Genomic DNA, 70461 nt, shown 5'->3' with positions numbered 1-70461 from the left:
AACATTCTATAAAAGACAAACACATAAACTGGTAAGATAATTCAAGACTGTAATATGTCACGACACAATGTCATTTAAAGTGTTTCAGTTAAAATGTTAAACTGAACTCCTGAAACATACATTTGCATCTAGAACTCACATGGCATGATGAGATATACCTGTCTTCTCTTTAAAGTCCCCCTGGGGTGAAAATAATTTTAATTTATGTCTATGTGGTGTTTTGAATATGCTTTAAGACAAACCATATGCAAATTCAGCATTCATTCATTCAGCACCATTGTTAAGTATTTACTCAATAAAACTGCAGTTAACCAGATACTCTCACAAGCACAGTGTCAAACATATCTCAAACTAGTCAAGTCACACAGATGACTTAGTGCATCAGGTGGTGACAATGAGCAGAGGCGGGGACTAATTATCAGACAGAATCCACCAGGGACGAGACGTGCTCTCCCGCAGCTGGCCGGGGGGCTGCCGCAGTGAGGATGGAGAGCCGCTACCGGAGCCTGGGTCCTGAAAGGAGGAGAAATCCACAGCCGGACCGAGAGACTCGATCAGAGAGAATGAGGAATCCACACTCGAGGAGGGAGCAAGAGCCGTGGTCGTCGGAGCAGCGAACAAAGGACACAGAAGAGACAGAACACCGTGCAGATGGCTAACAGCCCTGGCGCCTAAACAAGACAAGAGTAATTACTATGTGAGTCTATCAAGATGACAAGGCAAGATTAACTAGACATGGCAGTCAGGGTAGTTACGACAACTAACGGTCTGACACAGGACAGAAAAACACAGGGAGTTAAATAGAGAGGCAGATAACAGTGAGAGTGGAAACCGTTGTGAGATAATGAGCGGATAACAAGAGGAGCAGACACACACGTGGACTCCGAGCACATAGTGAGCTGTCAAAACAACGCCATGTGCTCGACAAAACCTAAAGACAGAGACGCAACAGACAAAACTGTCACGATCGTGGTGAAAGAACCCAAATGCAGGCAGGCGGTGAAGGGATTAACACAAAACTTTATTAAATCAAAACAAAACACCCACAAGGGGGTAACAAAGACAGGACTAAAAATGAAACGGAAACTATGAACTAAGGCACAAAAAGGAGGAATACAAAACAAAACACTTCCCACGAGGGGGCAAAAGACTAACAAAATAAACTCGACACAACGTCTTAAAAACACGGAGGGGAAAAATAAGGCAGGACACCAAACTCACAGATGACAAACAGGCAAGGAACAGGATCTCGGACAAGAGCACGACCACAGTACAGGAACACACAGTACAGGCACCAAACACATACAATGACCGACACAAGACAATGAAACATGAGGGTATTATATAGGGTAAGACAAACGAGGGATAACGACACAGGGCAGGTGTGGGTAATGAAACACTCAGGGAAAGATAACAAGGAAACGAGATGGCGGGAACAGAGACGAGACACTGGAGAGAACGTATATTATTGTCAAAAGGACAATAATATGTTTCTCTCCACACATAACCAAAGGCTTTGTCATGACTGCTACAGGACCAAGAAAAACATGACTAAATGAAGCAGAGCCATGACAGAAGCCCCCCCTTTAATGAGCACCTCCAGGTGCTCACCAAGGGGTAGACGGACGAGACAAGACAGACTGGGAGACAGACAGGACAAGGCAAAACAAAGAAAACAAAATCAAGGGCAAACATGACAAGACAACAACAGGACTTGGGTGGGACATCAAAAATAGCAAACAAGAGAGGGGGGGGTGGGGCCAAACAAAGGGCCCATAGGGGGCAGTCCATGGGGGTGGGTGAAAGTCCCAGTCCCCGGCTGCGCTCGAGGGCGCGGAGTCCTAGGGGACTTAGGGGGAGTCCTGGGGGGACAGTCTTTGGCCCTGGGGGTTCCCAGGGGCGCCGCTTGGCTGCCGGACTAAGGGACCGGCTGGAAGGCCGGCTGGCAGGGCTTGACGCCGGCTGGATCGCCGGCTGGGACGCCGGCTGGATCGCCGGCTGGGACGCCGGCTGCACCGGACTGGACGCCGGCTGATCACCGGACTGGACGCCGGCTGGATCACCGGACTGGACGCCGGCTGGTCACCGGACTGGACGACTGGACGGCTGGACACGGACTGGACACGGACAGGACTCGGACCTGGACTGGACGCCGGCTGCACCGACTCAGCGCGACTGGACTGGACGCCGGCTGGACCACCGGACTGGACGCCGGCTGGACCACCGGACTGGACGCCGGCTGGACCACCGGACTGGACCCGGCTGACCGCACTGGATGCCGGCTGCACCGGACTGGACACCGGACTGGACACCGGACTGGACACCGGCTGGATGCCGGCTGGACCGGACTGGACCAGACTGGACCCGCTGCCCGGTGCACCGGCTGGACACTGGACGGAGCCGGCTGCACCGGACTGGACGCCGGACTGGACGCCGGACTGGACGCCAGGCTGGACACTGGACTGGACAGCCAGACTGGACACCGGACTGGACACGGACTGGACACCGGACTGGACGCCGGCTGGACCACCGGACTGGACGCCGGCTGGACCACCGAGACTGGATGCCGGCTGCACCGGACTGGACGCCGGCTGGACCACCGGACTGGGATGCCGCTGGATCACCGGACGGCGCCGGCTGCACCGGACTGGAGCCGGCTGACACCGGACTGGACGCCGGCTGCACCGGACTGGACCCGGCTGGACACCGGACTGGACCCGGCTGCACCGGACTGGAGCCGGCTGCACCGGACTGGATGCCGGCTGCACCGGACTGGATGCCGGCACCGCTGGACCTCCTCCGCTGCGCCTCTCCCTCCTTCTCGCACCACCGGATCCATAGCCGACCTTGGCGAATCCGTGGGGACCGGAGGAGTTCCGCAGGGAGGAATCAGCCGAAGTCATCCCCGGATCCCTTCCCTCCGCTCGCTACCGGCGCCACCAGAGTGAACGTGGACCGTGGAGCTCAAGCCGGAGGGTACCGAGTCCCCCCGGGCAGCGGCAGTCAGGTCGAGGCCCTCCGGCGTGATCGACCGCGAGGTGGAAGTCCCACGTGGAACCCCACCCCCGGGATCGTCCCGGTTGGCCACGAACCTGACCATTGCCGCAAACCCTAGGGGACCCAGCAGCCTCTTCTCAGACGGGGTGAGGCGCTGAGTGAGGCAGCAGTTGAAGATTGTCTTCAACTCTGCCTCGTTGAACTCAGCCGTCTCAGCCACCGCCGAGAATGCCCCGGCGAACTCCCGATTCCCGTAGTTCCCCTGGCGGAAACCTAGTAGCAAGCGGGCTTGAGCGGACCGTGAGGACGACGCCGTGCCGTCCATCTTGCTGCCCGCTGGGTTCTGATTGAGGTCGGTCATTCTGTCACGATCGTGGTGAAAGAACCCAAATGCAGGCAGGCGGTGAAGGGGTTAACACAAAACTTTATTAAATCAAAACAAAAACACCCACGAGGGGGTAACAAAGACAGGACTAAAAATGAAACGGAAACTATGAACTAAGGCACAAAAAGGAGGAATACAAAACAAAACACTTCCCACGAGGGGGCAAAAGACTAACAAAATAAACTCGACACAACGTCTTAAAAACACGGAGGAGAAAAATAAGGCAGGACACCAAACTCACAGATGACAAACAGGCAAGGAACAGGATCTCGGACAAGAGCACGACCACGGTACAGGAACACACGGTACAGGAACACACACAGTACAGGCACCAAACACATACAATGACCGACACAGGATAATGAAACATGAGGGTATTATATAGGGAATACAAACGAGGGATAATTAACACAGGGCAGGTGTGGGTAATTAAACACTCAGGGAAAGATAACAAGGAAACGAGATGGCGGGAACAGAGACGAGACACTGGAGAGAACGTATATTATTGTCAAAAGAACAATAACATGTTTCTCTCCACACATAACCAAAGACTTTGTCATGACTCTGCTACAGGACCAAGAAAAACATGACTAAATGAAGCAGAGCCATGACACAAAACAAGCAGGAGATCAGACCCGGGACCTGACAGCGATACATATACGTATCAGTCAAGATGACTCACAGTACTCAGATGGAATTGTGAGATCAGTTGTTATCAGATAAAAACTGACCTCAGAATGTCACAACTGACCAATCAGAATCAGCCATTTTATAAAACATTTATTTGAGAAAAGTGGTCATGACTATAAGTGGTATTTTACCCTATACAGAAATCATGACAAACACTTTGAGCTTTAAACTGCCTTTAATTATTCTTTTCTTTTCGCAACTCCAAGTTTGAGAAAGCATATTATACCTGTTTATTTTGATATTTTCTGTGTTTGTCAGAGAGCTGCAGTGGAGGATGATGTGGTGTATGCAGGAGTCATGAGAAGATGATCAAACTTTGTGATTTCTCTGATTCCTCGTGACTGATGGTTTGAGGACAGGAACTATGAATATAAATATGCCTTTACTTGTTTGTGACAATCATTTTATTGGACTGTTCATAACTTCAAATAGGTATATAGTTTGCAAGCATAACTTTATCATTATCATATCATTTTTAATTGTTATTTTTTATATAAAGATTTTTTTATACAAAGAAGATTGAAATGACTAATTCATTACAATAATTACATTAATCATTACTAAATATAATGAAAATAAATAAAACTTATTTTCAACACACACACACTTATCTCAAAACTACAACTACAACTGTTGAGTGTGTAAAACTTCCACACCTCATATTTTTGATTGAATTAGTACATCATCTAGGTATTTGAAGTGCCCTTTTTTTTGGAAATGGTAAATTTGAACACATTACTCACACTGTGTACTACAAAGAATAGTCCATAAGTGCATGATTTGGTTACTCCTATAGTGTTTGGGCACAAATACAATAATGGGGTAAGTGGAATGTAGGAAAGTAATTTTGATTCATTATGCAGAATGTTGTTGGTTACTCATGATATGTAAATAAACTAAAATATTTAAATAGTCTAAATATTAGTCTTTAAATGTTCTAAAATAAGCCGTCTTGTTTGTATAATTGTGTAAGGGTTGTTCCACTACAGTGTTTCAGGCTGTAGAGATGCTAGAGAAGGCACACCTGTGCAATAATCATGCTGTCTAATCAGCATCTTGATATGCCACACCTGTGAGGTGGATGGATTCTCTCGGCAAAGGAGAAGTGTTTATTAACACAGATTTAGACAGATTTGTGAACAATATTTGAGAGAAATAGGCCTTTGTGTACAGAAAAAGTCTTAGATCTTTGAGTTCAGCTCATGAAAAATGGGGCAAAAACAAAAGTGTTGCGTTTATAATTTTGGTCAGTGTATATAATAAACAAGATTCGGTTGAATAAGACTGTCCAAAACCAGACAGAAAATCATAAATTAACCTACATACATAATTACAAATTTGTTTGTATACCACCTTTTCTATTATTTTAGATGCCAGACTAAGAATAGAAATTGGTCGATAACTACCAGGATCACATCTGCAAATGGTTTTTATAAAGGAATATTTTTTGCTATTTTCATATCTGCAGATACTATAGCTTTCTCTAGTGAGAAATTACCAATATGTGTCAGAGTAGTTGCTATGATGCTCGCTCCATACCTTAAAAAGCTTGCAGGAATTTAATCTAAACTTGTTTCTTTATTTACTTTAAACTGCTGTAATATCATATCAATATCTACTGTTGTAACTTTACTAAAGGAAAATGAGTTTGGCAACACCCATCTTCCTTGATAAAACCCTCTAACAAATTGAGACTCATAAATCCTATTCGCACAGGATTAGTATTATCTGGGGACCTCTGGTCATTTGTAATAATCGCAGAGATTGTCTGTGATCTTAATCCCGTGCGAAACGGCCATGTCTGTAATTTGTCAAGTAAAAATTCCCCCACAAATTACCTATCATATTTTGAGGAACACCGAGGTCCTGTGATAATATTAGTCCAGTGCGAATCGGCATCTCTGTGATTTGAAATTTTGAACAAGATTTGGCGGGATCGTATCTCATTTTTTCAAGGTTTCTGTGCGCCTTTTCAGTCATTTTACGCAAAGAATGGAAGCTGCGTTGGAGTGTTTTTGGGTGCTGGGTTATGTCGCTACATACCAGACAACAATATTATTGGCAGAGAGAAAATATTCACTGTAAAAAAACATGACAGGATCAGAAGAGCGAAACAAAAAAGAAGGAATATATGGAGATGGATGACATGCATGGCAGCATGCGGTAAGGAACGTTCTTCGGTTTACATACAACTACACCTACAACGACAAGACTTTCACTAGGGCTGTCAACGGTAACGCGTTAACGCATGCGATTAATTATTTCAAATTAACGCGTGAAAAATATTTAACGCAATTAACGCAGCATCCGTTTGTTTTGACATCCTTTGTCTAGCGTTACATTATGTAATCACGCTCTTATTCCTGTACAGGCTTTTAAACCACTTAAGCGCGATTTGAAACAGTTGCTTTGAGGCGTTCAATGGAGATAGACCGCTTCTAAACTGTGGGACGCGGCAAAACGCAACGCGAGGTCCAGTCTGGTGTGTACAGTAACGGGCTGAAGGCTGCGTCAATGAATGAATCTCTGTCAGACAGCGCATCCGCGTTAAGCTCTCTTTCGTGCCATGTTTAGAAAGAGGGAAGCGCCTTCACGTCATTTCCGGGAGATAAATCAGTAAATTCGAGTAAAATCACAGAGTTCACTTATCCAGTGCGAATGCGCAACATGATGACAGACAATCTCTGCAATTATTACAAATGACCAGAGGTTCCCAGATAATACTAATCCTGTGCGAATAGGGCTACAGTTTCCTGTACACGGGGAGAACTTTTCTACTAAATTTGTAGCTACAGATGTGAAGAAGTCATTCAATATATTCGCCAGTTTACACCTTTCAAAATGTAACACTCCCATCAACCACTAATTCTATTTTAGTAGCAATAGGCTCGGATTTGCTCATGGGTAAAACTTTCTTTAAAGCCTTCCACAAAGATAAAAAAATTCCCAGACCTACCCTTTAATTGATCATAAATATGATTTCTCTTATCTACTTTTATCTCTTTTTGTACTGAATTCCTAAAGATTTGCTTCATAATCATCAACATCCTTTGTCCTCCTACATTAGAAAATGCCTTATTTCTATTCTTAATCGTGTCAATTATTGTCTGATTCATCCATGGATTTGTTCTTTGTTTAATTCTCATCTCTCTGATGGGAGCAACTCTATCAACTACTTTTAAAAATTCAGCCTCCTCTACTCCACTAAACTTTTGTATATTCCCCCATTTAATCGTTCTGAGTTGCTCCTTAAAATCATCTATATTGTTATATTTTAACAACCTGGTCCTAGTCCATTCAGTTTTATGTTCTATAAACTTAGGTTTGCATGTTTTGCGTGTACAAAAAATGATATTGTGGTCACTAATACCGTATTCCAACACTCTTTCCTGTACAATGTTCTTTTTGTCATTAAATCCATAATTTTCTCTCCCTTTTCCCACACTCTGGTGGATTGATTAACAATCTGAGATAAATTAAATTGATTACATATTGGCATCAAAACATTATAATCCTCTCCAGATTTCTGACTAACATCTGTATTAAAATCCCCCATGATTATACATTACTTTGTCATTGATCCATTTAAAATACTCATCACATGTTCAAAAAACCCATAAAGATAGTTTTGATTCGGTGGTCGATAACAAACTGCAAACATTAAGGCTTTTGATCTAGGAGTCAACACGTCTAAACATAACATGTCTCCCTCCACATTAAAATCATTCACATTGAAATTTAAATCTCAATGTCACTTGCAAGGCACTTTAGTAGATTTAAGATACCTTTGCTTTCTCTTTCCTTGTATACTAACAACATGTGTTTCCAGTTTATTCCTGTACTCCACAGTGTTCTCACCCAAGACGCAAGGCACGACGCGCTCACTCTCCCGCGCGTCCCATTCTCACCTCTGTCTCTCTGTGTGGTTCTCTGGAACTGTCAGTCAGCAGTGAACAAGACTGAATTCATCCATGCTTTTGCTAGCCAGTCTGACATTCACACTCTAGACCTTACTGAGACGTGGATTGGTCCTGAAGTTTCAGCCACACCCGCTGCTCTCTCCAGAAACTACTCCTTCTCTCACTCTCCGCGCCAAACCGGAAGAGGAGGAGGCACGGGTTTGCTTATCAACAATAATTGGAAATATTCCACACTGTTTTCACTATGCAACAACTATTCATTTGAATACCACACTGTCAATGTCACTTCTCCCACTCAGCTCAGTGTTGTTGTAGTTTACCGCCCCCCAGGTCCTCTTCACAACTTCATTGAAGAGTTACATGTGCTGCTCTCATCATTCCCGGAGGATGGCGGCCCTCTAGTAGTCTTTGGGGACTTCAACATCCACCTAGAGAAACCCTATGCTTCTGACTTCCACACCCTCACCGCCTCGTTCGACCTCATGCGCCTCGCCACAGCCTGTACTCACAGATCAGGAAACCAGCTTGATCTCATCTACACCCGTAACTCCACCACAGATAACATTCAAGTCACACCTCTTCACATTTCTGACCACTTCTTCATCACTTTCAACATGCTCCTTCCTACATGCACTACACCTACACCACCACCCGTTTATTTTAGACGGAACCTTCGCTCTCTCTCCCCCAGCACCCTCTCTGCTAAAGTGACATCCTCTCTTCCCTCCAACTTTGCATCTCTAGATGCTGACACTGCCACCGACACCCTATGCTCAACACTTACATCCTGTCTAGATAACCTTTGTCGTCTGTCCTCCATACCAGCTCGCGCTGACATCCTCCGGGAACGACGGAGTACACTCGGGGCTGCTGAAAGGAAATGGCGCAAGACCAAGAATCCTGCTGACCTAAGGGACTACCAGTCACTACTCTCCTCCTTCTCTGCTAGTGTTACCACAGCTAAAACGTCTTTCTATACCGTCAAGGTAAGCAATGCACCTAACGCTCGGCAGCTTTTCAAGATGTTTAACTCTCTTCTTTGCCCCCCTCCTCCCCCACCCACTTCATCTTTGACTGCGGAGGACTTCGCTGTATTTTTCACTGAGAAAAAATCATCCATCAGCAAACAATTCTCAGCACCTCAGACCTCGGTACACACCACCCTCACTTCAAACATTTAACTCTCCTCTTTCACCCCACTGACTGACACTGAAGTCACCAGACTTCTCTCCAGCCACCCCACCACCTGTCCCCTTGACCCAACCATCTCCTTCAGGCCACATCCAGCACACTCGCACCTGCACTCACACACATCATCAACACCTCCCTGCTCACGGGCCCAGGTCACGCCCCTACTGAAGAAACCCACATTAGACCCCTCTACTACCGACAGTTACAGACCTGTCTCTCTCCTCCCATTTATTGCAAAAACACTTGAAAGGGCAGTTTTCAACCAGGTGTCTTCCTACCTATCCCAGAATAAACTACTGGATGACAAGCAGTCTGACTCAAAACAAACCACTCCACTGAGACTGCACTGCTCTCGGTCACAGAAGCACTGCTGCTAGCCAAGGCGGAATCTAAATCCTCGGTCCTGCTTCTGCTAGACCTATCTGCAGCGTTTGACACTGTCAATCAACAGATACTGCTAGCAACCCTGTCATCACTAGGAATCTCAGGCTCTCCTCTCCGCTGGTTCAAATCCTACCTCTCCGGCAGATCCTTCAGGGTGTCATGGAGGGGCTCACTGTCCACTGCTCACCACATGATCACTGGGGTCCCTCAGGGATCGGTGCTTGGACCCCTCCTTTTCTCCTTGGGACAACGTGGTCATGCCGATATGCCTTAGATAGGTTAGACCCTATCTCACTGAGCATGCGGCACAACTCCTTGTCCAGGCCCTTGTAATATCGAGGTTGGACTACTGCGATGCTCTCCTTGCTGGTCTTCCTGCAAAGGCTATCAAACCGCTCCAGCTGATACAGAATGCAACGGCACGCCTCGTCTTCCATGTGACGCCCTTTTTCATCTCTCTCCACTGGCTACCGGTTGAAGCCCGTATCAGATTCAAGTCACTAATGCTTGCCTACAGGACTATCACTGGATAGACAACTCCTTCCTGGTGGAACATCCTTCCTGACTCGGTCCGGTCAACCACATCTCTCACAACATTCAAAAAACTACTTAAAACAAATCTCTTCTGTGATTACTTGACAGACAAATAAAAAAACACTAACCCTCTCTCTTTCTGTCAACAGGTATTGTTCTGGCTTTTGTTGAAACTAGAAACTTGGTATGAGCACCTATTGTATTATTGCTCCTGTATGACATATCGCTTATTGCTCCTTATACTCTCTGTGAGTCGCTTTGGATAAAAGTGTCTGCTAAATGATTAAATGTCAGTGTAAATCTTCGTGAATAAAAACACAAACACCACCACCTTTTCTGTTCCGGTCTTTCCAAATTATATTATACTTACTGACCCTTATCTCATTATCAGTTATTCATGTATCTAACCACGTTTCTGTTAGACACAGTATCTCTACTTTACATTGCAGATCTTATAGATCCAAAATTGGAGTCCAGTTTCACTACATCTCTCCCTGTCAGGAACTTATTCAATCTGAAAATATTAACTCCGTTGTGAGTGAATACTTCAAATCACCCACCAGGTAGATACAGAGATGAAGGAAAGAACAGCAGGCAGGAGACGAAGTGATGTTGAATAAAATGAAAGATGGTTTATTGTTGTGCTTTAATGCTCAGTCTAGCTCTGTCCAATTTCATCTGACTAGAAACAGATTCAATAGGTGTTATTAACCATGTAAGATTACGGTATCAAAACATTGTCTCGTAACGTTATTATGAACTTTGAGATACCCAGATGAAACAAAGAGTCATAATTTCAATGGTCATTGTGGAATTTAGTTTGTTTGGTTTCTCGTGACTGAAGAGAGCATCAAATGGGATCTCAATCTATATGTAAAAAAGACTCACTGAGAAAGCCACACCTCTTAGAGGAGTGCAGTTTATGTCCTAAAGTTAAAAATCTCTGATACACTCTTTGTTAGGTTTGAAGGAATTAGACCCTTTTACCCATGGCACCATGACCTTTAAAACAATACCACATGATGATCAAGTCTTCACAACATGACAATAAATGATATACACAGCATTACATGTGTACGCACATTTCCAGTGTTCAGGGCCTGATGAGATGAAAGGGAGGGGAGAGGTGTGATAAGAAGAGGGGGTTCAGTTCCTAGGCATCAGCAACCCCTGGGGAAAGGGCAGGATATCATTCCAGCAAGGAATGTGGGTTTTATTGCTTTATGATACATCCCCCAAAGTTTCTCCTGTTGTATGTTGCAACTCCACAACTACACCCAGTGTTAATTACTTCACCAGCTGCCTTACCGTATCAAAACGTTGTCTTGTGACGTTATTATGCACCTTGAGATGGAGACCATTGGAGATTCATATCAGCATAAAAGACAATACAGCACCCAACAGAAGATAAAACAGTATTAAAAATAAGGACAAAGTGTGACAAATAATAAGAATAAAAGTGAATAATAAATGGATAAAATAAATGAATTAATATTTACGGTAAATTAATATATGATAAATGATATGTAATAAATGCATGTTACGACCCATAGCTCAAGGGACGCAACAAATACGAGGGACACACGCAAACCAAGTATCAGGCTTAAAACAAAACTTTATTATTAACAGAAAAGATTAAAGTTAAACATTAAATTGCAAAGCAAAACAATATTCAAATAAAATCTACAGTATATCTGAAGCAGTCAGTAATGTCAGTGTGTAGTGTTAGATGCATGGCTGAGAATGTAATAAGATGTTGTCTATAAAATGTATTTGCAAAACATCCAACACAAAACAAAAAGCCCAAACTGCCAATGAAAGTCCTCCCCGAAAGGAATGACCACACCAGATGCACATCATTGACCGCTAATTGGAGCTGCTTCTCGCAAACAACTCCCAAAACGAACAGCAGAGGTCGTCACAATGCATAAAACTTAGTAAGGGTTAGTAAATAAAATAAATGTATGTTTCTAACCAGATCTATCAAGACAAGGGTTGCAAAATTCCGGGAATAATTAACAGGGAAATATGGGAATTAATGGGAATAAACAGGGAATTTACTAAATTGCAGGTAACCTTATAACAGGGAACTTAAATGTAGTGGAATAAAAATCTTGCAAATTAATCTTGGTTAAAAAACCCGATTTAATGCAATTTCAGTTACCCTGCACAATTATCAATCACATGCTCCTCAGACACCTTGAAGCTTCTGTATCAAGCGTGGTGCTGGAGTTTATGCTGCTTTCGTCATCTGTCAGAGCGTTTGAATTACCTACTGAAAAATAAAGTGTCATTATATGAAGCCCTCATTAGCAGCGATGTCAAAATTGTGAAAGATGTTTTGTTGGCATGTTATCTGAAGGTAAAACTGTAAGTGCTTTATCACCTCTTGGTTTGCGTACACAGACCCAGTGTAAATAGACACAGACACAGATAGAGATCAGAAGAAGTACAACTGGAATTACCCAGACCCACAGGACACGAGAATCTACATGAGAATGAACTAGGATAAAAAGAAACAGAATAGACAGATATTAATTTCATTAACACATATAGTAGAAAACACATAGTAGAATATCTAAAAGACTAATGCACTTTTAACAATCAATCAATCAATCAATCAATCAATCAATCAATCAATCAATCAATCAATGTTTGCAGCTAGCCTGTCTTTAGGCTCAGACATGGTTCTGTGCATTTTGTGAGAATGAAAAGAAGTCTCAGCTGGAATCATTATGATCAGATATTTCACCCAAAAGATTTCCAGTTGCAGAGAAATTTTGCTGTGAGAATTTCACATCAGGATTAACTTTAGGGTGTGTTCACATTTGTAGTTCGGTTCTCTTGGTTATTTTGGTCCGGATGAAAAAAAAAAAAAAATGTTGTCCTGCTTTGCTTAGCATTCACACTGGCATTTTTACAACAAACCTAAACGTATTGAACCTAACAGCATAAGTATACACTCACCTAAAGGATTATTAGGAACACCTGTTCAATTTCTCATTAATGCAATTATCTAATCAACCAATCACATGGCAGTTGCTTCAATGCATTTAGGGGTGTGGTCCTGGTCAAGACAATCTCCTGAACTCCAAACTGAATGTCAGAATGGGAAAGAAAGGTGATTTAAGCAATTTTGAGCGTGGCATGGTTGTTGGTGCCAGACGGGCCGGTCTGAGTATTTCACAATCTGCTCAGTTACTGGGATTTTCACGCACAACCATTTCTAGGGTTTACAAAGAATGGTGTGAAAAGGGAAAAACATCCAGTATGCGGCAGTCCTGTGGGCGAAAATGCCTTGTTGATGCTAGAGGTCAGAGGAGAATGGGCCGACTGATTCAAGCTGATAGAAGAGCAACTTTGACTGAAATAACCACTCGTTACAACCGAGGTATGCAGCAAAGCATTTGTGAAGCCACAACACGCACAACCTTGAGGCAGATGGGCTACAACAGCAGAAGACCCCACCGGGTACCACTCATCTCCACTACAAATAGGAAAAAGAGGCTACAATTTGCACGAGCTCACCAAAATTGGACAGTTGAAGACTGGAAAAATGTTGCCTGGTCTGATGAGTCTCGATTTCTGTTGAGACATTCAAATGGTAGAGTCAGAATTTGGCGTAAACAGAATGAGAACATGGATCCATCATGCCTTGTTACCACTGTGCAGGCTGGTGGTGGTGGTGTAATGGTGTGGGGGATGTTTTCTTGGCACACTTTAGGCCCCTTAGTGCCAATTGGGCATCGTTTAAATGCCACGGCCTACCTGAGCATTGTTTCTGACCATGTCCATCCCTTTATGACCACCATGTACCCATCCTCTAATGGCTACTTCCAGCAGGATAATGCACCATGTCACAAAGCTCGAATCATTTCAAATTGGTTTCTTGAACATGACAATGAGTTCACTGTACTAGAATGGCCCCCACAGTCACCAGATCTCAACCCGATAGAACATCTTTGGGATGTGGTGGAACGGGAGCTTCGTGCCCTGGATGTGCATCCCACAAATCTCCATCAACTGCAAGATGCTATCCTATCAATATGGGCCAACATTTCTAAAGAATGCTTTCAGCACCTTGTTGAATCAATGCCACGTAGAATTAAGGCAGTTCTGAAGGCGAAAGGGGGTCAAACACCGTATTAGTATGGTGTTCCTAATAATCCTTTAGGTGAGTGTAAAGTCGCAACGTGATTAGACAGCTTTTATGATATATATTTTGATACAGAACTTACCAGATATCCAAAACAATGCTGTGTGCTGGGTTATACATGCTCAGTGTTAGTGTAGGTGTGCGCATACTGTATGATGGTATTTTAACCGAGCCGGTAAAGGTTTTAAAGTTTAGGTTTCAAAAACACTCTTCACAAACCTACAGGTGATGTCATGCACACTACATCCATGTTTTATCCAGTCTATGGTGTGAATAGACCAGCTGTAAACATGCACATAAATACTGTCTTTTCGTATCTTAAAGTTTATGCGGTTGTTCGAGTATAGAGGCGCTTGAACAAGCATTCAGTTGTCTTCTATGCGGTGGAAGAAAGCACTTGTTATGGGCACAAAACATTTTTTACTTACCTTGAAGGTTTTACTCATGGGAGGTTTGCATTCGAGACCAGTTTTACTGCACCTATATATTGTTGTTTTTTTGTTGCACAAATTGCTTCTACACAGCAAAATCGCCAGTGTTAAAAAGGGTCAAATTAACTCTCACAGTGTTTTCCCCTACTTTGTACGTCATTTTGGATAAAAGCGTCTGCTAAATGACTAAATGTAAATGTAATACAACAAAAAAATATTGTTTATTAGTTATAATGTTCTTTGTTAAAAGTACACACATATACAATATATTGAATTTGAAAGACTCACCATGGATAGTAACATCAAACTTCTTATATGAGACTTTATTATTGCTGTTGATCCTCAATTGATAAAGTCCAGAGTGATGAGATCTGGTGTCATTGATCATGAGAGCTCCGGTCTGATCATCCCGCTTCACTCTGTCTCTGAATCTCTCATCAGTAGATGGTGTAAAAGTCGTTTCATTGATTTTTGCAACAAGTGTGTTTTCAGCTCCAAATCTCCACTCCATCACATCATCTCTCTCTTTAAGAACATGAGTGTAGAGAATAAAAGAATGTCCTGTCCTCACTGACACTGACTTCACATCACCTGTAAACACACCTGAAGACACAAACACACACAGATTCACACTGATTAATGATGTCTCAATGAGAATCAATGCGACCAGTGATTTTCCAGACAGACGTCCGGTGGTGGAGTAATAGAACCTGTGCTGCAGGAAATCAAAGCTCATTTCTATATAACTGCACACATGAGAAACATAAAGCACTGCAAAACATCTATTCTCACTACAGAACATGTTCTTCAGTAACTCCTCATGAACAAAAGGCTCACAGTGCTAATGCTTTAAACAAAGAACTATATTCAGAACTCAGAACAAACATTTAAACATTGTGAGAAAAAGCACGTTTGATATATGACATGTACACTTTAGAAAGTAGATTGAATCTGAAATACTCACCACTGACGGTAACATTGAACCTCTTGTATGAGACTCTATTATTGCTGCTGATCTTCAGTGTGTAGAGCCCAGAGTCTGAGGTTCTGATGTCACTGATGGTCAGATCTCCAGTCCGATCATTCAGCTTCAGTCTGTCTCTGAATCTCCCATCATCACCATCATATAACTGGGTGTTAATGGCCTTTCCATTGATTGTTGCAAGAAGTGTGTTTTCAGGTCCATAACGCCACACGATCAGATCATCTTTGTGTTTGATGACGTCAGTGTTTAGTGTGACAGAATGTCCCTCCATCACTGACTTCACTTCATCACCAAACACACCTGAACAACACAAACACAAACACACCTGAACAACACAAACACAGACTCTATTTTACTATACCATATATATGTAAGCAATAAGGTATGAGAGCCTGTGAAGGTATGATGAGCGTTGTACCCTACTGCTAAAACAGTTACCACATAATATAAATATTAAAGCCAATATATTTAAAATATATCACACATGCTAATAATGAGGCATTATAAACATCACTATTGTCTGTAAATACTTTTGTAATGTGCAAAGTTGGATCACTCCAACTAACCCCTATTAAGTTAATTTATGGTCATATTTCATCACAGGAAAGTTTTGGCTGGAAAGAAGAATCAGGAAAGAACTTTGGACATAAAAATGCGTAAAAATTAAAAACCCGGCTTATAAAAATGAATAGATTTAAAACCAAATAACACATATAGTGTGGATAGAGATATTTGCTACTCATCTGGTATCATTAAGTACTTGAACTCCAGCCATTTACGGTTGAAAAATAGTGGAAGTGGAAGATTGAGTTAGAAGTACTCTATACATGATGTGAATGTTGTCATATTTTACCCATTAGATGGCGCTGTGTGTGTGCGTTTGGATCTAGAAACCAGATAGCCTACTGGGTGGATTCAATTACACCCTTTATCTCTGTTCTACACCCTGTGGTGTGAAAAAACAACAGAAAAGGACTTATAATTTCACAGGGAGTCAAAATTCAGCACAGCACCGATTTATCTTCTTCCAGTGTCACTGCTACCTTCTGGCATCATCAGTATGTTCCAGTATATTTGTGACCCCTGTTATCAAATGAACATTTTAAACTGTTGACTTCACTGTTGGATTTCATCAGACATGTTAAAAAATGTTATTGCAAAAGTCTATTCCAAAACATTCTTAATAACCAGCTGAAACTACATGTAAGACTTATATAAGGTTGCTTGGGAGCCCTGACTTATTATGGTTTAAACAAAACAAGCCACGCCTCAGAGAAACCAGAAATGGCCAACTGGGACTGATAACCCGATAAACCTGCTTCATGTATTGAACAGATTATTGTGTTTTATTACACGGCTCATTTGAATGCTTGATTCTGATTGGCCAGTCGCGACATTCCAAGGGTTGTTATCGCTCAAAACTAATAACACCCTGTAACCCGGATGCTGCAAATCATTTTGAGAGGGGCAGTTTAATATTACACAAAAATGAATTATAAATATGTCTTTTAATAACATGACATTATATTTACTAATGATTAAACCAATGTGCCTGTTCCTGACATTTGAATGTCGTTTCTCACTTTAAAACCGAAACTAAACAGCTTTTCCTCGCGGAAGGTCTGCATTCGGTAAAAATGAGCTCATCAAATATTTCAAATTCACATTTCATGTCCAGTTTTTTTCTTGTGTGTGAAGTAGGCGTGTCATAAGCGGGATAATGTACAAGCAGCCGGCTGTTATTGTGAAATAATCCCCTTCAGTGAGATACAAGACCCTCGGCTTCACCTCCTGATCACACTGTCGGGGATTATGACTGCCATAACAACCGGCTGCCTGGACATTACTCCTTACATGTTTAACAGTTTATGGAGTATTCCGTAAAAACAGCTTTGTAGTTATAGATTATGACGTCTTTCAGATACAAATGAGATGTAAACCAAAGAGTTTACATATTATAGCCTGCCTGACAACATAAAACGTATTTGTATGTCTAAAATGAGTCGACTGAAATTTGAAAAACACAAAAGATCTTAAATCTACAAGAAAGCTTTAAATATGATTAAAACCAATTGAAGTGTCACATGAGCAGCTGTGATCCAACAACTGAAAGAGAAAAAAGCCATAAAATATACACTTACCATTCACAATCAAACAAGTCAGATACGAGAGAAAAATTAAGCATAATTCCATGGTGCTGATTTCAGAACACAAAAAATATTGAGACAAAAATGAATAAAATTGCAAAAAGTAGTTTTTTGTTTTAAAAAGTAACAATTTTATTTGAAAATGGTTACTTTTTAAATGCCGTTGTGCTCTAGATGATGATCTGTGATGATCATCATCTTCAGCACAACCTCGATTAGACTGCTGTCTGTAAGTGATCTGAGCTGTTACATGAAAATGAAACTAAATGTACTGTTTGTAGGTGTGGTTATATGTATGGCTGCTGCCCAATCTCTCATCATGAAAACACACACCCTCCCTACAAAGTTTGTTTTTGTTTTGTTTCGTATTTATGAAGTTTTTATGCCTTTAATAGGACAGGATATTAAAGAGTGACAGGAAAACGCTGGATGAAGACAGAGCAGGACAGGCAAATGTCAGGAAGTGAACTTGTGCGGTCGAGAGCACACTGGCGCAGCACTGCTATCGGTGCCAACATTGCAGCCTTATATGCTTCTAATCTAAACTGCTTTGCTGATCTTACCAGGTCTCAGTCTGGTCGTGATTGGTTAACTGATTTTAAAAGGGTATCTTCACTTTTTTGCGAAGACATTTTTGTTTGTCCACTTATGTCCCCAGAAGTCTCGCATAGCCAGACCTTCATATTGACTCATATTCAGTCTGCTGAAGTGATTCCAAATGCGTGAGACGTTCAGCCAACAGTCCTTAACAAAAGAAAGAGGATTTAGTCTTATTACAAAATTAACATAGGTTCTTGAGGTTGTTTTAACACATAAATCAAACAATAGTTTGAAGGAACAACAACAACTGATGTAGTGTTCTGGTTACATTCCTGTTAAAATGTCACATGCCATTTCTTACTTCCTCATTCAAGCGTTTTGAACATACACATATTTATAGTGCTCAATACAGTATGTCCTTGGTCTCTGCCCTTACATTTACATTTATTCATTTGGCAGACTTACATTCGTAAGATTCGTCCAAGTTAGGGGTCAGCAACCTTTGCGACCAAAAGAGCCATTTTGGGCCCTCTCCCACCAAATAAAATTTGTCTGGAACTGCAAAATATAGGTAACCTTTAAATTACCATAACACAGGTTATGCATGTAAGGTAGTAGTTACCCAGTAATATAGTGAGATTTTTATTGTATTCAGATGTTAACAATTTATACATTTTTGTCCCTGGCAAGAAGTGGGAGTGTTGCAAGTGATTGGTGGAATACTGCAAGCGTGTGAGGGAAATGTGACGCCTCTGACCATATTTGGAACATCAGGTTCCTCTTCAGTTGTACTGACAGGTACGCCCACCTTACTTGCGTCTACATTTGGGCGGTCTCAGTCAAATCAGACCACCAACTGACGTAGATTTGTGGGGGTGTGGCTACACGAGGTGTTTCAGGCAGGTCTGGGTGAGCATTCGCTTTTACATAGAATGACTCTTTTGTTCCCACACTTTCATTTCTGCAACTTTACGTGTCTAATACATGCATGAGCGACTTATAACACATCAAAGACACAGAACAACACGTGTTCGCGCCATATGACCCCTTTAAGCTATGCCAGCTAAAGACCTAAAAGTTTGGTTTAAAGACGAAAAACGTACCAAGCACAATGTTTTCTCACCATTCCATTCCTTACACACGCATTCAGTGTTCTGTGCTGTCTCACATCTGTCAGAGCAGAAATAAAACCGTGGCTCTCTGTATGTTTTTTCTGTCATCTCCGGTCACGCTCATATGTACATTGCATGCCCTTATTTCGTCTATTCGAATGAAATATCTGAAAAAGCAAATACATTTACCCAGCCAGGGTGTATGGCTGGGTAAATGTGTATGCCTTTTCAGATATTTCTTGAAGAAATCAGGACAGTAGTGGTCAAAATTGGACAAAATAGACGGATTACAGCAGCAGGTGTACACGGGTATGTGCCTCTTTCATCCACTTGTGATCCGATGGACCAAAACGCATCTTAATACCAGGCATAAACAGGGCCTTATAAAGACTGCAGAGAGCCACAGCAGGGTGTCCCCCTGAGCCACATGGGGCTCGAGAGTCACGGGGTGCCGACCCCTGGTCTAAGTAAAGCAATGTTCACGAGAAGTGCCAGTAATACAATGCTTTGGATACATCGTTAAGATAGTATAAGCAAGCAAACAGAGAACATTAGAGAAAGAATAAAGAAGAAGAGATTTTAAGAGACAGTTAAGTGCTCATGGAAGAGGTGGGTCTTCAGCTGCTTTTTGAAATGTGAGATTGAGCCAGCTGTCCTGATGGAAATAGGAAGATCGTTCCACCAGCTGGGAACAGTGAATGAAAATGTCCTTGAGATAGATCTCATGCCTCTCTGTGAAGGTACAACGAGGCGCTGATCGTTTACTGACCGCAGACTTCTGGATGGGGTGTAGGTCTGGAAATTCTGTCATCATTTACTCACCCTCTTGTCATTTCAAACCTGTATAAATTTCTTTATTCTGCTGAACACGCAGGAAGATATTCCTTCCTTGAGAATTCTGAGAAAAATGCATTGGCATTTGTTGATATATAAGGCAATTTTGGGTCATTTGCCAAATTATCTCTGTCGTTCCATACAAAGAACTTTGTTTGGAAATCATTCATTACGTTCTCATTCAAATTATAATCTCTGTGTGCCCTTTGTCAGAACTGATCTTGGTAAAACCTCTTTCAAATACGCTGCTGCTTCTGATTGGAATCTTCTCCAAAAGGAGATGAAGTTACACAATTTGGTCTCTTATAATTGCTTTAAATCCTTATTATGTAATCTAGAGAGCAATTTACTGGTGTGTAATTGTTTTTAAAATGGTTATATGTTGGTTTTTGTAATGTATGTTATATGTTGTCTATTTGTATATGCAAACTCGGCTGCCTATCTTGGCCAGGACACTCCTGGAAAATAGATTTTAATCTCAGTGAGTCCTTTCCTGGTAAAATAAAGGTATAATAATAAAAAATATATATCTGGAAAAACAGATCTCATCCCCCATTGACTCCCATAATATTTATTTTCCCTACTATGGCAGTAAATGGGGGATGAGATCTGCTTGGTTACTGATATTCAGCAAAATTGGGTCTCATTCACTAATAATTGCGTAGATTTTTCGTATTTATACGTACATTTGAACCTCCCACGAAAACTTTCCGCCTAATTCACAACACATGCGTATGCACATGAATTTGTTCTTAAACTCATCCTAATGTTGGTGAATTTTGGAGTATTCTAAATGAGCGGCCGTGTGCATGAGTTTAGTCATTTGCATAAAACACACCCAGTCCATCTCCATATTAGGGCTTTCCGCACAACCTTTCCTTTACCACCTGTCGTCACATAAGTCAGGCAACCCCATGTGACGCTGTCTACAGACGTACTCTCGCAAGTATTTCCAAGTGCACAGTCCTCAAAGTCAGTTCATACACAATAAAACACCTTTTATACAGACACGTAGTTTAAAGAGTTCTCGTTAGCCAGCTGTAGAAGCGCTGTTACTCAGAGAAACCTAGATTTTATTATTCTTTCACTGTATATGATGAAATAATTGTAAAATTAAATATACATCTACACGTAATTATATATTATTTAAAATATAACTATTATCCTAAGATGACACATGCATTTTGTAATTTTGTCTTAGAGAGAGAGAGGGAGAGAGAGAAGGAAAGAAAGAGAATGATGATTTTTGCGTACGTGTGCTTTCAACTCTTCCTATCTTTTCTCTTATATTCAGAATAAATTTTAGTATGAAAGTTTTTGTGAAACATGATTTGTTCGTGAAAGCGTCCGTAGACCCATTGTTCTGTGTTTAGCAGAACAAAGAAATGTATACAGGTTTGGAACAATTCATTTTTGGGTGAACTATCCCTTTAATGTGAGCCGCAAATGGGAGCCAGTGCACAGAGATGAGCAGAGGTGTGACATGGGCTCTCTTGCCCTTCATAGTGAGTTTACCAAATCACCCTAAGCCCTGGCAGTCCAAGAGTTCACTTTATGTTCATGTAATTCTGCATATACACTGTTTAGCAGAAGCAATACTGTAAAGCCATTCTAGATCACAGCAGCCACAAAGGACATCATCCTTAAATCACCCCTAAATGTGATGATGACACAAAAATGACATATCATCATGGGGATTGCAGTGGTGACACCCACATGAACACTGTACAGATGGTTTTGTGACTAAGTCATTCCTTTAAATGCTATTGAAGTTAGAAACGTGTATATTCATGTGTAGCCTTTGTAACTTTGGAGACGGTCCCTAAATTCAGACTAACGAACGTCCAACCAACTTTATGCCAGTGGATAAATACTGGATTTGTAAATCTGTACTTGCATAATTTGGCAAAACTAAATAAGACTTTGAAAATAGTACAACACGTGCTTTCTTGTTCTTTTGCTTCGCGTTGTTGGTGTTTTTTTCCGCTACAGACGGATAGCTCCGTTTTATAGCCATGGTCATATAACGTGCATCATCACGTGCATGTCATCACCTGCCGCGCACTACATGATGTCCGAGACCGAGTATGTCAAAGTAATTAAATAAATGAAGTATTATAAAGGAAATTTCCAAATGATTCCTGTAATGTTTAATCCGCAAGTTATAAAAATAGCGTATAGTATAGTTTTAATTCGGTACTCAAGGGGGCCCCCTGGTGGTGCAGAGGCCCTGCGCAGCCTGCGTAGTCTGCTTATAGGGAGGACCGGTGTTCTGCCAATTTATGATACCCATAAATGTGTGCTAGCTAGGGATGTGCACATCGATGCTGCAGTATCGATACATCGATATTCAAAAGCTGCTATTTAGGTATCGATATTTTCTGAAAAGTATCGATTATCTTGTTAATTACATTAATAGTTTCAGCATAACTAAATGTTAGCTCTGCGCATGCCGATCAGTGAACGCTATATTATGAAAGTAGCTCTCGCGGCAGTTTGACGTCACGCACGGATCGGTCGCCGGCTGCGCAGCGCGAGCCACTTGGTCACGTGATATTCAGGTACGTACACATACACAACACGCATGCATTGCACACTTCCGCATCAAACAGAGATGTTGACATGTTGCTTTTCTTAAACTCTAATCTACAATTTAAAGATAAGGAATTCTTAATCAGCAATTGAAGTGAAACACAAGTGAAACTATGCACAGTTTATGTTGTTTGTAATTTTGTTAATTGTATTAAGATTTTTGCTAGTTAATCAATATATAATTTTTTTTAAATACTGTATGTAATAGTACAAAAAGAATGTTAAAGCCTAAGAAAAATGGCCTGTTTAAAAATAAAAAGACAGTGAAAAATGCACATTTTTTGTTCATTTTATTAGGATTTATGTTATTTAATCAATATTTTTTTAAGAAGGTTGTTTAAACAGTTTATTTATTTGTTTAAATTGCTTTTTTAATAAATTTGTTATTAGTAGCCAGTACAAGTATGTAATTTGTTTTTTTAATTGTAATTAGATTTTTATTTTAAAAAAGCATCAGTATCGGTATCGGCATCGGTAACATTTCAAGAAAAAGTATCGGTATCGAATCGAATAAAAAAATTGTGGTATCGCCCATCCCTATGTGCTACCCTCGTGTTGTGATTGGGTTGTGGGAGGGGTTATTTAGGTGTAAGGGTTGGGTTGGGGGAGGGGTTAGTCCTGTTTTGTATGGAGGTAGCAGAATTTGACAGGGATGCATAAATTGGCAGAACACCGGATCTGAATCCATGTGACGGTACAAGACATTTAGAAGACATGAGCCAATGGACCATTCTATAACTAGATCGTGCAGTGTCCACAATAAAATCAACGTCCGCACCACTGGTCATTGTTCTCGCTTTCATACACTTATGAAAAATATTTTCTCAAATAACCCAAAAGTGTAGTAGTACAGAATAGATACTTTTTGATTTGAACACCTCGATCATATTCCATTACAGTGAATCCCACATAACATCTTTCTTTAAGAATAACAAATATATCCGAACTGACAGAACACGTAATAACTCTGAACTCCTTTGAGGTTACGGTATGTTTTAAAGTACATCTTACGTATCTAAAAAGACGTATTATATGCCAGAACATCAAATGACATTAATTCTTCATGATATGAGTCCTTCAGTGACAGTCTGCGTCAGTACATCACAGAAGTGTGTGAGAGAGACCTCTAGTGTTCATGTGAGGACACTGCAGGACACACGAGTTCACTTTCTGTCAGAGCAGTATTGCGTCCTTTTATGTGTGCTAAATAATTCTAATAGAAATGATTTGTTTTCTGCCAGTGTGTTTATTAATAATAAAATTCAGTCCCTGTTAATATAATTACTTTTTTTTTTAGCAATTTCTAAAAAGATTAAGCACCTTGATCAATAATCATAATTTTTCTTTAATAATCATACTTCTCTTAGCGTGTGTGGAGGGGCCGGGGGGATTATGGAGGATGAGCAGATGCTGACTGACGTCTGTGTTCTGACCACAGATGAAGAAACTCTGAACTTTATGTTTACTTGTGGTTTTCACAACTCACAGCCTGCAGATAATACTCTACATGACATTTATGTTGGCACTGTGTATAGTAGCATGACTAATATTCTAATATTTGATGCTTTTTCTTGTCATAAATCCATATTTGATCACATGTGTTCTGCTTCTTCACAAGAAGTGTATGTACCATACAAACAATATCACAGGTTATACTAGTGCTGCTCTTAAATATATTTTAATTCTGTGAAGTTTATTGTATAGATATGTGTTTAAAATAGATGTGTGTGTCAGTGGTGTGGTGGAGAGACAAACTGTGAATATACATCATAAACACACCCACAGCAGAAAGACTCTAGAGACGCTTCTGTGTTAAATCCTCTCTCTCTCTGTCACTTTAATAATAGTTTGCAGATAAAAACCTTCACAAATGTGTCAGAAAATGTCTCGTCTGATAGTTCTCCTGTCTTTATTCTTCTGCCATTTGGACGGTGAGAGATGTTTTGTCTTCACACATTTACTTCTTGCACATGCAGGAGGCGGCTATATTACTAAACTCTCAGATATATCAGATACTTTCTTATACAAATTCAATTATTTTATTATTTTAACTTTATTTACATACGTGGTGTTTAGTTGTGTTTTAATAAACTCTTTTACAGTTTCTATAATGTTTGTGTTTGTGTTGTTCAGGTGTGTTTGGTGATGAAGTGAAGTCAGTGTCAGTGATGGAGGGACATTCTGTTACTCTACACACTGATACTGAACTACAGACAGATGATCTGATACTGTGGATATTTTGTGTTGAGAGTCCAGATGAGTTTATAGCTGAATTTAACAGAGACATCAATAAAACATCATTTATCAATGAGAGATTGAAGAATAATTTAGAGTTGAATCCTCAGACTGGATCTATCATCATCACAAACATCACAACTCAACACACTGGACTTTATAAAGCTGAGATCTACAGACAACCTTCTGTTCTCATCAGACACTTCAATCTGACTGTCTATGGTGAGTTGACAGTAATACATTTCAAACAGCATAATCCTTAAAGTATAAAACATTTTAAATAAATAAAGGTTGATGTGAATGTGCGTTAAAGTGGCCATAACTCTGACAGTTTCTGTATATCTCATGTTGAGTACTTACAGATCGCACCCTTCAAATATCCGCAGAGTATTTAGTTTGATCATATTTATAAAAGACAGATACGATTATTTCCGGAAACATGCTATGCGTTCGGGGGGGGGGGGGGGCGGAACTAAAGCAAGTGCGCGCCCATTGCCAAGAAAACACAGACATCAGTTCATCTGGCATCTTTTAGCGCTGGGACGGCTCCATATATCAGTTTCAGACCATCTCCAAATCCAGCGTTATATCACCGTTTATAGAACATCCATCACCCAAATGCAGTGAACAAACAACACAGCTGAACTTCTCTCTCTCCTGCACACAAGTGAAAGTGACGTCTGCACATGCTCTTTCTCCCGCTCTCGTTGGCTGATGCGTGGGCGTGCCGCGTGCTTTTCCGGGAGAATTGTCCAATAAGGGACTAAGAAATGTTGTAACGTAACGATTTTTCATGTTCGAAAAAAACTTTGCGAAACCTGTAGGATCGCTGGGGGAGTGTATGTACACCATTGCAGCACCCCTTTAAAACAAACTTATAATAAACATAAACTGGTTTAGGACTTAAAAATGTCTTTAAAAAAATCTTTAAAATAAAATTGTGTTTGCTGTTAATTAATGTGATTCTTTGCATTTATTCCAGCTCGTCTGTCTGTTCCTGTCATCGTCAGAGACTGTTCTTCATCATCTTCATCATCAAAATGTGTATTGTTGTGTTCAATGATGAATGTGTCACATGTGAGCGTCTCCTGGTATAACGGAAGCATTATACACTCCAGCATCAGTGTGTCTGATCTCAACATCAGACTCTCTCTACCTCTGGAGGTGGAATATCAGGACACAAACACATACAGATGTGTGGTCAACAATCCCATCACAAACCACACACAACATCTACACATCACTCAACTCTGTCACACGTGTGCAGGTGAGTCACATGTATGTTTATACTTAATTTGTCCCTTTTGTTGTATTTCAGCTGCAACATCAGTTAAAAGCCTCTTTTCTCTTTCTGTCCTTCAGGTGGTGTCGACTGTTGTGGTTTTACTGAAGCTGTGATCCGATTGGTCCTCTCTGCTGTAGTGGGTGTGGCTACTGTCGCTGTTCTCATATATGACATCAGATGTAAATAAGAATAACAATCACTGATGATCACAGATACTATAAATATAAGAATGATCTTTAGCTATTTCTTCAACAATATTTGAAACGGTTGTTGATCTGTTTTCTGTGTTCATGAGTCTAAAGTTATTAAAGCCTCACGCAGTGATTTGTCCTTAAGTTTTGCATTAAAGTTTAAACTAACAACATGAAGTATAGTGTTTGTGGCTGGTTTGCGTGCATGTTGTGTTCTGGTGAAAGATTTCTTCTGGTCCTCTCGTACCTCTTTCCCAGCAAGCAATTTTGCGTCTAAAAGACGTCTAATATCATATGGAAGCCCGTTTCCGCAAGGGTTGGGAATTCTTTTTAGGACTTAGGACTCAAAATAATGAGAAACTAAGTCGAAATTTTGACTTAGTAACTCATAATAATGAGAAACTGTTTGAAGTCATAAACCTTGTATCTCCGATTAAACATGGTTTTGGGGAAATGTTGTGTTAATGTTGGTACACAACAGTATATGATAGCAATATAAGGTATAATACCAACTTTAACGATACAATGTTTAACAACACAAAAAATAGGTAGTTTTTTTAATTTCCTGAAAAATAATGGTTTTGGAGATGCGAGGATTCTGCCCGACAGCGACGATATAATATATTTTGATACTATCCTTATTTATTTTTATATTTTAATTTATTGATGTGTCTATTTATTTATTTACTTATCTATTTATTGTATTATATTTATTTATTGATTTGGCAAATTCCGATTTAAAGTGAGCATCACTAAAACCCTACACACTTAGGACAGCGCATGTGAAGTCAACATCCAAGGGCGCAGGGCATTTCCATAAAACATCAGCTTATCACCTGTAAGAATAATGTTGCAAACAATTAATAATATTATTTCCAAACAAATTATTAGATATTTAAATGCATTCAATTGAAATTTCCTGTGGCACTTGGTAAAAACAAACAAACATAAAAAGTGGGTAGTTTTTTTATTTAAAAATGAATCGGGAGGACGCCTCACATGATCACGTGACCTCAACTGCCTTCCCTGTAGTGACCAGAAACATATATTTTTTGTTTTTAAGATGTTTTTGTTTGTAAATATATCTTGAAAGAGAACGAGCAAGAGAGAGAGATCTGTTTATGTTGCTCTGTGTTCGATTGCTCTTCCTGCTGTGATCGATCATCTGTGTTCTACTATTTGATCTTCACTGCACTTTCCACAGAGACTCCCTGCGTTCCATTCAGAAGTGATAATCCCTGTGCCCTACTCCCTTCGAAGTGTACAGCTCTTGATGTGTAAACTCTAGAGGGGAAAATGAAATTGTATTTCTTAATGTGTCAGTTTAAAATTCACTTGGAAAAATGAGGAATAAAAAAGCGTCATTTTCTCTTTATCTGGAGCGACGGTTTGTGTGGTGTCCCCTTCCTGAAGGGCGATATATGCCGTTCGGAGCTCACCGACTGTTTATGTAATGCTTAACATTATTATATGATAATCACTAAACATGCAGATAAAATGTGCAGATATAAATGTTTTTGTCTTAGTAATAAGTACGTATATATTTATAATCTATTATTCATAACTCATTCACTTTTTTATTTTATTAGGCAAAAACACGACTTCTTCATAACCTTATTAATGCTATGCTATTTAACATTAAAATATAAAGTGCAACATTATACTATGATACACCAGTAGCGAGCTGTGACGTTGGAGCCATGGCCCTCTGCGCACGCGCACCACCCCTCACAAAGAAAGCCGGTGCCACCAGCAGAGATTCACCAGCGAATAAACTATGATTATACTAAATCTTAATATTAATGCTGGTAACATTACAGTGAACTAAACGTATGGAACTAACTGTAGTAAATTAAATAACACCAAATATGCACAATGTGTTTAATTTAAGACTGATCGCAGTCAAAATCACTCGTCTCAAATAAAGCTCACATCAGCAACCAGAATGAATTGAGGCACAGCGGCCTTATAAATCATAAATAACTGGCAATTTGATGATCAAATGACTTGATACCCAGCAAACACAGAACGTTCCCCTAACGTTATTTTTTGGTTCCCTTTCGGTTATTTTTTGGGAACCAAAAAAGAACGTTCTAAGAACGTTCTTTTCTGGGGGTTTTTTGCAACCAGAAAATAACCAGAAAGTAACGTTCCCTGATGGTTCTTTTTTTGGCTATTTTTTATGGTAAAAATAGTCAAAACTGGTAAACGTCAGTGACATGTGCAATACATAAATCATAAGATCACATTGAAAACCAAATGAAATTAATAAATGTGCCCTTTAATGGCTGAAAATAATAAACTAGTTAAGCTAAATGAAAATACAATCATCTATATCCATGTGTATTTCTTTAGTGTGGTTGTGTCAGGTCCCGGGTCTGAGCACCTGCTTATTTTTGTCTTGTTTATGTTTCTTCCCGCCGAGCACATGGGACATACCTTTTTTGACAGTTCTACACGTGCTCGGTCTCTACTTTTGGGTGCCCCGCCTCCCTTGTTATCCACTCATCACCGCACACCAGTTTCTACTTCTGCTAATCACACCCCACTCCACTCTCGCTAATCTCCTCTCTCCCTTCTTATTCTTACAGAATTCCTAGGTTCCTTGTCAGTCCGTTAGTTTTTCTAGTTCACCTGACTACTGGTCTTGTATATTTCTAGTCGAGTCTTGTCTTGTCCAGTTAGATTCTTGGCTAACTTGTGCTGTCTGTCTAGGCTCCAGTCTCTTTTGCACCCTGCTTGGTGTCCCATTCTCACGCAGATCGTTGCGCCGCTGGCCTTGGTTTCCCTGCTGGTTAACGACTGAAGGATCTTCACCCTTTGAGGATCCATCTCCTCCGGGGTTGTTCAAGTGGATTTACCAGATTCTTCCTCCGGGGTAGTTCCAGCGGATTACCAGTTCCCCTCCACTGGGGCTTGTGTTGCTGAACTTCTCGTGACTCTCTCCGTGAGTTGGGCCCTACGGCCTCACCCAGACTTTTGTGTTTTCCCTTCCCATTTCCCCGGCCGAGCGCTCAAGCCCATTCCCCTGTTGACTACTGTTTGCTATTATTCTGTCGTAAGATTCTGTTGTCTGCCATTACAGCTTTTTGTGACCCTGCATTTGACTCCCATCCTTCTGGCGTGACAGGTTGTCTGTTACTGTATGTGTGTGCGCTCGAGCACGTGCATTCTCCGCTCTGTCGCGCACTCCCGTCATTTAAAAATCAACGGTCATTTCGTTTTACCTCACCGACTAACACATTAGTTTAGCGGTTTATTTATTTTATTTTTTATTTAAAGCCTTACAGATTTGAGAGTAGACTTATATTTTCGTGATGTTCGATTGATTTGACACATCTAAATCAACAGACCATGATGTAAGGACTGAAACTCAGGGCTTTTGATTGTTATATCTAAAGACGGAGCCGCGCTATACTTCTGTGGTGAGACAAGAATACTGTTAGCCTGAAGATAATTAAATGTTTATTCTTCTGTTAATAAAAATCTGCTTTAAATATTGTGATGAAGTCATTGGTTATTTTATTTCGATATCTATAATGTCTGATGTTGAGGTAGGCCTACACACAGTGTGGTTTTATTAGAAATGATATACTGTGCTGTTTAAATCGAAAATTAGGCTACTTCAGTAATGAAAAAGGAATTATTAGGCTAAAAGAATAATCTAATGCATTGATTTCATCCTCCATATTGTGTGGGATGATGCAGTTTACTTATTTTAATTAGATTAACGTTAGACAAGCGATGGATAAAAACACAGCATGGATGTATTCATTACTGACGTGTAAACGGACCGAGAAAAATATTTTAGGCTAACGTTCTGGGAACGTTCCCCTAACGTTAGTTTCTGGTTCCCAGAAAGTTTTTTTAAGGTTTGTTTTTGGTTATCTTTACGGAAATAAAACGTTAGTGTAACGTTCCCCTAAGGTTAGTTTGTGGTTCCCAGAAAACCTTCCTGGAGAACCAAAAACGAACCTTAGAAAATAACGTTAGGGGAACGTTCTGGGAACCAAAAATTGTTAGCTGGGTAACAAAGTCTTCCTCCTGTTGTTTTGAACAACGTTTATCAGCGTTTCTCTTTTTTTCCGAGACTTGAACAAAGTTCATCCATATGCTGTTTTGAATCACGTTTTCCGCATTTCTTCTTCTTTTGCAGTTTTTTTTTCGGCAGTTTTTTTTTCAGCGGTATGCTACTAGAAGAAACCCCAACCCCGTGTAAGCACACTTTAGACTTCTTGCAGCATGCGTTTTATACTTTATTATGACAGGTGTAGGCCTATGTAATGGAGATTGAACTCATGTTGGCTAAATGTAACAGAGGCCAGCTAGTGAAGAGCTGTGCAGTGTGTAAACCTCACTCCCCTAGCGACAGACGCTAGAGACTGCGGTCTTTAGCCTCCTCGTTAGAGCGCCCGTCTCCCATCCGGACTATCGCCGGATCGAGGCCCGCGCAGAGCGGTGCAAGTGGGACCGGTTACATAAACACAGACAGGACGATTATTTTATTTCATCCGTTTAGTCGTGACTACATGTGGAGGCGTGTAAGGACTTTTATTTTGAAAAGGTTTTTCTGGGGGGTAAAAGTGGTGGCGAGCGGAAGGAGGAATGGAGCATAACTGCGGGGAAGGTTGAAAAGTTGTATTCTCGTGGTCTTTTTCTTTATTAGTTGATAATTAAAAATATTAGACACGCATCGAGGGGAGCTGACTAGAAGCTGGACCTTGTGCTATCGTGAGTGTAGATCGGCGAGAAGCTGAACTGCGTGTCGTACAGCTCATCGTTATCCTGTTAGACGCGTAAACCTTAGCGGCTCCGTTGTCAAAATAAGAGTCACATCCAGCAATGCAGACCCTACTGATATTTTATTTGAGCTACACTTTCCTGTTGGCTGTTATAGTTATTTCATTAAAACATGGCAATGATACGCTTAATTTAATGATTAAATCAATAATCATTAAACAAAGTCTTTTAAGGGGAAAAAATAAAACAGTTGATTAATATGCAAATTTGTCCTATGGTGTGATGCCAAAATTAAGGAAAAAACCTAAGAACGAAGATAAATTTCTCTTATGCTATTTTATATGATAAAATCCCTGTTATGTTATTTTATATGATAAACATAAATATTAATAATATAAAAGAATGTAAATTTAACCAATTTATTCTTCAACTACCCGTATAACCAATATCCTGTGCTGTGATCAAAAAATAAAATGTTAAATACAACAGGGCTTCATTTCCCGATAATGTTGTCTCTTAGCGTGCTACGAAGGCTCTAAAGCAGGCCCGGATTAACACAGTGTAGTGCCCTAGGGTGACCATATTTAAAATGCCCCCCTCCAACTTGCATGTTAGTGTAACATGAACAGATCTCTCGCCCTTGCAGTTGGTAACGGGAAGGGCTAAGAACAGTCTGAGTGCAACATGTAGTAATTTAGCAGACGCTTAGGGTCACGTAAAGCCACTTGCTGCGATGCATTAAAAAAGTTTATTCCAGTAACTGACAATTACTTGTTCACACGTTTATTGCTTGGACACGCGCAAGCGGCGCATTTACAGTGCGAAGCATGTAGCTTATGGCCGCGTTTATTAAAACATTAAAATATAATCAACATTATTAATCACACTTACAATATCAAGAGGAATGAGATAAACAAGTATGCCATTATTGTGCAGCCCTACAATGAGGTATTTTGATATTGAAATTAAACATATTCATTCATGACAAGAAAAATAAAAACTAGGAGTGAATGTGTGTTGTTTCCCTATTTTCTATTTAAAATGTGTGCCATGAGATAGCCTACCTTTGATTATACCTGTGTTTGGGAACCCCTTATTACATTACCCCTATATATGATGCTATAGTGTTATTATTTACTCAACAAAATCGCAGAACCCGGAACATAATCAACCACAGGTACAGTGGGTCGAGGACCAGGCAGACACGCACAGAGAACATCAGACTCAGAATATAAAATGCGCAGAAAATAAAACGCAAGTAAAATCCAAGACTCACAGTCTGCTACTAGTCAATGTATAATTGGAATAGAAACATTGCTTGATTTAATGTAAATTTGAATGTCAGTTAATGGCATTTATTAATGTAGTAAAGTTAGTAAACTATGTAAGTTATTTTACGGACTTATCTTTAAATGGGTTGATGTCAAAAGGAGTTTAAGTGAAATTTCCAGCAAAATTGTACAGGTCAATTTATAAATTGTCATTATATGTTTGACGTAAATTTTACTTGGCCAATAATTGTTTACCTTTGACCAGAATGAATGTAAAATAATTTACAATCACTGCTTCACTTCTTGAAAAGGTCTGCTACAAGTCATACTTTTACAAAGATTTTTTTTGGCACTTAAATCACATCCTTAAGAACATTTCTGAGACTTTTTATAAATATGGGCCCTCAGCTGTGTTTATGTTTGAGGAAATACCAGTAGATTTCGTGCCATGCAAGTGAGATTAGCTAGTGGGAACACACTGTGTCACTTGGCCATTGCGGTGACTAAAAAATCCAGTTGCAATAAGTTTCGATATCTTGTGTAGGCCTATTTTGGTAATGGAATTAATCTTACGTTTCATTCATATAATGAAAAATCAAGTTTTAGGCCTACACTTTACTAGAAATAATTAATGTGTATTTTCACCATATTCAATTTAAAAGTATTTTGGTGGCTCTAGAAATAAACCTGTTTAGGTGGTTTCTGGAATGAAATTGTTTGAAATATACTGTATGTAGCCTAATACAATAAACATTTTTATCTAAAGCTGCTCTAGAGTTTTTTAACTGATTGACATACGGACTATATTTCAGTAAACCGTGCAATTTAAACATAACTTCTGATGTGCATTTATGTTCATGGCATTTATAATAAATAAAGAGACGACTGTGCGCTTGATTCGCCACTGGATGCAGCTGTCACGTGTGGGGTTAGGGGCTACTACATCCCTGAAATTAGTTTGCAGGGAGGGATAACCAGTCCCGCATTTGGCTTTTGCAGACCTGGGATAACGCATTCTTAGATTCCTAGTGTGCCCGTTATAATAAATTAACTTATAAATTAAATGCTTAATCAACCACTGTAAAACGAGCCCATTCTCATGAATGAAATGCGTATGAATAACACGCGCTGTTGCAATATCATGTAACTCTCCAAAACAGGTATCAAATTTCCTGTTTATCAAATTAAAATAACGAGAAATACATAATGCATCCCCTAAATGGCCTAATTAAGATTAATCCTCAATTATACTGATATAATGATTAATCTTACAAATCAGAAACAGTTCAGCATTCAAATCCGAACAATAGGTAGCCCATTCAATATTCATGAATAATTATTATTTTCTGTTCTTTTTTCCAGAGCGCATCATAAATAAATAACATTTTCTGCGCTATAGGTTTTGCTTCTTGTTCTGGTGTTAAAGTCTAAAGAGTTTTCTATTGATTTGTTCAACACAGCGTTTTTTTTTAATTATTTAAAAAAATATATTTATATAATAGGCTACAGATCAAAACCAAACAGACATGGAGATAGAAATGACATAGAAAACGACATCAATGTACATCAATGTACAAACTACAGTTTGACTTTATATAAGTCAAACTGGAAAAGCTGAGCTCACATAAGTAGGTTGTGGAAAAAGATAACAACACTGAGATTGCACTGTCTGCAATGACTGGGTACTCTTTGGCAGCAGTCAACCAGAAACTGTCCAGAGGTAGGTCACTGAATGTCATCTTCACACCACGGTCCTGTCTCATTTCAGTGAGCTGCTCTTGTTGCTGCAGCGACAGTCCATTTGCTTTATCCATTGCAGATGAGCTAAATGGGTCTCGAACCCAGTCAAAGGCTTCAGGTGATGTTAAGGGGAAATNACGTGTGAAGAGAATGAAGAAAACAGCAGCCAATGAGAGGTCAGAACAGATGGGATCGAGTCATCTCAACAAGCTGCTTGTTCAAATGACAACAGAACATTTATGCAAATTCAATGAAGATGATCAAATATAAATTGTTTCATTTTATTAAATCGCATCTTTTAATAAATATACATTTGAATGCACATACACAGTCTATAAGTTTTATAGGTTTATGAATTCCCTGGGAATCAACGCTCTACACTACATGAAAGCTTTTCTATGATTGCTGTACATGCAGGGTGATTTCTCTTCTCTTCTATTGTTTTTATGTATTTCATATATAGGCTATGACTCTTTCAGTTGCCTGTGCAGAAGGATCAGTGTTGAATACCTGCATGGAATTTGACCCAAAACAACAGATGAAGGAGATGCTCAGTGCATGAGCTCCACAGAGAACAGCTACATCCTACACACATAGACTGCTGTGGACCACAGTGTGTAGATTGTGTGGAGTAATAAAACACCTTAGATCTCCAAATTATTTTACCCACAACACGAAGGTAAGAGATATGTTATGTTAGACCGTTTCATCAGACGCATGCGCACATGACCCTGCAGTTTACTTCCGGTTTGTGTTTGGCTAGTGTCTAATAATATAACTATTTACATTTTATTCCATTTATGTTAATATTAATGTATATTATTATATTACTGTATAATAATTGTATTTCATAAACGATTTGTTGAATTTTGTTGAATGTCAATTTTATTAAATAAACAATTTGAATGGGTCCTGTAGTTTGGTCGCATTTAAAGAAACCGTATGGCACACTGACATCTAGCGGTTGAGCTTGGTATCGCAGTCTAAATTCAACATACTAGAAAAACAAAAAACGCTTCTGCTCGGTTTCTTTTGATTGTTATCAGAATTAATCTACAGTCGCTCTATTGTTTGTGAACGTGTACCGGAAGTTCAGTTGGGGTCACAGAAGTGCGCATGCGCAGTAACGGTTGTTAATGTTGTTAAGATGAAACTGTCTATATGCACTTGAAACATATCGATTTACTGATACTGGTACTTGCATTTCGAAACAAAGCCTCTTCTCATGACATTAGAATGGATCATTACATACACATGCATGTAAATGTGAAGCACACACGTCATGAATGATCTCACGGTTGATGTGCACGTCTTTTACAGAATGTTGGATCTGCATAAGTGATCTCCTCTTCACCAGTCTGAACTGTTTCTATAATCATGTGAAACATGTTTAATATCTGTAACACTTTCTTTACATGTAAAGCTATACATCATAGTAACATGTATAGTTTCACATAACAGATGGAACATTCTTTATGTTTTGTGATCGTTGTTCATGAGTCTGAGATATGAATGAGATCTTATGTTGCTGTCTGATTATCTTTCAGGTCTTGCATAGGATTGTCTCAATATATCAGTATTGACACTAATTGTGTTCATTAGATAGATATTTAGATTTAGATTCAATTTATTGTCACTGCACATGTACAAGTACAAGGCAACGAAATGTGACCTCTGCATTTAACCCATCCAGAGAGTAGTGAACACACGCACACCCGGAGCAGTGGGCAGCTATCACTGCAGCGCCCGGGGAGCAAGTAGGGGTCAGGTGCCTTGCTCAAGGACACCTCAGTTAAATTTTACGGTATAGTGTTAATATTGCACATAATATTGTAAATAATTTATTGTCAGCAGCCCATTTGGTTGACATTTTATTATAGTAGCGGCTGGTTTTACACCCGATTGACAGGCTCAGTTCTTCACATGCATCTAGCAGTGACCGTATGATGTTGAGAATCATCTTTTCAACTGAATCTCAACATTTAAGAGACCCATAAACAACTAGCCTATTACAAAATAAAACTAATCCTGATTCACAAACAACACAGCACATTTCAATGTTAGGTGTGTGTAAACCTTTGAATAGGATGGTCTGTTTTTACTGTTGTCAATTCTGAGAAACATGTCAAACATTTACCGTGTTGTTGTGTTTGTCTGTGTTTCCTGCAGATGCAGAAGATCAGAAGTGCAGCTGCGATCATCACAGATCCAGACATTCATAAAAATAACTACACTTTCAGTACTGTTGTTACTGCAGAATACATTACTATTGAAACTTTTACGGTCAACTGTCCAAAAGTTATTTCATTCAAAATCATCTTTCCATCATTTTTACCATAAAACAATATTACACAAGACATTTAGTTTTTCACCCAAAAATGAAAATTCAGTCATCATTTCCTCACCTTCGAGTCGTTCCAAATCTGTATAAATGTCTTTGTTCTGATGAACACAGAGAAAGATATTTGGAAGAATGCTTATAACCAGACAGATTTTGACTCCCATAGTAGGTGAGTAAATGATGACAGAATCGTCATTTTTGGGTGAACTTGTCCCTTTAACAGTAAAAAGACATGCACCCGCTCCCACCACACGAGGGCGCGCTCGTCTAACTTAACTCTACATTACTCACCGTATGAATAAAACTGTATTCTTTTCCACACACTTCTCTCGTTTCCCTGCAGATCATTTCTGAGTGCTGCTCTACTTCTGGACTACACTGTTTATTTCACACCCTGTTTGTTTTTGTTCACACCCATACTTTGTTTTAAAGTACTGTCTGCGTTGAGCTAATTGTGATCTCAGCTGACCCAACGAGGCTTTGTGGTTCGAGACGGAAATACAGGAGATTCGTGAGGTACACTATGGCACTTGTTGCCTCGCTGCCACATGAGGCAATGACTTCAGAGGCAGAGTTTGGGCATGAAGGCAGCTCTGAGAAACACATTCGGACAGCCTTCAGAGGCAGCGTAACGGAATTATAATTTCTCGCTAGAAATGCAATCAAAAGTTATAAAAAGAGAAAATAGAACTTTATTTACACAAAACTGCTCTCGCCACTTTCTTAGCCGCCATTTTATTTTTTTGAACTTGATCACATTCCCTGCACGAGCACACGCTTTGAATTGTGGGACATTGAAGGCAGCGAAGGATATATCTATACTGCCTTCAAAAATCGACCTTATGGAGACATCTCAGGAGACAGGAAGTAAAGAAAACATTGGATTCAGACGTGCCTTGATGCCTTCCTGCCTTGAATTGAGGGTATGCACGTGTCGTCACGTGAACACGCCGGAACGCGGAACCGGAAACTCAATTCCGCGCAACATTTGAGTGTCTAAGAACGGCTCTCATTAAATCCTTGGTGTTTCGAGTCTGACGTCATCACCCAAACGTGTTTTTTCGTCAATTTTAACAATCATAGGTAGTTTAGATGGTTAGTGTAAGGTTAGGGTTAGGGTGTGGGTTAGGGTAAAGGTTTCTTAAGACTTGAAACACCAAAGATTTAGTCAAAACCAACAAGCCACGCCCACAGATCTGACACGAAACACAAAGGATTTAGTGAGAGCCGTCTAAGAACACCTGATTCCTTTGTAAGTCATAAGGTAGTCGTAAGGATCACCGTCGAGTCCAGCTGCTTGTAGTTTCAGCAAATAATTGCGTGTTTTAGTCCCGTTTTTTGTTCCTCCTATTGAATGCAGCCATTTTGCCTTAGTTTTACCACTCAAGGGAGCGTCAATGCATACCCTCTATTGCTGCCTCTGCAGGCCGTCATTTAGGGCTTTCAGACGCAGCCTATATGTCTACCAATGAACAAGTTGCTTCCATTATTTAAAAAAAGTTTGATAGTAAATGTTTAATAATACCAATAGTTACGTAAAATACTACTAATAAAAACTTAAACACAAATTTAAAAAATTTGAAGTTCAAAATGTCCCATGTAAATTGTCTGTATTTATTTAATTTAGGGTCAAAGGGGTTTGGCTGGCCAAAAGTAAAAAACAAACCTGCTGTGCAACATTAAGGCGAGCAATGTCTTGTGGTGTATCCCCAAAAGGCACAAAATCACTTTCATGCAACTTTTAGCACTGTTCCTCACTGGTAGAAGAGAGATCTGCCCACCTCTGCACAATCAGCTGAATCTTTAGCCATCTTTAAGAATCAACTATAGGCGCATCTCTTACATTAAATAGGGCAGTTGTGGCCTAATGGTTAGAGTTGGACTGATGACCAGAAGGTTGCCGGTTCGATTCCCAGGGCCGGCGGGTAACGACTGAGGTGCCCTTGAGCAAGGCACCTTACCCCTACTTTCTCCCCGGGCGCTGTAGTGATAGCTGCCCACTGCTCCGGGGGTACGTGTGTTCACTACTCTCTGGATGGGTTAAATGCAGAGGTCACATTTCGTTGCCTTGTACTTGTACATGTGCAATGACAATAAATTGAATTGAATCTAATCTAATCTAATCTACATTAAAGGGACAGTTCACCCAGAAATGGAAATTCTGTCATCATTTACTCTCTCTCAGATTGTTTCAAACCTGTATAAATGTCTTTGCTCTGATAAACACAACAGAAGATATTTGTAAGAATGTCAGTAACCAAACAGATCTCATCCCCCATTTACTGCCATAGTAGGGTAAATAAATACTATGAGAGTCAAGATCACAATCACATCTTCTAAATCTTGTTTGTTATCCTAAGGTCAACCATGTATATAAAAGCGTATGATTTCATTTTGACTTTAACACGTGATGAATTTAAGGTTTTTACAAACAAACCTCTGACATATGCATTCAAATATCTGATGTAATCTGAATGTATACGTGTAAGCCGTTATGGGTGAGAGTTTAGTTTGACCTTTGACACTTCAGTGTCTGTTTGAAACTTATGTTGATGAGTTTTGAGTATATATATGTATAAAGTGCATTTGGAAAGTTGATGAGTGGAAATCTTTCAGCAGAAAACTACACACGCAAACCAACCACATGAACATTATAATACAGACGCGCTCTTAGGAAGAAAGTGTTTGTCCATTTTATAGATGAGACCACACGTGTGATGAGACCACAGCAGTTTCACTTTGACTCACTGATCTGTGACCTGTGTCACATCCATTCTACATGATAAAAACCACACGCATTTTTGTTCTGTTCAAATGTGACTTGACTCAGGTACCACGATGAGGTTTATTTACTCATTTTATGTCATTACTAGATTTTGGCTGATGGTTGCTTATTCACGAGTTCGCCTTAGCAAATAATTAAATGGGTGGTAGTTTGGTTAATCATAGAATGTATATTGTATTTTGGCTTGCTGTCCAGGGAGAGGGCTCTGGGGTCGGGAATTCTTTCCAGAAGCGCTTCACCCAAAGATGCAACTAGCGCAGGACAGCAGCCAAGGCGTTATTGGCCCCCAAAACATAGCAGATCTTGAGGCCGGAGAGTTGCTGGCTGTTGCTTGGAGTAGAGCTGAGGCCTCTGGAAGAGGATTGGCTTCTGCGGGCCTCTGTGAGGTACGGATATAGAGGTCTGTGGGAAATACAGATAAAGGCCCCTGCTGGGGAGGCACAGTGGAAGAGGTTCCAGGACTAGAGCGTTCGGTGGGATGGGCAAGGATGCAGAGGAGGATAGAGTGAAGGTAGTGCGAGAGCTGGAAAGGGTGTGTGCTGGAGCCGTGAGCGGAGGCAGCCTCACGCTTGGGCGGCTACGGGAGCTGAGATGGCAGGAAAAGAGAAAGAAGTGTAGGCCTGGGCCTGCGCCTGTGCCGGTAGCGGAGGCAGCCTCACGCTAGCAGTTGGTTTTGGGGCTGCGGGCCAGTGGCCTGGGAAAGAATTGACAGGGGGAAGAGTAGAAGATGGTGGGAGAGAGAGGGCCGCTGGCAATTGTGTGCTACTCGCAGGTCGCCGGTAGAGGTGTGGGACCCGGAAGAGCCTGGATAAGGTTGAGAGCTGGGGTCTTCTGGATCTTGGGCGCGGCCCAAGCTTGCCGAAGCTCTCCTGTGTCGGCTTGGGGACCGGCGTCTCTTCCTGGTGATTTTTGGGTGGTCGAGCTGTGGAAGCGTGCTGCTGCGGACCCGGCTGGTTCTTCCGGCTTTTGGAGGAGGCGGAGGTTTGGCGAGTGGCTCTCCTGTCTGGCTGGCTGCGTACAGGTTATACAGCTCTGCTTTATTTAGCCTTCTGGAAAACGGGACGTCGGCGTTAGACAGGGCCTGTCTGAGGCTTCGGACGGTCCACTTGTTTATTTCCGGAACCGAATGGTGAGCCGAAAAGTAGGAGGACGCTGGAGACTTTGAACCCCTGGATGGCGGAGGAGAGGATGTATGGTTCCCTCGACGTCTGGTGTATCCACGGCCTTGGTTGTAGCATCTTGGCTAGCGCCGGTGCTTTGCGTGGCGGCTGGGTTTGCTTGGAAATCCTGGGCGGACGAGGTTTCCCTGCTGGAGGAGTTTTCGTTCTCAGACATGTTGCTTGGATACTGCAAAAATGTAGAGTGAAGGAGGTAAGGCGATTTAATTATTTATGGGGTTTGCTCTTGATTTGATAGGACTGAAGACGTAATGGCTAATGGCTGGCAGCTGCGTAATGATTTGCATGTGCTCCTCCCAAACATTGTTAATAAAACATCATTTAGTGTTTCTTCACCATTGATTGTTGTTTATTATTACGTCTGACACATTTAGGATAAGAAGATCAGGTATAGAAGACTCAATACTATAATGTTTGAGCTTTCAAACACAAAAAAACTGAGCGGCAACATTAAGAAATTAAAAAAAAAATTTTGATTAGACGATAGGTAATAGATGTTTTAATGAAGACGATCCTTTTTGATTCACAAATATTATTGAAAAAGATCATTCTTGTTTTTGAATAGCTGAATCATTTGAGGTCAATGGTGATTCTTGTCTGGATTTGATGTCATAAACCAGAATAGCAACACCAGCCACGCCCACCAGAGCAGAGACGACCAATCGGATCACAGCTTCAGTAAACCCACAACAGCTGACACAAACTGAAGAAATGAAAGAGATGTTTGTATTTTAAATACACTTTTGCATCTGAAAAACTTAAAAGTAAACAACTGTAAACATCACATGACTCACCTGCAGACGTGTGACAGACATGAGTGATGTGTAGATGTTGTGTGTGGTTTGTGATGAGATTGTTGACCACACATCTGTATGTGTTTGTGTCCTGATATTCCACCTCCAGAGGTAGAGAGAGTCTGATGTTGAGATCAGACACACTGATGCTGGACAATAAACTCTTTCCTTTGTACCAGGAGACGCTCACATCATGTGACACATTCACCACTGAACACAACACACAACAACATGATGATGAAGATGATGAAGAACATTGAGAAGAGACTCTGGAGATGACGGGAACAGACAGACGAGCTGAAAAACAATTGCAGTTTGAATATTACAATGATCAGAATATTTGGAAGAGTGATTATAATATTTCTCATCTCACCATATACAGTAACATTGAAGTGTTTGTTTTGAAAAGTATTTTCAATGATCTCAGCTGTATAAAGTCCAGTGTGTTGAGTTGTGATGTTTGTGATGATGAGAGATCCAGTCTGAGCATCTATCTCTACATGATTCTTCAATCTCTCATTAATAAATGGTTTTGTTTTTGCTTCTCTGTTCAGTTTAGCTATAACTGAACCCTGAACACCAAACCTCCACTCGATCAGATCATATCTCTGTAGATGAGTGTGTAGAGTAACAGAATGTCCCTCCATCACTGACACTGACTTCACTTCATCACCAAACACACCTGAACAACACAAACACATCTGAACAACACAAACACACCTGAACAACACAAACACAAACACACCTGAACAACACAAACACACACATTGACACACTGAAGAAGTGTGAGAGTAAATGAGGCGGATGTTGAAGAGAGTTGGAGGTGTGAGAGGCGTGTAGCGTGTAAACGTCACGTGTGCTGCTTTACTGACAGACGCTGAAGGCCGTGACATGTCTGTTAAAGCACCGGCTCTCACACACCACACGTTTACACTTGACTTCTTTTAAAGATGAAGACACAAGTACTCTCATGAGCACGATGTCATGTTTATGGATGATCCAGACTCGTGTGTCTCTTCATACGCTGATGCCACACGGCTGTGAGTGAATCAAGTGTTTGCGTCTGCAAGAGATGTGTGAATGTTTGTGGTTTCATGTGTAGAGAGCAGGCCCTGATTAACACAGTGTAGTGCCCCCCCAACTCACATGTTAGTGTAACATGTTACAATATGTTTACTTCCATCATAAATGGCATGTATGAGGACTACATGCAAAACCACCCCTGATAGCACACGCACATGTGGCAGACATCTATTTGATGTCTGCATTTTCATCTGCAAGACATCTGTCAGATGCTGTTTGCTCATCTGTCCTACATCACTGAGACGTCTGCTGTCAGATGTCATATAGACCTCTAGAAGACGTCTGTCAGATGTGTAGGATTTAGAATGGATGTACAACAGCTCTTTAGCAGATGTTTTTACACAGCAGATGTTTTCCAGATCTCCAGATCTTTAGTAGACGTATTACAGATGTACATGTGCTATCTGGGGTATGTCTAAAAAACATTGCGAACACACCAACAGCTGAATTCAGCACCACAGAGAGCACATCAGTGAAACACACACACAATGAACTTTACAAGCATCTCTAACTAACTAACTAACAATAACCAATGTACACAAACGGTGATGTACAGAATCCTATGCAGAACAAAATCCACGCTGAGATTTAATGTATATTTGTTGTACAGGACCTTCATTTTAGATTAACTTTCAACAAATTCATTCGGTACAGAGATTTAACTTTAAAACCAACATCATGCGCGTTCACAAAAGAACAATTTAAAGTGACGTGAAGAGAAGCAGAAAGAGTTCCACTGAATCACACACACATGAATGAACTTACTGCTTTATTCAGAGGGTTTACTTGTTTATTCAGAGGGTTTTATTGTTGTTTACTTGTTTATTCAGAGGGTTTTATTGTTGTTTTATTGTTTATTCCTCTAGAGGTCATTTTTAAGAAGGCTCATCAGAGAATATTTACTTGTTTTGTGTTTACAGAAGTTCACATATTCTTTATTCAGAATATCTTTAAGCATTGAGTTGGATTTCATCACTTCCTGTGAAGAACTGCAAACTATAAACTAAAGCGTTTGATCAACTGATCAAAGTTTATTTATTGATCGAAGGCCATCCGTCTTTGTGACCTGAAGTCTATCAAGGACGAGTTGCATTCATAATAGATTTTGCTGTAAAATGTATTTTGAAGAATGTGTAATAAGTTATTCTTTTAATGTTATTTGTGCCCCTTGTGCGGGTGATTAAAAACTAACAAGTATTACAGAAGCAAATATAGAAATAAAGTCAACTTACCGATCAGAGTCCACAAGCACAACACAAGAGATGTGTGAAGCATTTTCTGTTGTGAAATAATAACTCTCTACAAGACTGAAAAAAACTAAACGTGATCCAAACACATCAGAAGTGTTGCATTAATGATGTTTCACAGCACTTAAAGAAACGTATCGTGACTAAAGTGTACAGGAGGTGGAGAGGTGTGGTTGATTTTCGCTTGTTTGTCATCACTGTGTGTAAAACCTGAGATCGTCTATATTGTGTGTGTGTGTGTGTGTGTGTCAGTTAGTGGTCGCCCCCTGATAGCACACGTACATCTGGCAGACATCTATTTGATGTCTGCATTTTCATCTGCAAGACATCTGGTCATCTGCCCTACATCACTGAGACGTCTGCTGTCAGATAGACCTCTAGAAGATGTCTGCAAGACGAACGACACCACTGATGACGCAGATTTCATCGTCACATGATCAAACCGTTTCGGCGCCTCCCCAGGTGGCCACTAGATGTCACCTTAGCGCCTCCTTTGTAACACAACTGAACTTCTTTAGTGTTAATGAAAAATAAATGGACTCTTTTAACAATCAATCCCCTGGCTCTCCTTCTGTGTTTCTATGTGTGTTGACACGATTAAGCAGCGAGCCAAAATATGTATACGAAACCTAAGTATTCACCAAATACATTTATATTGAATTTATCTGCATGTGTAACGATTCCCTTATGACAGGAATCAAAAATATGTATACGAAACCTAAGTATTCACCAAATACATTTATATTGAATTTATCTGCATGTGTAACGATTCCCTTATGACAGGAATCACATCTGCGTTGCGTTGAAGTTTTTTAATAAAGACACGTCATGCCTCTGACTGCTCAGCATCGTTTATTTTCTGAATAAACAGGGAATATAAATAGTGAACACGTGTTTGGTAGGTCTCTGTATTTACATCACTCATTATATGGCTCGTTCAGCCACGAGATAATCTCGACTCAACCGGAAGTGATCTGAGCGAGTAAAAACATTATACATCGTTTCAAACTTCTAAACATAAGGCTAACAAGACAAACATAATATGCCTCACATAATGACTGTACATGAAGTGACAACATACCTGCATAAACAGAGAATATAAATTGTGAACATGTGTTGGTTGGTCTCTGTATTTACGTCAGCCCGTTGGCAAACGAAGAGTTAGCAAAGCATGCTAACAGGCGCTAATCTCTAATACAGTCACAATCTGTCATAAACATTTTTATAATCCCGCTGTGCAAAGTATGTCTAACGAAACAAGAACATATTTAATTCACGATATATTGTTAAACGTCAACAATATTCGCATTATATGGCTCGTTCAGCCACGAGATAAACTCCTCTCGTCTCAACAGGAAGTGATCTGAGCGACACGCGCCAGTGGAGTACATCATCTTAAAGTGACAACGCACTGCCTTTTGTAAATCTTAAAAAAAATATATATATATACATTTCAATTTAAAACAAAACATATTAACCCTTATAACCCTTTAACATATTATAACAATCTAATAAAGAACAAAGAAACAATAACATAAATCCATCAGAAAAGAAGGGGATTTTGAATGAAAATTACACAACCATAATAAATCTGTTACACATGTATAATAATATAATATAATAATGTTAATATTACATAATGAATTGTCTCTCTGGGGAAAGTGCAAGCAGTGAAGATCAAACAGTAGAACACAGATGATCGATCACAGAAGGAAGAGCAATCGAACACAGAACAACATAAACAGATCTCTCTCGCTCTCTTTCTTTCAAGATTTAAATGGTTTTGTGTGGTAAGTAAAAGGTCTTTGTTAATGCATATGAACATTAAATATACATATTTACGAACAAACATACTTTAACAATAAAAATATATGTTCCTGGTCACTACAGGGAAGTCGTTTGAGACGGTCACGTGATCCATGTGTGGCGTCCTCCCAATTCATTTTTAAAATGAAAAACTACCCCTTTTTATGTTTGTTTGTTTTTACCAAGTGCCACACGAAATAACAATTAAATGCATTTAAATATCTAATAAGTTAAAAAAAATATTATTTGTTTGCAAATGTATCTTACCGGCGATAAGCAGCTGTTTTATAGAAATGCCCCACCGCACCCTTGAATGTTGACTTCACATGCTCTCTTCTAAGTGTGTAGGGCTTTAGTGATGCTCCCTTTAAATCGGGATTTGCCAAATCAATAAATAAATATAATACAATGAATAAATAAATACAGAAATATATTAAAATGTAAAAAATAAATAAAGATGTTAAATAAATATATAAATTAAGATATTTTATGTGATATATAGTCCTAGTGATGTTACTAAAATAACAATGGAAATTTACAAAAAGTAAACCGAACAGCTAGACAATGACGAAACAAAACAGAACTCTGTGTAATGGAGACCTCTAGTGTTCGATAGAGGAAACTGCAGGTGACTCACAGATCTGTTTGAGATGCAACATTTATTTATTGACCTGAGGACAGATTTGGTTAAATGAGTTCGTTCTACTTACAACGGGCTAATAATTCAATAAAACACGGGTTAATAAATGAGTGTTTATGTAAATTCAGTCAAACTAAAGCGTTTACATGACGTTTAAAAAATGCATTCAGATTGTACGAACTCTAAAGTGTATTGAAATTGTATTAGATTTGTTAACTTGGAATCTAAGAGACAGAATGTCCCGCTGTGGTGAAGTGATGTTCTGACCACAGATGGAGGTGAAGGTTTACATGGATTGTTGAGTTGATTGTGGTTTTCAATGGAAACAACACACGCACACAAACACATGCACGTCAAAAATAATTGTGTGGTCTAATAATATAATGGCTTGGCACTATATAGAGAAACACATCATGTAGACTTGACCCAAATTTTAAATTCTTATTTGTACAGAAATGTCCACTGGAAATAAGCGTGTGCTGTGTCTGTGTGTGGACGTCTAGCAGATTCTCTGTGTCATTGTGTCCTTGTCCATGTGTAGATGTCATGCCAAAAGTAACCGAGGTTTTGGCTTCATTCACATGCTTTTAAATACACATTTTATACACTATACAAATCATCATCAAAATATCCCAGGTTTATTGATATTTGTGTGTTTTCATTACATTCATGTTTATATCTGTGAGTGGTGTGTATGTGAATGAGGGAGGAGGGCAAACTGTCAATCTACTGCATAAACACACCCACAATAAAACTCTCTAGTGACTGTTGTTTTGTAAAAATCATTTTTCTTTGTAACTTAATAATAGTTTACGAAGGGAATAAAGCGTGAGCATGTGTCAGAAGATGATTGGTGTGACAGTGTTTCTGCTGTCGTGTTTGTGGCATTCGACTGGCAGGTGACATTTTGAGGTTTTCACACATTCAGTTCTTGCACAGCAAACAGACGCCGCTCACAAGATTCTTATATGAATGTGGATTCATGTTATGAAGTATATTTTACTTCATGTCTGTGTTTTTTCAGGCCTCACATAAAGCTTTATTTACTGATTTGTGATATGTTAGTCGTGTTTTATTAAACCCTATAATGTCAATAATGTGTGTATTCTATTACTTGTCCTGCAGGTTTGTTTGGTGCTCAGACGGATCAAATAAACACATTAATATCAGTGACGGAGGGACATTCTGTCACTCTACACATTAATATTACTGAACTACACACAGATGAAGATGTTGAGTGGACATTTGGTGTTCAGAGTCCAGATGAGATTATAGCTACAATCTACAAAGACAATATGACGTCATCATCTATTAATGAGAGATTGAAGAATCATGTAGAGATAGATGCTCAGACTGGATCTCTCATCATCACAAACATCACAACTCAACACACTGGACTTTATCAAGTGACCATCACCAACGCAAAGCTAGTTAACTTCATTTACAGAGTTATCGTCCATGGTGAGTTCAGAATTACAGTTGGTCAGTTTCCTTCAAATTTCAAGATGGTGTTAAAAAGAAAAAAGTTAATGCAATGTAAAGTGTTCAATTAAGGCATTTGATTAGTTGATTGTTTACTTTATTGACTAAATGTTTTCCAGCTCGTCTGCCTGTTCCCGTCATCTCCAGAGACTCTTCTCAATGTTCTTCATCATCTTCATCATCATGTTGTTGTGTGTTGTGTTCAGTGGTGAATGTGTCACATGATGTGAGCGTCTCCTGGTACAAAGGAAAGAGTTTATTGTCCAGCATCAGTGTGTCTGATCTCAACATCAGACTCTCTCTACCTCTGGAGGTGGAATATCAGGACACAAACACATACAGATGTGTGGTCAACAATCCCATCACAAACCACACACAACATCTACACATCACTCAACTCTGTCACACGTCTGCAGGTGAGTCATGTGATGTTACTCTTTTCAATGTATTTTGCTTTAGATTGTACAGTGTTCTTGTATGTTGATATACAGTTGCTACAAGGTTGAAATTAAATTTAAAACAAGCTTTTCTTTCGTTTCGTTCTTTCAGTTGGTGTCCTCCGTTGTGGTTTTACCGAAGCTGTAATTCGATTGGTCGTCTCTGCTGTAGTGGGCGTGGCTACTGTTGCTGTTCTGGTTTATGACATCAGATCCAGAAGAGAATCACCATCGACCTCTGATGAATCAGAATGTAAATAAATCTCTTGAATTTTTTTAACTTTTTGCTCTTTTGTCAAGTATATTTGTCATTTAAAGGCTCCATATTTTTGGAGGATGTATATTGACAGAAATGCAATATTATAAACATGACTATGTGTTCAGAGCTGTACATTCTGTTTTTATTATCTTAGAATGATCTATTTCTATCTACATACACCGCTGGTCTTCTTACATTTCATTCATCATGTTGTTTCTACAGAAGCCCTAAACAGACAAACTGCTCTACAGAACGCGTTTCATAAATACGTTATCTCCTTCGGCAAAGAAGTGAAAACCGGACGACATCGTAGTTCTGTGTCAGCCACTGGCCGCTGGTTGCAATTCACAACCTCACCGCTAGATGCCGCTAAATGTCATACACTGGACCTTTAAGTTTAAACTTTTTCTTCATTAAATAACTAGACTTTTTCCTTATCGTCCTATGGAGTTTAAACAAAGTTGCATCACTTATCTTTTGTTTGGCACATGTAATGTGTTTTTTTATCACTTAGAAATAAACATTACAATATGATGTTCTGTAAAGCTTCTTTGAAATGATTTCTCTTGTTATAATAAAAATTGCTTGATAAATTGTTACAATTTATTTTCACTACTTATTTGTTTTTAGAACTAACACATTTCATGTGTGTGCATGTATATGGAACCTTTTAGCATACATACGCTTTTCTATCATCAGGAAGTGAATGCTTCAGTTAATTCTCAACCACAAACACATACAAACACCATCAATCCTACTGAATGTGTGAAGGAGACTCAGTAGATGTAAAAAAATAACTGATCAGGCACATTCAATGATGAACAAACAATCACTGTTAAACATCATCCAAAAGCTACAAATAATCTTCACACACAGAAATATGTTAACAGGAATATGAAATGTTATTTGAATCAGACTTTGGGAAGGTCTCATGTTTTTTAATGATGTAGAATAAGTGTGACACGGGTCACAGATGAGTGAGTCAAAGTGAAACTGCTGTGGTCTCATCACACATGTGGTCATCTGTCCAGTGGACAAACAGCTCGTATATTAATGTGTGTTTGTGGTTGGTTTGCGTGTGTAGTTTTATGGGGAAATGCTTCTGTTTCATTCCTATATGCACATTGCTTAAAGTTCAACAACACTGATGTTTTAAAACAGCCAAAGTATCACAGGTCAGAGGCCAAACCCATTGGCGTCTATAATGTCTTAAAGCAGGCCTACATATCTGATATTGTAGTGGAACATTTTTTAAGAGCAGTTTATTTGCATTGACATTTATGCATTTTTATTTGCATTTAGGTTTTATCCATAGTTAGTTTATCCTACTTACATTGCGTTATATTTATATCTGTGTTCTCTAGAAATCGAACCCATGCAACAGGAATATAAAAACTCTGAACGCTTTATTAACCTATAACTTCTATAATATAACTAGATATATCATATAACGAATATAACAGTGATTAAAGCTCATGGCTGGTCAGTCTGAGCAGATGTATTAACAATTTCTCACAGCGATTTACTCGGACGCTTAAAACTACATTTTAAATCTTAATTTGGACTCCATCGCTTTTGATGAAGACCAGATGTTGTGCTGTCGACATATAAGTGTCCTCTCAAAGTCTTCTATGAGTTAAAGACGTTCCCTTGGTCTCTTCATGGTTTACGCACGTCAGAGACGAAACGTTGAAGCGCACGCGTGTGCGCGTTCACGCGAGCGGCTGTGCCGGGGCGCACAAACGCGTTTGCAGACATCGTCGTTTCTAGCGGAAATGAGTCGTCTAATAGTTCTTCTCTGTGTGTGTTTGCGGCATTTAGACAGTAAGTGATTTTTTCTTGATATGGGTTATTTTCTCATTCATGTCTGTCTGTGTTTTTACACAAAAGCTTTATTAACTGATATGTGATATGCTGTGTTTCATAAATCTTTTAATTGCTGTATTGTTTTCTTTCAGGTGTGTTTGGTGCTGTTCAAATAAACACATTAATATCAGTGACGGAGGGAGATTCTGTCACTCTACACACTCATATTACTGAACTACACACAGATGAAGGAACTGAGTGGACATTTGGTGTTGAGAGTCCAGATGAGATCATAGCTACAATATACAAAGACAATATTAAACCATTTATTAATGAGAGATTGAAGAATCATGTAGAGATAGATGCTCAGACTGGATCTCTCATCATCACAAACATCACAACTCAACACACTGGACGCTATCAAGTAACCTTCACCAGAAATGCAAAGCTAGATAAAGTCATATTCAGAGTTATCGTCTATGGTGAGTTCAGAATTACAGTTGGTCAGTTTCCTTCAAGTTTCAATCATTAGTGTTAACAAGGGAAAAAGTTAAAGTAGGGAAACTGGTTGATGTTCATTTACTTTGGCAATTGTTTTTCAGCTCGTCTGTCTGTTCCCGTCATCTCCAGAGTCTCTTCTCAATGTTCTTCATCATCTTCATCATCATGTTGTTGTGTGTTGTGTTCAGTGGTGAATGTGTCACATGATGTGAGCGTCTCCTGGTACAAAGGAAAGAGTTTATTGTCCAGCATCAGTGTGTCTGATCTCAACATCAGACTCTCTCTACCTCTGAAGGTGGAATATCAGGACACAAACACATACAGATGTGTGGTCAACAATCCCATCACAAACCACACACAACATCTACACATCACTCAACTCTGTCACACGTCTGAAGGTTTTTGCTTTTGCTACTCATTGTCAAAGTCCTCGTTTGTTCTTTAATGTTTAATGAAATGTCTGTTTTATGTCTTTTTTAGTTGTTGTTCACACTTGTGGTTTCATTGAAACTGTGATCCGATTGGTCGTCTCTGCTGTAGTGGGCGTGGCTACTGTTGCTGTTCTGGTTTATGACATCCAGACGAGAATCACCATCAACCTCTGATGAATCAGAATGCAAATAAATCTCTAAAATCCCCCAAACAATAAATGAACTATGTTGCTCTTTCATCAAGAATGTTAAATATTGTGGCACTAATAAGGTCAGAGGTGGGTAGAGTAGCCAAAATCATTACTCAAGTAAAAGTACAAGTAACTAGAGAAATTGTTACTCAAGTAAAAGTAAAAGTCACTATTTTAAAAATTACTTGAGTAAAAGTAAAAAAGTATGCAATGAAACAACTACTCAAGTAGCTAGTTACTTAGTTACTTTGTATCTGATTATATAGGCCTACTACATAAAATTAATATTAACGCCAATATTTTAATATTACATTTTAATCAATATTTTTAATTATCATAAGCAGATATCTTTGCAATATACTAGAGAGACTAAAGAATAGACAAACACAGAAGAGACGAGCATTTCTGTAAATTTCATCTAGTCCTGATGTCAATGTAGTTGACACAACTTATTTAGAATAATAGAGCATGTCAAACTAAAGCATTAACTAAACTCAGAGCATTTCCTAAGATGATCTAGAACATCTGCAGTGCTCTCTTCAATGAAATACACATTTTTGATCAAAGCTCATGTTTTCTCGTGTTGTGTCACGTGTGTGTTGTGAAACGCTCTTACTTGTAAACAAACAGTAAACGGTGAACCACACGCCCATCAACAAGTTTTCTTCCTTCTGTTCTTCAAATGTATATTTCTGCAGGCTCACGTCTCTGTGTCTGACAGGTAACGCGCATGTTGCTGTGTCTGACGAACATTGCGCGCATATGGCGGGCAGTTATCATCGCTGGCAAACAATATGACACATTTGCAGTTTTGATTGTATAGATATAGATTAATATCCACTTCATCCAACGCTCTTTGTGTTCTGCGTGTTCTTAAGTTTCGCGCTACGAGGAGTGAGTAATCATGCGTCAGATGATTCAGATCGTGCTGCCAACTGAACAAATCATTTGAACTGATTCATTAGCCTATTCAAGTGGTTTTGCCCATTGTTCAATTAATGCTTTCAAAAGAATCGACTCAAAAGAATCGATCACTCGGGAATGCCCGTAAAAAGAGACGACAACCTTGAAATAAACAACGCGTTTAAAAAAGCATATTTTAAAATGAAGGAACGAAGGAACGTCACGCAATGTAAGTTATGCAACGAAGTAAAAGTACAGATTTTCTATTAGAAATTTACTTAAGTAAGAGTAAAAGTACACACTTTTAATTTTACTTAAAAAGTACATATTTTCCAAAATGTTACTCAAGTAAATGTAACAAAGTAAATGTAGCGCGTTACTACCCACCTCTGAATAAGGTTATGAAGAAGTGATGTTTTTAGACCTCATCCTGAGATCAACTCTACAGGCTCTTATGATCTCAACAGGGATAACTGGTATAAAAATAAATGAATGCACAGATGAAAACATGCATGATATAATTTGACATACCTCTAATCTGAAAGCTTCTATCATCTTCTGAAGTTTCTTTTTAATTATTTGTATTTGTTTGCCTACCAGAAGCCTAATGACGTTCATTCTTACAATAAAGTTCAGCTGAAACTCGACAGGGACTCATTTACACATTGAAATGACAAATAGTTCAAGTGAATTGTTCCTGTGGCTCGTATCTGTGTTTAAGAGTCACTCACATATGTTACTGAAGAAAGAGAAGTTTTCCATCATCATCAGGGTGTGAATATGCTTCAGTCAGTCTCGACCACAACAACCGAGTGATGAAGGTGGAATCATAATCATAATCATGCATCATTTTAAAAGAGACTAAACAAGCATTGACGTAAACTAAACCAACCAAAAATCAAGTTGTGTGACTAAATCAAAGTTTAGTTATTATAAATGAACATACATATACATTAATATTTATTGCTGTAGGATAAATGTGACACAGATGAGTGAGTCAAAGTGAAACTGCTGTGGTCTCATCACACGTGTGGTCTCATCTGTTCAGTGGACAAACAACACGTCTATTAATGTGTTTGTGGTCAGTTTGTGTGTGTGTAGTTGTCTGGAGAACAGTTTCTTATTTTCCACTCATATCTTTATACACTTCACTCCAAATTAATTTCCTTGCAGGGGTCAGAGGTCAAACAGAACTCGCTCTTTAGATACGAATGGCTTAAAGTATATTGGGTTGCATATTTAGATAATAATAGATATTTCTTTAGATAAGTCATATCTAAAAAAAACTTCAAAGAGTTGTCAAATGTTTTTAAACTATATTAAGGAACTAGATTAGACTTAAAAAATGCTGTCATCATTTACTCACGCTCTTGACATGTCAAACCTGAATGACTTTCTTTCTTCTGCAGAACACATAAGAAGATATTTTGAAGAATGATGGTGACCAAAAAAAGCTGGTCCCCATTCCCTTGCATTGCTTTTGTGACCATGCGGTAGAAGTAAATGGGGAGCAACGCTTTTTGGTCATCAACATTCTTCAAAATATCTTCTTTTGTGTTCTGCAGTAGAACGTCATACAGGTTTGAAATGACAAAGGTGAGTAAATGATGACAGAAGGTGAACTTCTCATTTAATAATTATGTGGGTGATTCAAGGTCCGAGTTGGTCAATGTGAGTTTGAAAAGGAAGAAAGCTAATCTCTCTGCTCAGAACTCTACATTTACTCAGTCACAGATCTCACAATTTATTCAATCAATTGTCAAGTAGCCTATGAAGAGCAATCGACGTCACTTTTATAGCCAAGCTGTACTAGTGTATGTCAGAAATCGTCTCACGTGTGTCTTTTAATTCCTAACAGTCAACAGTTTCTTGCTTTTATGTGCGTTCCTCAGCTGTCTTGGAGTTTCACGCAAACAGAGCGTTCAAGCGCGTGCATGTGCGTGCGCGTTCGTGCGTGCGGCTGTGTTAAAGATGCGGCAGGGAAGATATACTGATATTTCCTGATATTTCCTGTCACATTAGGGCAAATACTATTTATGTTCTCCCACACACTGCTGCAGAATATGATTTGTGTGATGGTTTTGCTGCGTTTATGTCTGTGTCATCTGACCGGTGAGTGAGTTCTTGAATCTTTTAAAGCTTTCACTTCTGGCGGTCGATGTCTGATTTTACGGGATTCGCACCGGCCACTATCACTTATAAAGCCTATCTTAAATATGCGCGTGGATTACCTTAATATTTTATTCACGTTTATTTCAGCCTCTTCACGTCACAAATTGTATCAGTGTTTGTGTTGTTCAGGTGTGTATTGCTCACACATGGTATAGTAATATACAAACTGTTTGTGTTGTTCAGGTGTGTTTGGTGTTGATCCAGATGAAGTGAAGTCAGTGATGGAGGGACATTCTGTTACTCTACACACTGATACTGAACTACACACACATGATGTGATCGAGTGGATGTTTGGTGTTCAGAGTCCAGATGAGATTATAGCTGAACTGAACAGAGAAGCCAATATAACATCATTTATTAATGAGAGATTGAAGAATCATGTAGAGATAGATGCTCAGACTGGATCTCTCATCATCACAAACATCACAACTCAACACACTGGACTTTATAAAGCTGAGATCACCAGAAAATCTTCTGTTGTCACCAGACACTTCAAAGTTACTGTCTATGGTGAGTTACAAGTTACAAAAGTATCATATTTATCATTTTTTTTAAATGTAAATAAATGCATTAAAAATAATAATAGTAATAATAAGAGCAAGAATGTTTTAGATTGTCTTGTGTGCGCTATGAGGAAAAATGTCAGATTACAGATGGTTTACAATTTAAAAAATATGATTTTGTTTAGGGCATTTGGTTTGTTTGAAAAAGGTTATGCACACCTTAATGTTATTATGAGAAGTGTAGACGTGAAAAATGTCAATTTACAATACTTGTACGTATTTATTAATTTTTTCGTATTTGTATCAGAAAAAAGTTACCCCGAGTTGTGGTTCACCAACCATAAACATCAGTTAATTGTGATCTCTTGTACTGTTGGACCTCTGATGATCGTGGCTGCAGTTCTGACGTTCTGGATTTGCAGTAAACACAGACAAAGACAGCAAGATGGTAAGCATGTGTGCATCTTAACATTTTCCAGACTGTGTGTGTAAACACAGATTCATATTGTTAAATAAGTGTTATAGTTGCAGAAACAGTTCAGACCAGCGAAGAGGAGATCACATATGCAGATCCAACATTTTGCCAAAGACAAAAACATACAACGGTGAGTTCATTCACGACTCAGTTTGTCACAATCTGCTTTGTTGCACACAAGGGCTGAGGACGCATACACAGCTTAAGTTAGTTGATAATCCTGAACCATAAACTAGCAAAAGAGAAAAGGTCATACACCAGTCCAAATACAAGGCACAGGGCAGAAAACAGACTAATAATAAAAGAGAATCATTCCTGAGCTCAATAAGGGAGTTTGATGATTGTGTGTGTTTGTTGTGTGTGTCTGTCAGAGATGTGCGGTGGAGGATGATGTGGTGTATGCAGGAGTCATGAGAAGATGATCAATTCCCTATGAGTGATGGTCTAATAACAGTATTTCTGACTGTTTTGCAAATGTTTTTATTTGTTTTGTGAGATTTAAATGTTCTTTCTTGAATGTGGATTTAGACAAAAGATTCACACATACAGTATTATGTTACAGTAAACTGTAAGGCCTAGTTTGTGTTATCAGATGTATTGTATTTATGTCATTGTTACAGCTCCAGTGAATTGTGATTAACAGTGTCAGAGGCAATGCCAACACTTCACTTTGTTGATTATTATCAATAAAGTGTCTTTATGAGCACACGCATTACATGTACAACACTTTTAAGTTTATTGGTAGGTGTGTGTGTGTGTGTACTGGTATTCATCCCTGTGTGGGGACCCAATGTTATATCAGTAGATTTTGAACTTGTGGGGACATTTTTAGGTCCCCATGGGGGAGAACAGCTTATAAATCATACAAAATGATATGTATTGCAAATGTAAAAATGCAGAAAGGTTCGTGTGATTATTAGGTTTAGGTGCTGGGGTAGGGGATAGAATATATCATAGGCCTGATATAAAATCAATGGAAGTCTATGGAATGTCCCCATAAAACATGGAAACAAGTGTGTGTGTTGAATCAACAGCCAATTTACAATAGTAAGTCACCACCAGTTAGGTAGGACACCCCCATTTACGAAGACAGTCTCACACCACTCATAGATGCAGATCAACCCGATCAAATCCTGTAAGAGTGTCAGGGGAGAGCGAGAACAACAGAAGCAACACATAAGGGGCAGTTGTGGCCTAATGGTTAGAGAGTCGGACTCGTGACCAGAAGGTTGCCGGTTGGATTCTCAGGGCCGGCGGGTAACCACTGAGGTGCCCTTGAGCAAGGCACCTTACCCCTACTTGCTCCCCGGGCGCTGCAGTGATAGCTGCCCACTGCTCCGGGTGTACGTGTGGTCACTACTCTCTGGATGAATTACATGCAGAGGACAAATAGGTCACTTTCACATGTACGCATGGAAACACAAACACAATAGTGTTTGAGAGTTAAAGATATTCTGCTCCCTATTGAGGGCGTTTCCTCTCTTGCAAGTAAATGCCCATTTTTGCCTGATTTCAATGCAAATGATGTCTTCATGTGGATAAAGTTTAGTGGGTATTTAAAGAAAGCTGTATTTCTCCATCGTCAGGTATGCCTCTTAGACTTTTGAGTGATTTTTGTTTTTTATTTTAGTGTACATGTATTTTAGGATCAGCTCAAAATAAATATAAATACACCAGATTTCCTTCTCAACTTTCATGTGTCCTTGTGTTCTCTCAGTCTTTCGCATTGCTGTGACTTCATGTCAGTCCCGAGGTTTGATTCTGTTGCACTTCAACAGCCACTGGATCAAAATCAACAAACACAACACAAAGAATGACTGAGAAAACGGGTGGAATGAAACAGGTGGAATTGGTTAAACAATGAGTCCAAGCAATGACTTATGGGAAATGTAGTGTGAATGATAGTCTGGGTGTTGATAAGAGTGCCCTCTGGTGGAGCATGAAGGGCACTGCAGCTGGTAACTGTGACAAGATGATGTGAATGAATGAGCTTTCATTTGTTTTGAGTTTAAATATCAACGTTGTAATAATTATCACTTAATGTGAACAATTCTTAAGCATTGCTAGAAAACAACTGTTAATGTAAGTGATGCTTAACATTTATGCTAACCTTTGATGAAGACCTATGAGGGTTGTGTATCAAAATCATTTCCAGTTGAGTGCAGAGCAACATTCAAAGCATGCAACTCAAAGTTCTTCTGTGGTTCTATCAGCCTATAATTTAAAGGCTATTTTAATAATATGCAGACAACTTTGGGAGACAAAATAAAAACACAAGAAAATATTTGTAAATATTTATTTAAACACGTAATCCAACACATTTAAAAAAGAAACGTACGTATACAATGTAAACAACAAGTAATCTGGGAGAAATTTAGAGCCTTTTTGTAGGTGTGTAGTTAATGCTTCCTACATAGCAATCAGGGTCAGACCGGTTTGAACCCTGCTCAGAACAGATTTGGGTAGGAACGGCTGCACGTCTAAATTAATTGTTTAATTTCTGCATTTATGTCTGTATTTATTAATTTCTTTATTCATGCACTTAATTTATACACTTTATTAAGTCATTTCTCATCCTCCATTTGTGAGAACATGTAAGGGGAAAGAATCTGCTCTGATGTAATACATGTACGGTGGCTGATGTTATTGATGTAAGGAGGGATGATAAGTTTTGATATATCTATTTCACTGTAAAGAAAAGTGGTACAGTTTTAATATAAATGCACGGGAAATGACAAAACTCCACTCGGGTCCTAAATTGCTCTCCTGAAATCAAAGAACATCCCTATGAATGAATGCAGCCTTTTCATGATCTTCTATAAAAGCACATATGACATATTACTCACTGAGATGGTATCTGTGTGATCATAATGTGAGCCATGAATGACTGTATTAATGAATGAATGAATGAGTTACACCCCTTGAGCTTTAAAAGGGGAGGAGATGGAAAGAAACTCTGGGTTTACCAAAGAAAACCTGCTCCTGACCAGGTTAGGTTCACAGAGTAAGTTACTATGGTTACTGACTCTGAGTATAAGATACCTCTCCTTTAGAAACGGGCTTGAGTTACCCCGCTTTCTCAGGTTTGACATACCTCACATTCTGAAACACAAAACCCAGAGTTTCCCTCATTTCAGGCTTAATTTACTCAGAGTTTTCACTAAACCTCCTTTCTGAAATGGGCCCCAGGTCTGATCACCTGTGTATCTGTTGTCTCGGTGTTGGGTGGTTGGAGTTGTTTTGACAGCTCACCATGTGCTCGTTGTTCGCGTGGTGGTGCCACACTGCCACCCCTTGTTACCCTGCTCGTTAGTTCATCACCTCTCCCTCTTTCATTCATCAGATTCCCCAAGCTCCATGTGTTCCCTTTCTGTCGGTCTCTCGACGTTGTGTCGAACCGACAGATGGACGAACCCCATCTGTCGGTTCGACACAACGTCTCGTTCCCTCCATCAGGGAACCGAGGTTACAAACGTAACCGAGACGTTTCTCTGTCTCGTGTCAGACCGTTTTGGTTAATTCTTTAGCACTGCCACAGTCTTGTCTAGATAATTTTATAAGAAGCTGAACTTACCAGTCTTGTCTTGTTCCGCTTCAGTGCATGTAGCCGTCGGCCCTCAGGTTTTCCCGCTGGCGTCCACAGGTCTCCGCTTGCCCACTCCCTCAGCGGCTCTCACGACTCTCCCTCAGCAGACCTCACCGCGTCACCAGTGGAAAACTGGCTGCCCATGCAGGCTTCATCTCTCTTCCTGAGTGGGAGACCAGGAATGTCTCTGCCGGCCGCCTCTGCAGGCGGTCCAGGCCGCCGCACCTGCGGTCTCTGCCCTGTCAACGACCTCCTTCCCCATCGCAGTGGTAGTGCCTGCTGCCCGGCCCTGGACTTCTTGCTGTATTTATTCTCACTGCCCACTGACTCTATTTCTGCTGTTTTGTTCTGAGTTTAATAGTTTTTGTTTGACCCTGCACTTGAATCTGGTCCCGTTCATGACAGAACAACTTTACAAGTACCAAGTTGGAACAGTGCTCGACAATGTGTCGTTTAGTTTTTTGATTCATGATAAAACTCAAATTGTCATAAAATCAAATGACGTTACAGTAAATGACATGAAATTTCATGACATTATAACAATATCAAGAGCCCCCCAAATAAATAAATAAAAGTATTAAAGTTTGACACATTACCACGACAACACTATTTAGGACACCACTGTACACCCCTGTATACAAATTGGACCCTTTTGCCCATCGCACAAAGACCTTTAAAGGGGGGGGGGGGGATTGGGGGGTGGTCCCACAGTGTTTCAAACATTCTGACTTCTTTCAATGTTAAACATGTCATCTCATGCTTGACATGGTCATCTTGTCAAAAAATGAGTTGGACGTATGACGTAGTGTTTCTGTGCGCAATACACTCCCCCAGCGATCATAGGTTTCGGAAGGATCCGTTTTGTAACAACTTGTCTTGTCCCTTATTGGACAATTCTCCCAGAAAAGCACGCCCACGCATCAACCAGCTGGAGCAAGAGAGAGAGAGCACTGCATTCACAGTTCAGCTGTCTGTTTGTTTGTTCACGGCATTTCAGTGATGAATGTTATATAAACGCTGGATTTGGAGATGGTTTGAGACTGATAGATGGAGTGGTGCCAGCGCTAAAAGATGCCGGACATGAACTGCACAAGGTAAGTCAAACTGAATCATATGTCTGTGTTTTGTTGGCAATGGGTGCGCACGTGCTGCAGTTCCGCAAGGTCGTATGTACAGCTGTAACTGTCTTTTATAAATGTGATCAAATTAAATATTCTTCGAATATATGAAATATGCAATACTACTGTCAGAGGTGGGTAGTAACGCGCTACATTTACTTCGTTACATTTACTTGAGTAACATTTTGGAAAATATGTACTTTTTAAGTCAAATTAAAAGTGTGTACTTTTACTCTTACTTGAGTAAATTTCTAATAGAAAATCTGTACTTTTACTTCGTTACATAACTTACATTGCGTGACGTTCCTTCGTTCCTTCATTTTAAAATATGCTTTTTAAAACGCGTTGTTTATTTCAAGGTTGTCGTCTCTTTTTACGGGCATTCCCGAGTGATCGATTCTTTTGAGTCGATTCTTTTGAAAGCATTAATTGAACAATGGGCAAAACCACTTGAATAGGCTAATGAATCAGTTCAAATGATTTGTTCAGTTCGCAGCATGACCTGAATCATCTGAAGCAGGATTACTCACTCCTCGTAGCGCGAAACTTAAGAACACGCAGAACACAAAGAGCGTTGGATGAAGTGGATATTAATCTGTATCTATACAATCAAAACTGCAAATGTGTCATATTGTTTGCCAGCGATGATAAATGCCCGCCATATGCGCGCACCCGCGCGACCTGTTCGTCAGACACAGCAACATGCGCGTTACCTGTCAGACACAGAGACGTGGGCTTGCAGAAATATACATTTGAAGAACAGAAGGAAGAAAACTTGTTGATGGGCGTGTGGTTCACTGTTTACTGTTTGTTTACAAGTAAGAGCGTTTCACAACACACACGTGACACAACACGAGAAAACATGAGCTTTGTTCAAAAATGTGTATTTCATTTAAGAGAGCACTGCAGATGTTCTAGATCATCTTAGGAAATGCTCTTTGTTTAGTTTTTTATGGTCTATTATTCTAAATAAGTTGTGTAAACTACATTGACATCAGGACTAGATGAAATGTACAGAAATGCTCGTCTCTTCTGTGTTTGTCTATTCTTTAGTCTCTCTAGTATATTGCAAAGATATCTGCTTATGATAATTAAAAATGTTGATTAAAATGTAATATTAAAATATTGGCGTTAATATTAATTTAATGTAGTAGGCCTATATAATCAGATACAAAGTAAGTAACTAGCTACTTGAGTAGTTTTTTCATTTCATACTTTTTTACTTTTACTTGAGTAACAATTTCTCTAGTTACTTGTACTTTTACTTGAGTAAAGATATTGGCTACTCTACCCACCTCTGTCTGTGGTGCGTATTAGTCACATGCCAAATTTTGTCCAGAAAAAGTAAAAGAGTAAGTATGCAGGATGAAAACAGTGATGCTTTGCTTTGGAAGCACCACTAAAAGTGACCACATTGGCAGTAAAATCTAAAACAGAGAAACAGAATAATACAATTCTACATTTAGAATTTCAGGAACAGACAACAATAGTACAATAGTTGAAAGACTTGAAAATGCAGTAGGAATCAGTGTCATCATAGATTTCACATGACAGGCAGTTGGATTGTATAATATTGCATAATATATAAAAATAATATATGAATATATTAAAGGTGAAACTGAAAATTCTCTGTGATCTTTTTTGATCAGTGATGGAAAAATCTGAAGGCAATCTGTAATTTTGATGGATTACAATAAAGGCGATTTGTAATTCCCCGTTTTATCATTTCGTGTCATCAGCACGTGATCGTGAATGGACTGAACGTGATTGTGAGCGGCAGGAGGTAGGCTATCGCGAAGGGACATGTGTTTCCTATTCATTAGCTCACTCTCAAATGCCTGGTCTGTTTTAAAAACGCGCATGTGTTCAGCAGAGACTCGAGATGCATATGCATCAGTCACTCCCCACGTCTTTTAGGATATATAATAGCTTTCAGTGAGTGGAAAAATGTCTCTCTCTGCGTTTTCTCTGTTCAGTGAGTGGCAGAAGCAGCACATTTGTGACCCTGGACAACAAAACCAGTCTTATGGGTCAATTTTTTAAAACTGAAATTTTTACATATTCTGAAAGCTGAATAAATACTTATATTGTAGAAAATAAAACTTTCTGTAGATATATGAGTTGTTAGAATAGGACAATATCTGACTGAGATACAACCGTTTAAAACTCAGGAATCTGAGAGCGCAAAAAAATCAAAATATTGAGAAAATTGCCTTTGAAGTTGTTAATCAGGGGCACTGTGGCAGACCATCCACTCACAAAAATAAAGTTTTGATATATTTAAGGTAGGAAATTTACAAAATATCTTCATGGAACATGATCTTTACTTAATATCCTAATGATTTTTGGCCTAAAAGAAAAATCGATAATTTTGACCCACACAATGTATTTTTGTCTTTTACTAAAAATGTTCCCATGCTACTTAAGACTGGTTTTGTGATCCAGGGTCACATATATGACAAAACCACAGCTTACTTGTGAGTACAAAACACTTTTAACAGACACCTGTCATTGTTACTGATTGGACATATGAACATAAACATTTGCTTGTAATTAGATTATTATTTTGTGTCCGACAACAGAAACATTAAATATAAAGTCTAAAATGAAAGTCTAGTGGAACATCTGCTCAGCTGAGAGAGACATTTCAAAAGCATCAACCCTACTGCAAGGACAGTAAAGAAGCATAAATAAATATCAGATATAAATGATAAATGTATATAATACATTTGCTTTGATCACGGCCACTATATTTTGTGGAAGACGAAGGGTTTCTGGGACTCATGTCACAGGCGGCTGTTTTATGTAAATATCTTATTTGCCAATTCATGAGACTTTCTCTTCTCTTAATTTGAATACTTGATATACATTCTTGTTAAATATAGTTTAATAAATAATGCGACTGAGAAAGCTTCAAATATCTCCTGTAATCGGTGATCGGTATCGGATGATACAGCTTTCAGTGATCGAGGATCGGTGATCGGCCCTGAAAATCCTGATCGGAGCACCCCTAGTAGTTTGCCTTTTTTTGTCAAATATTTTTTTCCGCCTGACCACTAGAGTAATACCAGTGGTGAAAAAATAACCTTTCAGAATTTCACACTGGGATCAACTTCTTTATAACTGCAGTCATGAAGAACATAAGACGCAGAAGAAGCTTCTTGTTGAAGAGATTTGATTCTAGTTAAACGACCTTACCATACTAAAGATTCAAACTAACATGTGTCATGTAGGTTTAACATACCTTTTGCAAAATGTTTGACATGTGATGGTCTTTCAGAGGAAAAACGAGGAGAGATTTTATTCAAGATGCCAGGAAAGTCCAGAATCTGATCTGAAAAATAACAGCGATCAGGTGAATATAACCCTTCAAAAAACAGGCAGTAATGATATTGTGGAAACAGTGAAATACTCACCATCGACAGTGACACTGAACGTCTTGTAGGAGGGTTTATGGTTTCTGCTGATCTTAAGTTTATAGACACCAGAGTGATGAGATGTGAGGTGTGTGATGGTCAGATCTCCAGTCAGATGATTCAGTTTCAGTCTGTCTTTGAATCGCTCGTCGTCAGTTAACATGGTGCTTCCAGCCTTTCCGTTGATTCTGGCAATAACAGTGTGTTCAGACCCACAATACCACACGATCAGATCATCTCTGTGTTTGACAATATCAGTGTGTAGAGTGACAGAATGTCCCTCAGTCGCTGACTTCACTTCACCTGCACCAGCCATACAAACCACCACACAGACAGACACAGTTTCCCAGTTTATGACCGCACGACAATGAGCCTGGCCTGGGTCAGTTTGGGAAATCGATCTGCACATCTTTCTCAGCGTTGAAAACAGCAAGCGGACTTTTCCGGAGACGTCTCAATGAGAGACAGAGGTGAATGACAGACCTCTGAAAACACCGACCACGAAACAAGCCGCTGAATGGGTATGATGGACAGTGGAGATGGAGGAGCCGCTTCAACGGTCTGTATAATGTGTTTGAGACACTTCATCTGGTGCAGTAATCATAATATCTTGTTGTTTGTGATGAACCTTAATTTCAGCATGCCGGCTTTGTTTCTTTTCATATGAAATGATTCACACTCACAGAGATACAAACGTATTTTGATGTTTTATTTAATCATTGGAGGACAAAGACACAGATGTTTCGGCTACTGCCTTCTTCAGTGCGTTTTATTTTTTTTTTTTAATTTGATTAACGCACCACAACAACAGATGAAAAACAAGAGCGCAGTGCAAACGACTTGTGGCTTTGTTGAAGCATTTTCTTTGCCTCAGTCAGGCAGGCTGGAAAAAGTGGCTCATGCAAAAAAAAATTGCATTTTTGCTACATTCCAAAAATCAAGTTTGGGAAACTTTGACCTGCGCAGTCGTATCATGTGACGACATGTGACTAGTAGAAAATCAATACGTCACAGTTACAGTGGCACAGTAATACTGATGTAATGTGGTCTGGTGGATTTTTCAAGAGCCAGAACTTTCAGTATTAAAATGAATGTGAAATACTCACCATCGACAGTGACACTGAACGTCTTGTAGGAGGGTTTACGGTTTCTGCTGATCTTAAGTTTATAGACTCCAGAGTGATGAGATGTGAGGTGTGTGATGGTCAGATCTCCAGTCAGATGATTCAGTTTCAGTCTGTCTTTGAATCGCTCGTCGTCAGTTAACATGGTGCTTCCAGCCTTTCCGTTGATTCTGGCAATAACAGTGTGTTCAGACCCATAATACCACACGATCAGATCATCTCTGTGTTTGATGACATCAGTGTGTAGAGTGACAGAATGTCCTACAGTCGCTGACACTGACGTCCCTTCCTCTGCATTACCAGCACCTGAAGAACACAAACAGAATCCAAGTTTATGACCGCACAAAATTAACACTTACATAATGTCCATTATGAGCTGTTATAAACATATGCAATGTCTGTAATCAAAGCTGTCAGGTTTTTACTATAAACACAGTAAACAACACAACGCTTACAAGTAGGAAATACAGATAAATCAAGGGAAAGCTGAAAAACGTGAGAGATTAAAAAAATCAAAGCTAGACAGTGGAGAGCATCTTGAAGGTTGTGGTGGTTTAAGCTGATCTGGAGGCTGGCAGCTCATTCCACCAGACGTCTAGGACGAGATGCCTAGAAGGCAAGGGATGAAATGAGTCAAAGGGATGAAATGACAGGTAAAGCTGTGTATTGTCTGCATAACAATGACATGACCTCATTGCACATGCCTTACTGAATACATCACTGTAAAAAAATCTGTCAACTGGAAAAACAGAAATATACCGTGAAATATTTATTTTCCGTAAAATTATAGATAAGGATATTAAATAGTTTTCCCCATTTTTCTTGTAAACGTGTCGTCATTTGTAATTTTACAGTTTTTGACCGTATTTCACAAACTAAAAAATTCAATCTTAAAAAAACTGGGGCGCCTGAAGTGAACTGTAAAATAAAGGTTTCCCCTGTAAAATTACATTCCCCGTGTTATTCTTGTAAATTTACTATCTTTTCTGTAATTTGACGGTTTTTTTCAAAAAATCTGTAAAAACAGTAAAATCCAGTTTTTACAGTGCACCAGAAAGGTTGTGTATATTGAAAACTGATCAGCTGATGTGACCTTCTCCATGATACCTTGAAGGGTCTGCCTAAGAGACATGAGTTGAATCAGTCGAGCGCAGTATGAGAGTAATGTGCATATTGGAGAGGAGGGACAGCAGAATCTATTATTATTAAAGCACTACTTAAATCACGACTGGTCTCAGAAAAGGAGAGAAAAAACGACAGGAAAGAATTGTGGACAGGAAAACAAATGTCGATGTATCTTGGTTTTCTTGCTTTCTTCTGACATTGAAAACCCTGTTGACAACATAAAGAGATCAACTGAAGAAGATATAGGGGTGTTTTCCCAGACAGGGATTAGATCAAGTCAGGAAACTTTTAAGACACCACCCCTTACAACGTTGAAAGAATCCTGTCAGTGAATCCTCTGGTTTCATCTTTAGCTGTTTAACGTTTAAAACTGTATGTAGGTGAAATACTAATGTAGAATCCACGTGAATGCTTGCGGTATGGCCAAGACACCTGTTGTTAGATATTAACATTTTAGACTGTTGAACTTGGGGAATTTGTTGGTCATGTTAGGTTATACCATATTGTGACATAAAAATTATGGATTGTTGTCTTGTTTACTAATTATAATGTTACTTGCAATAAACATCTAGAAGATGTCTGTCAGATGTGTATGATTTAGAATGGATGTACAACTGCTCTTTCTAAGATCTTTAGCAGATGTTTTTAAGCAGCAGATGTTTTCCAGATCTTTAGCAGACGTATTAGAGACGTACCTGTGCTATCTGGGACATAATCAAACACACACACACACATATATAATATATATACATATAATACTATCTATATAGTATTATGTGTGACTAAAACATGAATAAAGCAAAGAACTCATAAAAAACCTAGGGGGGGGTTGAACGTTCTGACACTTGAAACGCGCACGTGACTGAGCAGAAACTGAAGCTTGTTTTGTCAATGGTCACGTGATTTCTCCGTTAACAACATAAGTTTCGAATCAAGGCTTCTTTCGGCATACCCATTTTTGCTCAATACAAGCAACGAAGCCTCGATTCAAATGCCACATGAATGTCTTACCAAACATAGAATAAAAACAGACTTAATGTCTGGATAAACCTGTCTGACTCGTCAGTCAATGTTTTGTGTAAAGCTGTTTAATGACTGTAGGTGTTGAAGGGACAATTCAACTGAAAATGAAAATTCTGTCAACATTTACTCATCCTAAAATCTATTGTCATGTCAAACCTGTCTGAGTTTCTTTCGCCTTAGAACATGACAACATTTGGGTAATAACCCAAAGATTTCCCCAATCGACCTATTTTAGGCAGATCACACTGCTTTGTGACTCTTAAAAATAAAAGTGTTTCACGATGCCATATAAGAACCTTTTTTTCTAAATGGTTCCATAAAGAACCTTAAACATCCGAAGAACCTTTTTATTTCACACTTTGTGGTAAAAAAAAAGAGGTGGTTCTTTAAAGAACCTTTGACTGCATGATTCTTTGTGGAACCAAAGATGGTTATTTTATGTCATCGTTGTCTACAAAACGCAAACACACATATCTGAGGTAAATTGTAAGTATAAAATTTACTCATGTTTTAAAAATTGAAAGCTGTGATCCAACAATTGAAAAGTAAAATAATGAAGCCATAGACAAAATAATCTTACCATTCAAAATGAAGGAGGATAAGCAGAGGAGAGAAAAGATGAGCATGCTACTGACTTCAGAACAGATGATGTGAAATCGGTGATGTTTGTTTGAGACTGTGTTGGAGACGATAATGTGTCACGTATACACTCACCATCATCACATGCCTATGACAAGCCTGTTGCCGTCAGTAATCAAACACTGTTTTCAGTAAAAACCGAAACAGAAACCAATCACTGTAAACAGGTTTGGTCAAAGATATTCAATTATGGGTACTTGCATACTTTCCCTCTTAATTCCCTGGTACAAAATATCCCTTGAAAGGTTTACTTATTATAAAACAAAGTCACTATTAACAGAACATATTCACATATACATTTCAAATATTTTGGTAATACAAGGTCTTCGCATACATTTATTTTTTTGAATGTTAATTATAGACAACTGTAAATGGTTCTAGCACCATTTGACAAAGTTGCTGTATAGAACCTTTAAAGATAGATAGGTTTCTCTATGAGGAGCCAACATAGACATTTACATTTGCTCCATTACATTTGCACATGAATTTGACTTTTAATTTACCGAAGCTGGAATACATCTAAAATAAAGAAACAAAGACTTTTATAGGAAAAGAAACATTTGTTACATCTTAACTGTGTGAAGACAAACATCAGATGGAGTTGTAGGTTACGCTCGTAACAAAATGTCATGCATGTTGTTTTTAACATTAACTTCAAGAGGGTTTCAAACACGTGACAGCGGTACCAGTTTGGGACACAAGCCCAAGCTTTAAACAATTAGAGAACCCGACTACGCCACCCCAGGACTTGCACCCAGGGAAAATACTTTAAACCATGTAAGACACACAAGTTCAGTCCCTCAAAAGGGGTAGGCATGAGACGTGGGTAAATATAAAAATACACATCTTTATTGATAAAAAAATATGCTAGACAGTCAATTAATAGAGGACGCCAACAGCACCACCACTCCATAAGAAAGCAGAGAACACAAAGTAGACAAACTAATTTGAATAAATTAAAAAAAACCACAGGGCTGGGGCTCCCAAAGGTGGAACTGTAACCAATAGCTTTCCTGTAGCTCAGTGGTAAGAGCATTGCGTTAACAACGCAAGGTTGTGGGTTCGATCCCAGGGATTGCACATGCCTATGTATTAATGTATAGGATAAAGCAATTTAAGTCACTTTGGATAAAAGCATCTGCCAAGTGCGTAAATGTGCACTTTATTCACACACTCTGAGTGTTACACGGCACTGAATGAAGAAGCACCACCACCACAGGACAAGATCCTTTCACCCGTGGGACCCCGGGGCTCCTGCAAATATCAAATGTAATTAACAACTGATGAGTATATTTCAACATGTTACAGTTGTCATTATTTTCATTATTCATTTACTCATAGGTTATAGTCTGATAAATAATGTACAGAACAATATTTTTCTGTGACTTATGTGAGGTGCGTCTGGCGCCTCACCCATGTGATAACCAAAATAGATTATGTTTGCAGAGAATTAGGAACTAAAACCAGCGCAGTCTGACTGAAACTGATGCTTACCAAGGCTTACAAGAAACCAGCTGATTTCTGAAGAAGAGACCGCCTCGAAAACTGAACTTGTTTTGTGTCCGTTTATAAATACTGGGTTGAGGAGAGACGAGCAGGGCAGAGTTCCTGACACAAGACTCGAGTAGTTTTGTGTAACTAGGAACAGACGAACCCAGAGCTCTGTATGCTTTATTCATGTGGTGTTTGACTGAATAAATCTTTAGAGGAGAATTTCTACTCTCCTGAGTGATTGAACACGCGGACTTGAGGATTGCTTTGCCAAGTACAACACAACCAATCAACTTAAAACAATTAAGCATAAATAACTAATGACAAAAACCTCTTTAATTATAAAACAATCAAAAATAATCAGGTTAATTTACTAGTTACCCACATGCGACCCTCAAACAGCTCCGGATTGCCGATAATTGGTCACATGAACAAAACAAGCTACAATAAGAATACTCGTAATGTCACATCCAGAAGATTTCAGGTTGGTCACATGAGCCACGCGGGCAACTCAGTCAATGAAACATGAACACAAACCAAAACTACTACTACTACTACTAATACTAATACTAATAATTTATATATATATATATACACACACAAATAACTTAAAGAAACAAAAATAAAGAGAACTAAAGAAACAGCTCATAAAGAGCAACGCATTAGTTCTCTACAAACGTAGAGAAAAATAAAACCGGGCTCTAAGAGCGTATGGTATCCAAACGAGAGCGGTTCCCTTTAAGCAGCGGTGATAACGGCGTCCAGGCAGCGACACATTACAACGCGACAGATCTTAGCAGCGCGAAGAGACGATACAGCAGCAAACAGTGACGATAGAACGACAGGGAGAATCCTAAAGAAAACACAAAACGGAAAAATTAATACTAATATTAGTAACCCCCCCTCAAAATTAAGGCTGTGCGTGAAGCACCTACCAGAAGAGATTATACCTCACGTGTATTTACAGGTTCAGTCATTTCACCCGCTTGCACAATAGGATGTAAGGAACCATGCCTATAGCATGCAAACGTTACACGCCACTTCGAGTAAATAAATGCAATAACCAGCTCATTATACACATACCTGAACGATGAGCAGTCACATAACCCACAACTGCAGCACGGAGGGCCACCAGAGCAACACCAGAGCAAAGGAAAAGACGCTACATATCAAAAGAAACATTAAGAGTACACTCACACTACAAAAGTAGCCGCATGCTACAGCGCAAAAAAGAAAAGTCGGACGTGACGCATACCAGGCTACAACCAATACCCGTTAAATAACATGCCACACTCGCTGATAGGCTAACATAGCTGTCACTCACCAAATCTCATTACACACACGAGACAGAAATGCCCTGCACCCTTCACAGTGTTCACTAGGTCTGCCCTTCAATGTGAGCGTGACAAAGTGGTGTGTGCTTTAGATTCAATTTAACTTCTATCATTTTACACCCAAGATCACTCTCTCTAAGCATTTAGAGTCGTCCTCTAGGTCTCTTCGTCTCTACAACAACGAAAGAACCAAAAAAATTGAAATCCAAAC

General features: G+C 39.4%; 7 protein-coding genes across 15 annotated transcripts; 4 read left to right on the top strand and 3 right to left on the bottom strand.

Moving 5' to 3' along the window:
* Nucleotides 1–11696: 11696 nt before the first annotated feature.
* Nucleotides 11697–18058, bottom strand: LOC130549053 (uncharacterized). Of its 2 annotated transcripts, none has more exons than XM_057326199.1 (5): nt 17815–18058; nt 15653–15973; nt 14977–15291; nt 12488–12604; nt 11697–12376 (listed from the first exon to the last, which is right to left on the bottom strand). In XM_057326199.1, exons 1-5 carry the CDS (start codon nt 17864–17866, stop codon nt 12282–12284), a joined length of 900 nt encoding a protein of 299 aa, XP_057182182.1. In that variant the 5' UTR covers nt 17867–18058; the 3' UTR covers nt 11697–12281. The 2 variants fall into 2 exon arrangements, with proteins under 2 accessions (XP_057182182.1, XP_057182183.1); XM_057326200.1 differs by having other exon boundaries at nt 11697–12373.
* A 6981-nt stretch (nt 18059–25039) lies between these two features.
* Nucleotides 25040–26605, top strand: LOC130548554 (signaling lymphocytic activation molecule-like; the record flags this gene model as incomplete). Its single annotated transcript, XM_057325393.1, has 3 exons — nt 25040–25355; nt 26116–26415; nt 26496–26605. Coding segments are annotated over 3 exons (726 nt in total), but the record flags the coding sequence as incomplete, so codon positions are not given.
* A 12918-nt stretch (nt 26606–39523) lies between these two features.
* On the bottom strand, nt 39524–45141 carry LOC130549058 (uncharacterized). 2 transcript variants are annotated; one of them, XM_057326207.1, is made up of 5 exons: nt 44870–45141; nt 43774–44176; nt 41832–42140; nt 41459–41755; nt 39524–41367 (listed from the first exon to the last, which is right to left on the bottom strand). In XM_057326207.1, exons 2-5 carry the CDS (start codon nt 43814–43816, stop codon nt 41210–41212), a joined length of 807 nt encoding a protein of 268 aa, XP_057182190.1. In that variant the 5' UTR covers nt 43817–44176; nt 44870–45141; the 3' UTR covers nt 39524–41209. The 2 variants fall into 2 exon arrangements, with proteins under 2 accessions (XP_057182190.1, XP_057182191.1); XM_057326208.1 differs by lacking the exon at nt 43774–44176 and having other exon boundaries at nt 39525–41367.
* Nucleotides 45142–45503: 362 nt separating this feature from the next.
* Nucleotides 45504–48997, top strand: LOC130549059 (natural killer cell receptor 2B4-like). 2 transcript variants are annotated; one of them, XM_057326210.1, is made up of 5 exons: nt 45504–45578; nt 47360–47695; nt 47836–48132; nt 48266–48406; nt 48635–48997. In XM_057326210.1, coding segments are annotated over exons 1-5 (789 nt in total). In that variant the 5' UTR covers nt 45504–45565; the 3' UTR covers nt 48637–48997. The 2 variants fall into 2 exon arrangements, with proteins under 2 accessions (XP_057182193.1, XP_057182192.1); XM_057326209.1 differs by having other exon boundaries at nt 48266–48997.
* An 802-nt stretch (nt 48998–49799) lies between these two features.
* LOC130549051 (uncharacterized) lies at nt 49800–51943 on the top strand. The gene is made up of 4 exons (XM_057326197.1): nt 49800–50236; nt 50371–50700; nt 50821–51117; nt 51200–51943. Exons 1-4 carry the CDS (start codon nt 50074–50076, stop codon nt 51322–51324), a joined length of 915 nt encoding a protein of 304 aa, XP_057182180.1. The 5' UTR covers nt 49800–50073; the 3' UTR covers nt 51325–51943.
* A 2009-nt stretch (nt 51944–53952) lies between these two features.
* LOC130549069 (uncharacterized) lies at nt 53953–57441 on the top strand. 3 transcript variants are annotated; one of them, XM_057326223.1, is made up of 5 exons: nt 53953–54356; nt 54600–54926; nt 55227–55367; nt 55445–55524; nt 55766–57441. In XM_057326223.1, the coding sequence occupies exons 1-5, from the start codon at nt 54281–54283 to the stop codon at nt 55814–55816; spliced, it is 675 nt and encodes a 224-aa protein (XP_057182206.1). In that variant the 5' UTR covers nt 53953–54280; the 3' UTR covers nt 55817–57441. The 3 variants fall into 3 exon arrangements, with proteins under 3 accessions (XP_057182206.1, XP_057182207.1, XP_057182205.1); XM_057326224.1 differs by having other exon boundaries at nt 55320–55367; nt 55445–57441; XM_057326222.1 differs by having other exon boundaries at nt 55445–57441.
* Nucleotides 57442–61045: 3604 nt separating this feature from the next.
* On the bottom strand, nt 61046–70169 carry LOC130549054 (uncharacterized). Of its 4 annotated transcripts, XM_057326203.1 has the most exons (7): nt 70000–70169; nt 69852–69930; nt 67367–69769; nt 64621–64944; nt 63515–63817; nt 63343–63432; nt 61046–61525 (listed from the first exon to the last, which is right to left on the bottom strand). In XM_057326203.1, exons 3-7 carry the CDS (start codon nt 67410–67412, stop codon nt 61416–61418), a joined length of 873 nt encoding a protein of 290 aa, XP_057182186.1. In that variant the 5' UTR covers nt 67413–69769; nt 69852–69930; nt 70000–70169; the 3' UTR covers nt 61046–61415. The 4 variants fall into 4 exon arrangements, with proteins under 4 accessions (XP_057182186.1, XP_057182185.1, XP_057182184.1 ...); XM_057326202.1 differs by having other exon boundaries at nt 67367–69930; XM_057326201.1 differs by lacking the exon at nt 69852–69930.
* Nucleotides 70170–70461: the final 292 nt, after the last annotated feature.

The sequence above is a fragment of the Triplophysa rosa genome, linkage group LG25, assembly GCF_024868665.1.
Source record: "Triplophysa rosa linkage group LG25, Trosa_1v2, whole genome shotgun sequence".
NCBI lineage: Eukaryota > Metazoa > Chordata > Actinopteri > Cypriniformes > Nemacheilidae > Triplophysa > Triplophysa rosa.
This window is presented reverse-complemented; position numbering and strand designations above follow the sequence as displayed.

What these genes read in the sequence shown, in the direction of transcription:
- LOC130549051 (XM_057326197.1), top strand. Translation starts at nt 50,074, where the DNA reads ATGGTTTACGCACGTCAGAGACGAAACGTTGAAGCGCACGCGTGTGCG. An exon ending in ATTCAGAGTTATCGTCTATG is followed by an intron (nt 50,701 to 50,820) that starts GTGAGTTCAGAA and finishes ATTGTTTTTCAG; the next exon opens with CTCGTCTGTCTGTTCCCGTC. An exon ending in ACTCTGTCACACGTCTGAAG is followed by an intron (nt 51,118 to 51,199) that starts GTTTTTGCTTTT and finishes TGTCTTTTTTAG; the next exon opens with TTGTTGTTCACACTTGTGGT.
- LOC130549069 (XM_057326222.1), top strand. Translation starts at nt 54,281, where the DNA reads ATGTTCTCCCACACACTGCTGCAGAATATGATTTGTGTGATGGTTTTG. An exon ending in CTTCAAAGTTACTGTCTATG is followed by an intron (nt 54,927 to 55,226) that starts GTGAGTTACAAG and finishes TATTTGTATCAG; the next exon opens with AAAAAAGTTACCCCGAGTTG. An exon ending in CAGACAAAGACAGCAAGATG is followed by an intron (nt 55,368 to 55,444) that starts GTAAGCATGTGT and finishes TAAGTGTTATAG; the next exon opens with TTGCAGAAACAGTTCAGACC.
- LOC130549053 (XM_057326199.1), bottom strand. Translation starts at nt 17,866, where the DNA reads ATGGAATTATGCTTAATTTTTCTCTCGTATCTGACTTGTTTGATTGTG. An exon ending in GTTTGATGTTACTATCCATG is followed by an intron (nt 12,605 to 14,976) that starts GTGAGTCTTTCA and finishes TTTTTATCCTAG; the next exon opens with TTCATTCTCATGTAGATTCT. An exon ending in CTGTGTACGCAAACCAAGAG is followed by an intron (nt 12,377 to 12,487) that starts GTGATAAAGCAC and finishes TTTATTTTTCAG; the next exon opens with TAGGTAATTCAAACGCTCTG.
- LOC130549059 (XM_057326209.1), top strand. An exon ending in TTACAGAGTTATCGTCCATG is followed by an intron (nt 47,696 to 47,835) that starts GTGAGTTCAGAA and finishes AATGTTTTCCAG; the next exon opens with CTCGTCTGCCTGTTCCCGTC. An exon ending in ACTCTGTCACACGTCTGCAG is followed by an intron (nt 48,133 to 48,265) that starts GTGAGTCATGTG and finishes TCGTTCTTTCAG; the next exon opens with TTGGTGTCCTCCGTTGTGGT.
- LOC130549058 (XM_057326207.1), bottom strand. Translation starts at nt 43,816, where the DNA reads ATGCTTCACACATCTCTTGTGTTGTGCTTGTGGACTCTGATCG. An exon ending in GTGCTTGTGGACTCTGATCG is followed by an intron (nt 42,141 to 43,773) that starts GTAAGTTGACTT and finishes TGTGTTGTTCAG; the next exon opens with GTGTGTTTGGTGATGAAGTG. An exon ending in TGTCTGTCACACGTCTGCAG is followed by an intron (nt 41,368 to 41,458) that starts GTGAGTCATGTG and finishes TCATTTCTTCAG; the next exon opens with TTTGTGTCAGCTGTTGTGGG.
- LOC130549054 (XM_057326202.1), bottom strand. Translation starts at nt 67,412, where the DNA reads ATGCTCATCTTTTCTCTCCTCTGCTTATCCTCCTTCATTTTGAATG. An exon ending in ATCCTCCTTCATTTTGAATG is followed by an intron (nt 64,945 to 67,366) that starts GTAAGATTATTT and finishes TGTGTTCTTCAG; the next exon opens with GTGCTGGTAATGCAGAGGAA. An exon ending in GTTCAGTGTCACTGTCGATG is followed by an intron (nt 63,818 to 64,620) that starts GTGAGTATTTCA and finishes TGGCTGGTGCAG; the next exon opens with GTGAAGTGAAGTCAGCGACT.